The 68,430-nt window shown below is 38.8% G+C and overlaps 10 protein-coding genes and 2 pseudogenes across 12 annotated transcripts in view; 8 read left to right on the top strand and 4 right to left on the bottom strand.

Annotated features, from left to right (window-relative positions):
- LOC141834896 (subtilisin-like protease SBT5.6) overlaps positions 1-2,035 on the top strand; it is a 3,868-nt gene extending 1,833 nt beyond the window's left edge. The window contains exons 6-11 of one of the 2 annotated variants that reach the window (XM_074722286.1): positions 1-311; positions 404-504; positions 584-941; positions 1,002-1,215; positions 1,291-1,796; positions 1,861-1,879. The exon at positions 1-311 is cut by the window's left edge and continues 254 nt beyond it. In XM_074722286.1, coding sequence (XP_074578387.1) covers positions 1-311; positions 404-504; positions 584-941; positions 1,002-1,215; positions 1,291-1,796; positions 1,861-1,872 — 1,502 coding nt within the window. In that variant the 3' untranslated portion in view covers positions 1,873-1,879. Of the gene's footprint in view, positions 312-403; positions 505-583; positions 942-1,001; positions 1,216-1,290 lie in introns of both variants that reach the window. The other variant, XM_074722285.1, reaches the window with a different exon arrangement.
- A 1,129-nt stretch (positions 2,036-3,164) lies between these two features.
- On the top strand, positions 3,165-4,868 carry LOC141834320 (MADS-box transcription factor 32-like). Its single transcript, XM_074721695.1, has 7 exons — positions 3,165-3,370; positions 3,506-3,572; positions 3,658-3,719; positions 3,813-3,954; positions 4,056-4,097; positions 4,608-4,686; positions 4,779-4,868. Exons 1-7 carry the CDS (start codon positions 3,180-3,182, stop codon positions 4,787-4,789), a joined length of 594 nt encoding a protein of 197 aa, XP_074577796.1. The 5' UTR covers positions 3,165-3,179; the 3' UTR covers positions 4,790-4,868.
- A 1,164-nt stretch (positions 4,869-6,032) lies between these two features.
- Positions 6,033-6,694, top strand: LOC141834971 (VQ motif-containing protein 4-like). The gene has a single exon (XM_074722376.1). It carries the CDS (start codon positions 6,117-6,119, stop codon positions 6,627-6,629), a length of 513 nt encoding a protein of 170 aa, XP_074578477.1. The 5' UTR covers positions 6,033-6,116; the 3' UTR covers positions 6,630-6,694.
- A 568-nt stretch (positions 6,695-7,262) lies between these two features.
- Positions 7,263-11,384, top strand: LOC141834820 (serine/threonine-protein kinase 52-like). 2 transcript variants are annotated; one of them, XM_074722193.1, is made up of 4 exons: positions 7,263-7,351; positions 7,523-8,596; positions 9,924-10,379; positions 10,961-11,384. In XM_074722193.1, exons 2-4 carry the CDS (start codon positions 7,646-7,648, stop codon positions 11,234-11,236), a joined length of 1,683 nt encoding a protein of 560 aa, XP_074578294.1. In that variant the 5' UTR covers positions 7,263-7,351; positions 7,523-7,645; the 3' UTR covers positions 11,237-11,384. The 2 variants fall into 2 exon arrangements, with proteins under 2 accessions (XP_074578294.1, XP_074578295.1); XM_074722194.1 differs by lacking the exon at positions 7,263-7,351 and having other exon boundaries at positions 7,441-8,596.
- Positions 11,385-13,365: 1,981 nt separating this feature from the next.
- On the top strand, positions 13,366-14,078 carry LOC141834970 (ethylene-responsive transcription factor TINY-like; annotated as a pseudogene).
- A 6,157-nt stretch (positions 14,079-20,235) lies between these two features.
- On the top strand, positions 20,236-22,581 carry LOC141835339 (carotenoid cleavage dioxygenase 8 homolog B, chloroplastic-like). The gene is made up of 6 exons (XM_074722786.1): positions 20,236-20,529; positions 20,666-21,412; positions 21,496-21,689; positions 21,753-21,942; positions 22,024-22,126; positions 22,243-22,581. Exons 1-6 carry the CDS (start codon positions 20,236-20,238, stop codon positions 22,389-22,391), a joined length of 1,677 nt encoding a protein of 558 aa, XP_074578887.1. The 3' UTR covers positions 22,392-22,581.
- A 1,058-nt stretch (positions 22,582-23,639) lies between these two features.
- LOC141834909 (tryptophan--tRNA ligase, chloroplastic/mitochondrial) lies at positions 23,640-41,170 on the top strand. Its single transcript, XM_074722303.1, has 15 exons — positions 23,640-24,066; positions 24,142-24,273; positions 25,873-25,960; positions 26,847-26,888; positions 27,718-27,807; positions 27,949-28,071; positions 33,555-33,626; positions 33,786-33,898; positions 34,009-34,030; positions 34,137-34,202; positions 34,403-34,459; positions 35,395-35,441; positions 40,407-40,488; positions 40,600-40,689; positions 40,833-41,170. The coding sequence occupies exons 1-15, from the start codon at positions 23,996-23,998 to the stop codon at positions 40,965-40,967; spliced, it is 1,230 nt and encodes a 409-aa protein (XP_074578404.1). The 5' UTR covers positions 23,640-23,995; the 3' UTR covers positions 40,968-41,170.
- Positions 41,171-41,747: 577 nt separating this feature from the next.
- Positions 41,748-48,303, bottom strand: LOC141834661 (lysM domain receptor-like kinase 3). The gene is made up of 11 exons (XM_074721992.1): positions 47,583-48,303; positions 46,700-46,783; positions 46,041-46,325; positions 45,237-45,382; positions 45,071-45,160; positions 44,864-44,969; positions 43,419-43,570; positions 43,243-43,340; positions 43,020-43,167; positions 42,241-42,348; positions 41,748-42,175 (listed from the first exon to the last, which is right to left on the bottom strand). Exons 1-11 carry the CDS (start codon positions 48,175-48,177, stop codon positions 42,011-42,013), a joined length of 1,977 nt encoding a protein of 658 aa, XP_074578093.1. The 5' UTR covers positions 48,178-48,303; the 3' UTR covers positions 41,748-42,010.
- Positions 48,304-49,895: 1,592 nt separating this feature from the next.
- Positions 49,896-51,495, bottom strand: LOC141835404 (uncharacterized; annotated as a pseudogene).
- Positions 51,496-51,581: 86 nt separating this feature from the next.
- LOC141835405 (putative 3-hydroxyisobutyrate dehydrogenase-like 1, mitochondrial) lies at positions 51,582-52,831 on the bottom strand. The gene has a single exon (XM_074722861.1). It carries the CDS (start codon positions 52,814-52,816, stop codon positions 51,731-51,733), a length of 1,086 nt encoding a protein of 361 aa, XP_074578962.1. The 5' UTR covers positions 52,817-52,831; the 3' UTR covers positions 51,582-51,730.
- Positions 52,832-53,174: 343 nt separating this feature from the next.
- Positions 53,175-56,688, bottom strand: LOC141834662 (phosphatidylglycerophosphate phosphatase PTPMT2-like). Its single transcript, XM_074721993.1, has 7 exons — positions 56,560-56,688; positions 56,167-56,487; positions 55,693-55,815; positions 55,290-55,383; positions 54,563-54,645; positions 54,348-54,437; positions 53,175-54,144 (listed from the first exon to the last, which is right to left on the bottom strand). The coding sequence occupies exons 2-7, from the start codon at positions 56,356-56,358 to the stop codon at positions 53,638-53,640; spliced, it is 1,089 nt and encodes a 362-aa protein (XP_074578094.1). The 5' UTR covers positions 56,359-56,487; positions 56,560-56,688; the 3' UTR covers positions 53,175-53,637.
- Positions 56,689-66,814: 10,126 nt separating this feature from the next.
- On the top strand, positions 66,815-68,070 carry LOC141835395 (protein IQ-DOMAIN 9-like). The gene is made up of 5 exons (XM_074722853.1): positions 66,815-66,874; positions 66,957-67,082; positions 67,172-67,399; positions 67,472-67,585; positions 67,681-68,070. The coding sequence occupies exons 1-5, from the start codon at positions 66,815-66,817 to the stop codon at positions 67,849-67,851; spliced, it is 699 nt and encodes a 232-aa protein (XP_074578954.1). The 3' UTR covers positions 67,852-68,070.
- The last annotated feature ends 360 nt before the right edge of the window (positions 68,071-68,430 follow it).

Here is a 68,430-nt window from a genome sequence, read left to right on the forward strand (position 1 = left end):
ACCTGGAGAACACCTGCTTCGACGCTGACATGCTCGCCGCCTTCGACGACGCCGTCGCCGACGGCGTCGACGTGATCAGCGTCTCCATCGGCGCCGTCGGCGCCCCGCCCACCTTCGCCCACGACGGCATCGCCATCGGCGCGCTCCACGCCGCGCGCCGCGGCATCGTGGTATCCTGCAGCGCCGGAAACAGCGGCCCGATGCCGTCCACCGTCACCAACCTCGCGCCTTGGATGATCACCGTCGCCGCCAGCAGCATCGACCGCGCCTTCGATTCGCCGGTGCTCCTCGGCAACGGCGTCTCGATCATGGTAAAAATTTATTTCAACCGAATCAATATATATATTTTATTCTAATAATCAATACAGATTCTAGCAATTCATATCAATTAATTTTGTTGCAGGGCCAAACTGTGACGCCATATGCTTTGAAGTCTTCAGTTTCTTACCCTTTAATCTTCGCCGGCGACGCCGTGGTACAGGGCACTCCGGCAAATGTTTCCGGGTACATTTCTCCACCAAATACCAGAAAACAGAGCTGGTTCGACCGGTGCAAACTGATACATTTCGATTTCATGCTTCAGGCAATGCCTGCCAAATTCTCTGGACGCCAAAAAGGTTAAAGGCAAGATCGTGACGTGCCTGAGGGGGGCAGGTCTCCGGGTGGCCAAAGGACTGGAGGTCAAGAGGGCCGGCGGCGCCGCCATCATACTCGGCAACTCCGTCCCCAACGGCAACGAGATCCCCGTCGACGCCCACGTCCTCGCCGGCACCGCCGTCTCCTCCGACAGCGCAATCGCCCTCCTCAAATACATCAACAGCAGCTCGAACCCGACCGCCAAGATCACCCCGGCTCGGACCGTCTTGCACGTGTCGCCGGCGCCCGTCATCGCCAGCTTCTCCTCCCGCGGCCCCAACCGGATCGCACCCAACCTTCTCAAGGTACATCAATTACCTCATAATTAATCTTCTACGTACTGAATTTAACTTCAGTATTTTTAGCCTGATGTAGCTGCGCCAGGGTTGAACATCCTTGCGGCATGGAGCGGGTCATCTTCTCCGACGAAGCTCGAGGATGATCGTCGGCGCGTCAAGTACAACATCTACTCGGGTACCTCGATGGCATGCCCCCACGTTACCGCCGTCGCCGCCCTACTCAAGTCCGTCCACCCGAAGTGGAGCGAAGCCGCCATCAGATCCGCCATCATGACCACCGGTACGTTAAATCGAGCCTCAAAAATAACGGCGGCATATGCTCAATTCTTATTCATTCGCATTGTGTTCTTCACAGCCACAACCGAGGATAGCCTAGGCAAGCCGTTGACCGACGCATCGGGTCAAGTAGTGGGCCAATTGGTGTACGGGTCGGGGCACATCCGTCCTGAGCACGCGATAGATCCGGGTTTGGTGTACGATGCCTCCTACGAGGATTATCTTCTCTTTGCCTGCGACAATTCCGGGGATCAGCTAGACCCCGCCGTCCGCTGCCCTAGGAACATGCACGATCCCTTCGCCCTCAACTACCCGTCCATCGCCGTCGGGACTCTGTATGCACCTCAGACGATCACGCGAACGGTGACCAACGTCGGCAATGGCTCGGCCGTCTACCACGTTTCGGTCGTGGAGCCAAAAGACGTCACCGTGAAAGTCGTGCCGACAGTGCTGAAGTTCGAGAAGATCGGACAAAAGAAGAGGTTCACCGTTACGCTCTCGGTGAGGGGGCGATTCGATGTCGATTATGAGGAAGGCTCTTATACTTGGTCGGATGGCATCCACGTCGTTAGAAGTCCAATTGTGGTCTCTGTTTAAGCTTCCTTCTCCTTTCTTCCTCTTCACTCTTTCTAATATTTATACATTGTAGCTGAAGAGTTGAAACTGGGAATAAATGGATGGCAGTTCCTCCAGAACAGTTTCCATACTTTCTGAAGGAGAGTAAGTAAGAACTCCTCCGACAACAATAACGTTCGCATGGAGTGAGGCATGTTCGAGCCCGTGGGATTTCTAATGATAATATGAATACTTGCTGGTTAATCGAATGAATTGAATAGCATTTTTTTAATCAATTTTTCTTTCAAACAAAAGGAAAAAGAAGAAAAGAAGAGGAGAAGTGATACGTCGTGTCGTCTGATTGCGAATCTGAAACCAGCGAAGCTTTGGATCTTTCACTTCTCCAATACTTTCTATAAGTGGAAATGGCTCCGAAGCTCCATGATCTCGTTTCCTTGCTTTCGCTTTTGGAAATCCTGCTGCATCGCTTCTTTTATGAACTAGCAAACCCTTTTTTGGGTAGAAAAATAATTAACTCTAGATTAAGATTTTGGATCCAAGATGATCACTAATTAATGCTATGTTAATTAATGATTCTTAAGTTCAAATTAAGCTAAGCTAGCCCACGAGCCGCCACCCCAGCATCCTGAATAGTGAATAGATCTTCCACTAGATCCGCTGGATGTGTCAGATCGGTTGGAGACCAATCAAGATTTATCATTGACTAGCCTTCTAGCTTCATGAATTCAAGCGAATCTTCGTTTAGGTTGAAGATGCCGAAACTTTGTTCATATATAAGCCGTTTGCAAAGTCCTGGCGGAGAGAAAGCTCAGTCAAACTAGCTCAGAGTTAACTAAGATTCCGTAACCGAGAAGCTTCATGCTCGCTCCTCGCTTTACCCTGCAACGGAGTCGAGCAGACTGCGACAACACAATCCAAGCTCGAGCGTGTCGCGCAAACAAACCGTCACCCATCATTTCTCTTGCTTTCTTATTTGCTTGAAGCCTTGAACCTTCTCTCAGGCAATTAATGGCGGTGGGTAATGCCCATAAACCGACGGTTCACTCGGTGTCGCCTCCTTCAACTCCGGACAAAAACCTGTATCACACCATCAAGAGCTCCACCTGCACCTGGTGCTGCTGCCGCTAAGGAACTCTCACATCCGACATCACAACCGCCGTACGCGCCCCAACAAAAGACAAACGAGTTAAATAAAAGCATGGGAATCAAACTCATGAAGCAAAGGCTGCCATGCACGCGCTTGCGCCCATCAGGTTGCGACCTCTCTGTTAATTTAAAGTGAGCAAATGTTGCCAAATCCATGTAAGTTAGTTCGAGTGCCCAGGGCTGCTTGCACTGGAGAGGTGCTTCTTTGTTCGGAGGAAGAACCGGAGGGAGGGATCATATGATCAAATGGGGAGAGGGAGAACGGAGATAAAGAGGATCGAGAACGCCAACCAGAGGCAGTCTACTTTCTATAAAAGAAGGGATGGCCTGTTCAAGAAAGCAAGGGAGCTCTCTGTCCTCTGCGACGCCGACCTCCTCCTCCTCCTCTTTTCCTCTTCCGGCAAGCTCTATCAGTATCACTCGCCCTCTGTTCCCAGGTGACTCAGACTGCATCCGTGTCTCCTTCCATTTCTATCGATGTATCTTCCCCTTATTTAATTCCTAGCTTCGTTCATCTACGAGATGCTATTCCCTTTTTGCTCCAATTTAATACTTGCTAATTCGGTTAAAAGCGCCAAGGAGCTGATAGAAAGGTATGAGTCGGCCACCCAGACAAAGATTTGGAGAGACTATATCGTGGTATTTATTCTGAAAACATTATTCCTCACAATGTTTCAGCTGTGCGAGTTTGATTTATAATAGTTATTTATGTTTCTATGTTTAGGAACGCAATGCGGAGATTGTGAATGTGGAGAAACTGTGTGACGCTTTAGAAAGGCAACTCAGGTTCATGAATTTCTATTCTGTTATAAGAACGCAAAATGTATTCTTTAAGCTTTGAGATGATTAAGATTTAATGATCGCTAACTGTGTATACAGGTTCATGAAGATCGACGAGGGACAAGAGTACTCCCTGCCTGAGTTGAGCAATCTGGAGCACAGCTTGGAGATGGCCATCAGCAAGGTTCGAGTTGAGATGGAGAGGAAAATAGGAGGGCAGATGAACAAGCTGGAAAGCATGGTTATTTTGACTTGTTTCGATCTTTTCGATCCTGTGACCCATCGTTTTTTTTTTTTTTGTCAAGAACCTCTATGTTGATGATGTTTTCACCATTTTTTAAGGTAAGAGATCGGCAACAAGAAAGATACGGACTCTGTGATAAGGTATGCCTCCTCCTCTTAATAAATATAATCAGTTTAGATTTCAAAAAGTTTCAGTGGAGTTGCATTTAATGAATTGATGGTAGAAAAGCTGCCATCCATTTGGTTTTGTCAGAATGGAAACTGGTAAAATTTAGACGACCTTGATGATGAAAGAATGCGAAAGTTGATCCTTTACGCTAAAGCATACTTGTAGGACCTATAGATCTATAGAATCTTGCTGTGTGCTTTCGATTCGAGGATGTTTATGGTTGATTCCTTCAAACACTTGATATTGACATTTAAGTGAAAGGGGCAAGTTAAACTGTCGTATATAGATCATGTACTATCTATCGAGAAGACTTGAAAACTTTTTCTTTCTATATGAATCAATGCTTTGCATGGAAATCACTGCCCAACCTTTTTGTGAGTTGTAAAAAAAAACAAAGGAAAAGGGAACATCTTCACAACAACAACAAAAAAGTTGAAAACTCAAAGAATTAATGCAATGGATGAACTATGATTATCTTGCAGCTTGCAAGTGTGCAGACACTTAAAGGCATAGAAGCAAATAGATATGCCTCATCCACCCCAAGACTGGAACTGAGATTGGGTACAGATCTTCTTCCATTGCTTGAATGAATTCCTTGGAGTAGTTTTTATTACTAGTCACATCCCTTAACAATCTTCCTTTCTCTCATGCAGGTCTAAACTAATCGACGTTTTGGAGGCAACTTGATTTTATTCTGGCTTCCCAGTTTGATGGATTGGAAAACAAAGAGTCAACTGGCCAAACACAATGTTTCAGTATTGTCTGATCTGTGTTCTGTTATTAAAGTCGTGATTTGGGAGAAGTTTGTAATGTATGCTGATGAACATAACCTCTTTCGATCTTGGAGCTCTAGATTATCCTTGCTGATTGTGAACTTTGCATGTCATTGCTTGAATAGTGCTTATAAATTGTGTGATTCTACACTTTCTTTCAACAATGAAGCCAAGCTCGCGTGATGAAGTTCAATTGAGTTGCTGATCTTTTAGTGGAATATTGAACCATCTGATAAATCCATTTGAGTCTGATAATTTCTTTGCTCCTTTATCACTTCATAGTACTTTATTGTTGGGTTTTTAGTTTGCATTGTAATGGTTTAAAACATCAAATGTATTTGTTGTCCCAAGTGCAACTGCAGCCTAATACAAAACACTGCAGCGTTACACTTTAAACTGCAACGGTCAAAATTGAAAAAGGTTGAAATGCTGCAGTATAACGTTGTACCACGCTGTAGCGTTGCACTAAATTTCTGAAGAGGTGCCAAAGCAAACAGTTGTGTCTCTTTGTGAACCAATGTAATTGTTTGATGTTGGAACGTTGAAAAACGTTTGATAAGTTTGAGAACTCTATAAATAAGTGTTCTTGACCAAATTAACTATAACATTCTCAATTCCTATATACAAACAATCAAAGAACTTGCTACTTTGTTGGTTGAAGTCTATTGTATCCTAGAAGAGATTGCCCATATAAATCCGGTCAAGCAAGATAGTGGGGGCATAAACTCTTTAAGGAAAGTGATTACACGCCTTAGACTCAATTCTTGATTGATTACATTCCTTGGTTAAATCCTTTGTTCTTGGAAAAGGTGACAATAGAATGAAATACAATGAGTTTCTTGATCAATAGAATGAAGTCTTCATCGAGAAGAATACTAATAGTAAAATATCGTCATGAGGCTCTTGCACACATTATTCAGTAGAAATGCTGAATAAATTTGTCAACAATGGCTGCAATTTCTTCTTGGCTTCATGGAATTTAAGTCCATTGTGCCAGCAATTTAGTTGCAATCAGTGGAGACACCATCACTTTCTTCAAGAAAACTACAAAAGAGATGCGTCACTCGTACAAACCAACAAAGTAGTTTCTAAACTCTTGTCTTCGAAGTCGCCTCCTCCTTTCCCGCCCTCACCCAACTCCAACTGCATCCTCGTCTCTCTGTTTTTGACTCGAAGTCCTCAGTTGTCTTCTCGCGTAATTTCACAAACAAATCAGCCATGTTTGACGGCAGCCATGGAGTGGCAGCAACCGGAGCAACGCCCGCCGCTGCCGCCACCTCTTCGCCTTTATCTCTCCCTCCCAAACCCAGTCCATGTTCCACCTTCATCCAGGCCGACGCTGCTTCCTTCAAGCAAGTAGTCCAGATGCTCACCGGCTCCACCACCGCGCCGGCTTCGGCCGAGAACCCGGCCATCCGACCCAGGAAGCCGTCTTTCAAGCTCTACGAGCGCCGCGGCGGCCTCAAGAACCTAAAGAACCAAAATTCTCCGTCTGTTTCGTGGAGGAAAACGCCGGAGATCCTCCAGCCGTCGTTGACTCTTAGCCCCGTCACGCCGCTGATCGCCGATCCTTTCGGGCGGTCGCCGCGGCCTGCAGGTGCCGATTCGGCCGCAGGAGCGGCGGTAGCCGAGAAGGGGTTCTCCATGCACCCTTCGCCGACGATGGGGAAGCCGCCACGGCTGCTCCCGCTGTTCCCGGTGACGTCGCCGCCGAGAGTGCCGTCTGCTTAATTTGGCGCATGATACTGCTTCAGTATTGCGACTTCCTTGCATCCATCTCCTCCTCTTCATCTCCTGTTCCGCACAATCAATAATATTAGTAGAATTTTTTACTCAATTGAATTCAAAGAGTTCTTTCTCCGATTTTTTTCTTTCTTTTCTATAAAAAAATAAAATTTGTATAATTAACGCTCCACACGATCAGCCGACCATTTGTGAGAAGTTCTTTCTTCCTTTCTTTCTTTCTTTTCCTTTCTTTCTTTCTGATTAAGTTGAATTTTTGTCTCGTCACTTTATTTAACTCTACACCAAAAATTCATTTGTCAAAATTAAGAGGAGGCTTTACATGGTGGCCATCGGATTAGCCAGATAAAGAGGAACATTTAAAAAGATAAATTAAGGTCAAACTGTTCTAAATTAAGGTTAAAATGTTCTTTTAATATTAAAAAAATGAATTATTTTTTAATTTTTAAACTATATATTTATACTATTAAAACGGACGGTCGTTATCTCATCAGAAAGCATCACGGCACCGTTATGATGCTCCGATCCTCCTCGATTAATAAACTATTAATTTGGAGCACGGTCGACCGGATCCAGAGCGAGGACGAAGCCGTACCGGGCTTCTCTCCTGCCCTGTCCACGAGACAAGCAAGCGAATTGAACCGTCGCCATCGTCCTCTTCTTCTCCCCACGTTCCCAGGGCACGACCACCGGCGGTCGAGGTTTCGCGCGTGGGTACCGATGTGCACTCGGCACTTTGATTCTAACCTTCGCTTTCGTTGCATTTGCTATTTATTCCTTTTTGTGTGGATTAAATTTTTTCCTATGTCGCTCGTTTGCTCGTCCTTCCTGGGATTCTGGAGTTGTTTTGGTTGATAACTGATTGGTCGATTGTGTGATAGGGTTGGCGGTGCAGGCGCTTGGATCCGGGGATGGCGGGATCGATTTGGGGCGACGTCTCAGGAGACTAGAGGGCTTAAAAATCTGATTTTGGCGTCGGATCTGGAGGAATCGCCTCTGGAAGAATGGAGGAGGAGCAGAGTTCTTGGGTGCTGAGGTCGACGTTTGCGCACGTCACGCACAACGCCCGTACGAGATCGGTATCCGAACGGGAACTTCTGGCCGAGTTGTCCAAGGAACCGGATGATGCTCCCTGTGAGCTCCCGTCTAAGAGCTCGGTCGCGCAATTACAGACACAGAACTCCAGAAAGAGCTTGAATTTTCGACGCGGTGACCCATTGGATCGGAAGAAGCCGAGCAACCTCAGTGCCGATAGCTCTGATTTCTCCTTCTATCCTGAAGGAATTCCCGCGTTGATATTAGATGGAATGATATCTGCTGAAATTACTAATTCAAGGTTTCCACTTGACGATTTTAAAGCAGAAGGAAGGAGATCTAAATTAGTTGCTGCTTCTTCTAGTAGGGTGAAGTTAGATGCCAAACAACATTGCCAGCAACATTCAAAACCTAAGGAAAGGTCAATATCGCCTCTTCCCACCACCAATCTTTCTGAGGCCTTTAAGGAAGCTCGTTTGGTCAAGAAGAGGTCTTCAACCCCGCCACCTTCCAAGAAGAAGAATGATAACGCCCGTGGAAACCATGAGATTTTTTGGAGAAAAGCTTTGGAGAAGAGTCATCATAAACATTCATCTTCCTTCAAGGCTCTTGATAAGTCTGGGGCTCGGAAGGAATCTTCATGGCCAGGTTGCTTTGATCATGGAGGAGGGAAGGTTGCTGCCTTGGAGATGACAGAAAAGTGGAATGTTGATCTTTGTGAATTATATTTTGGGCTCAAGTTTGCTTCCGGTGCTCATAGCAGATTGTACCATGGTATCTATAAGGGTCAACCTGTCGCTATTAAGATTATTAGGCAACCTGATGATGACGATAATGGATTGTTGGCTGCTCGACTTGAGAAGCAGTTCACTAGGGAAGTTACAATGTTGTCACATCTCTACCACCGCAATGTGATCAAGGTGCATTCCATGATTCTTAACTATTGCATTTGTCTGTTACATATTTAGTTGTCCATCAAATTAGTTCTGCATCAACCTGGTTATAGTTGCTTATAGCAGTTCATGAGCTTCACAAAACCCTTTAAGCAATTTCAAAATTTGATTTATGCAAGTTGGCTTTTCCCACAATTCTACTAAATTTTCACACTATATATATATATGGAACATCATGTCATTTGAAACAGAGAGTAAAATCATTCACTTTAACAGTTTCATCGTCACTAGTTGTACCTACATGATTTGATCAGATGAACTTCTAATTCTCTAAGCTCTGATTACATGATGACATGCCTACATCTTTTTCTAAAAGAAAAATCAAGTTGGCCAGTTGTCCTTTTTTATATTGCACGTCAAATTTTCTTGTCATTGTTGTTCTTGTTTTCCATCTCGTAGTTATCCTTTGTATCATTTTTTGCTCTATGACACATCAAGAGACCATAGTCATTGGAAATTTACCTTCCTCCAGATGACAACCATTATGTGGCACTTTGCCTAACTATTTTCTGAGTATACTGCCAATTAAATCCAATGCTATATTATGTCATATATCATTTCTGCTAGATGTCTGTTTTACATGTTGCTTGCAGACTCTTTGATTATGTTATCCAGTGTTTGAGTTGAATCAGAATGGGATGATAATTTGATGGAAATAAGCTAATGATAGTTTATGAGAACCATGTCTGCAAGAGGACAATGGGGGATGAAAAACTAGACTACTGTTTATGAAGTGCTAGTAAATATGCTAGGCACACAACTCATTTATGAGAGTCCATCTTGAGATTTCCAAAATCAACATTAACCTTGTGACTAATAAACAAAAAATTAACTGGTCAACATAAAATTTGTTATGGCTTTTCCTATTTTACATGTCATCCAACTATTAACATAAACTAGCACAGTCACACTAGAAAGCAATCGGTTCTATCTAACTGTTTGTTAACACATAAACCCCCCATACTACTTGAAGCAATGAAATTGGGCAAGGCAAAATGTTTTTGAAATCTGAATCTCTGCTTTAATCATACCCTAATGTTATAACCTTCTATATTGTTAGTTTGTGATTGCTACTCTTTAAAAATTCACAAGAGGGAATTTGACTAGATGACAGTCTAATCCGTTGTTAATATTATAAGGCAAAATATTTTTGAAATGTGAATCTGTTCTTCGAGCATATCCTATATTCCTTCTATGTTGTTAGTTAGTTGTTGCTACTATTTAAAGATTCATGAGATGGAATTTAACTAGGCAACACTCTAATATGGTGTTAGTATTTTTCCTTTTCTTGCAGCTCATAGGGGCATGTAAACAACCACAGGCCTTTTGCGTTATCACCGAGTATCTTCCTGGAGGCTCTTTAAGAGCTTTTATGCACAAACTTGAGCACAAATCTCTTGCTTTAGAAAAACTAATTTCAATGGCTTTGGAAATTGCACGAGGAATGGAGTACATCCATTCCCAAGGGGTTATCCACCGTGACTTGAAACCTGAAAACATTATTTTTGATCAAGATTTCTGCATAAAGATTGTTGATTTTGGAATTGCATGTGAGGAAGCATATTGTGATGCATTAACAGAGGATGATGGTACTTATCGTTGGATGGCACCAGAGATGATCAAGCATAAACCATATGGGCGGAAAGTTGATGTATACAGCTTTGGATTGCTCTTATGGGAAATGGCAGCAGGGAAAATTCCATATGAGGAAATGACACCAATCCAAGCAGCTTTTGCAGTGGTTGATAAGGTTTTAATTCTATATCCCCTCTTGGTCCTTTCTTATTAATTATCTTAAATATTTTGTCTTCCATCTAGAGGTGATGTATAATAGGATTTAGTCACCTTATCTAGATAATCATGACAATTTTACAAATTTGTTGAGAAATATTTTAGTACTCTATAGAAAACATATTATGGTGAATATCAAGTGTATAAAAGCAATTGCATTTTGTAATGTTAATATATAGATGCTAAATTAGGTGGATCTCATGAGCATTGTTTACCATACACTCTTGAGTGTTAATTCTAAAAATTAAAGTGTATTTTTACAATAATATAAAAATTATAACTCCAAATAGAAGTTTAATTATAAAATCAACATAGTTATTTAATCAAATAAAGTAAATCATCAATGACTTGTGACCAAAATTTTTTTTCCAAATTACATTACAGTGAACTAGAATTAAAAGAAAGTCTAGACCTTTTTCATTGTTTCATTTACTTGAAAATTTTAAATTATAACAAGGTGCTTTCTACACTGTGGTTATCAGTGGCTTATTGATTTTTCAAAGGCATTTGATGTTCACACTTCTTTTCTTAATTTCGTAGAACTTGCGGCCACCCATTCCTACTGATTGCCCTCGACCTCTGCATGCCCTGATAGAGCAATGTTGGTCAATACTTCCAGAGAAGAGACCTGAATTTTGGCAAATCGTTAAGGTTCTGGAGCAGTTCGAGGCTGCTGTATGTCAAGATGGAACTCTAAATCAGCTTCAGAACTTAAGCTGCCAGGATCATAAAAAACGATTAATCCATTGGATGCAAAAGCTCAAAACTCACTCGCACTCAGATAACTCAAGTGCTTCCATGTCCAAACTTTTGTAACTCATGTTCACGTTTGTGAATTATGGTGTGTATCATAATAGCCTGCTAACAGAGAGGACACCAAGAATGTTCTTAATATTTGTTTATAAATTGAAAATTCTTTGTGTTGAGCTTGCATACATGGTTGTGCATGATGATAAATATATAAAAATGATGATCATGAGATGTATGGTAGTACATACAGCATGATTCTTGCATGTTCATTTCTATTTCTTTCTTCTAATTTGTTGTTGTTTGATGGATGGAAGATTCTGGAATTCCCTTTTACAGTTAGATGAATGAAGTTTCAACAAACTTAAAATGCAGATGACTTAATACATATGCTACAACTTGCCTTCTTGTGCTTGTTTTTAAAGATAATTATGGGTTCTTGTGCTCTGATTTATTTTTAAAGTTATGTTTTGCACAGCTAAAAGTTCTGCAACATTTTCAATAGCATTTTAGCATTCGTATTGTTTAACCACCTCTCACTTTATTGCGCTGCATTGGTTTCTAATCTTACTTAGGGTGAATAAAAATTCGGTTAAATCGGTCGAATCAAAAATTTAAAATTTCAATTTGATTATTTTAAAATTATATTTTTAAAAAAAACAATTAATTCGGTTCGATTTTAAAATTTTTTATTTAATTAAATTGAATTAATTAAAATAAAAAAATAATTTTATCAATTAATTTATATATTTTTAATTATTGATAAATCTTTTATAATATTTAAAATTTTTGATTATTTCAAATAATTTATTGAAAATTAAATTAATTGATATTTTATTGGTTTATTTTTATTTAAAAATTTTATCGATTTGTTAGTTGAAAAAAAATTGATTCGGTTCGACTTTGATTAATTCAGTTCGATTTTAATTGAATACTTACTCTTAATCTTTTATTTTGAGCTGAATAACTTAATGCTAAATTGAACCGAAAAGAACTATCAGAAAATTCTAATCTAATCCAGGACAGAAATCAAATAAAATGTTACAACTCTTGTATGTGTATCTTCTACTTTGTTATTTGTTTTAGCTTGGGCGAATAACAGTCATATTCTAGGTTGAAAACAAATGACAATAACTCATACTGAATTCACCTCAAACTAGAGTTGATCTAACCAAATTTACCACCAGTTTCCATTGCAATCAATTTGTATGCTCCACAAAGGCAAGCTTATTATCTCTGTGTGTGTGCGTCACAACTTTAGTAGATTCTATCTACCTTATACAATCTGTCTGTATGAGAGAGAGATAGACTAGATAACTTTTGTGAACTTGCATTTATCTGAACATTTATAATTTGTCCGTGAGTTGCCCGTAGAAGATCACTATGATTCACTCCTTTTCTCAACACGCACGCTCCATGCACTTACACGCCCAACACCCTTGGTTCCCTCCTGATCGTTTGTCCTTTTCCAGCTTTTAAATCCGGGAGTGAATTAGGTTTATCAGTGCGAGTACTGAGCCAGCTATGAATATTTAATGCATCGAACGAGTACTAAACCCTAAACCATCAGATAGGTACGGGTGTATCTTTAATTGACTACAGAAGCATCAACCTACAGCCGGGATAGATAGTCCTTCTTCCCTGCTTCAATCATCCATCATCATAATAATTAAATCGTCCTTGTAATTTTAGTTTTTTCATTTTTTTATTAAAAAAAATCAGAAATATCACTATTAAATCTTAGTGGTACGTTAAACTGCAGCTTTCTTTGGTTGACTTGTATACTCGACCAAAGATTGATGTTGATTTCTTAAATTATTGGAGATGAAGAGCAGAGGAGTTCATCTCTATGAAAGGTAGTACTTATTTCATCAGCATATGAGTAAATTGAGATTAAAGTTCTACGATGTTGTATCTTTTACTGTAGAAATGTAAAATATTTCATTCATGTGCTCGATGAACATTTAAAGCTCAATTTATCTCGATAAGTTTCATCTGCATAGGTTTCGCTCGTCTCTACGGGCGACTGGGACACTGGGCCCTGCAGCAGCAGCAGCAGAACCACCGCCACCACCTTCTACTAAAGGGCTCTCTCGCCTCCACGCTCTCGTTGCCATCGGTATAGCTCCTACTCGTTCTTGTTCAGCGCTAATAATTTGGCAATTTCGTATCTTTTTGGCTGCTTTTGATCGATCGTGATGGTCATCCACATCAAATGCACCTCCTCCGAGTCCGAGTCCGGCTCCGGCTCCAACTCCACTGCGTCGACGTCGCCCTCCGCCTCCTCTTCCTCGTCTTCCTCCTCCTCGCCGCCGAACAGAGAGTCTTCTAAAGCGACGACGTCGCGGAACCGCCGCGCCGGTGACAGAAACCGGCACGGCCCGGTTTACCGCGGCGTGCGCATGCGGGCGTGGGGGAAGTGGGTGTCGGAGATCCGCGAGCCGCGCAAGAAGTCCCGCATTTGGCTGGGCACCTTCGGCACCGCCGAGATGGCGGCGCGCGCGCACGACGCCGCCGCGCTCGCCGTCAAGGGCCCCGCCGCCGCCGCCGCCCTCCTCAACTTCCCCCACCTCGCCGCCACCCTCCCCCGCCCGGCCTCCCTCTCCCCGCGGGACGTCCGCGAAGCCGCCGCCCGCGCCGCGGCCATGGTGCAACCGCCCGGCGCCGCCTCCACTGCCAGCGACGCGCCGGAGGACGCCGCGGCCGCGGCCTCGCCCACAGACGAGCTGTCAGAGATCGTGGAACTCCCCCACCTCGACGACGACGAGCTCTTCGGCACGGCAGCGACCCAGTTCGTCTTCCACGACTCGGTGGACTCCTGGACTTACCCGCCGCTGTGCCACGCCGCGGCGAAGAGGACCGTGACGGCGACGATTCCCTTGCACTTGAAGCTCTGTTTTGGAGCATCTAGACGCCATACAAAATCCACAAAATATATGTAAAATTAATCTCTCAATAAAGAAGAAACGCCATGGCATTTCTAAGAACTTCAATTTCATTTGAATGTTGGAAGGAACAGGTGCTGGCTGCTCATGTTCATTACCGCCATGCTCATGCTGTCATGCATGAGGCTGGAAAGGAATTTATGAATCTACAAATTTGAACTGTGTGTTTAGCTTCTCCTTCGTTTCTGGCATATAATTGGGAAGGACTTTGTCTGGGTACCATCCAATTTGAATACCTTTAATTAAGAAGTTTGTTGAAATTAGTTGAAGCATCTCTTTAATGTGCAGATCTGTACAACGATGAATACCTTTCAGAATGTTATTGCTGTAGACTTTTAAAAATATGAAAGGAGATTAGAATTTGCATCTTCAGGCTTTGCAATCCCAACTTGTCCTTCATTTTGATGTTACTCTTTCTCTTTGATGTCTTTTCTTAATTATGTCTGTCAGTAGAAGAGAGATCACTGATCTTATCGAAACCTTTTGATGTAGAGTAGCCTTGAAAAATGTCTAAGGAATTTAACTGAGAAAAGGGATATATTTCTCACGTGAGTAGTAAGATCCATAAGAAAATTAATTGTTAAAAGAAAGTAACACTAAAGAGGAGAAAGATCAATTATATTTAAAGTGTCACAAAGGATCAGAGTAAGTGCTCAATTTAAAGTGTGAACTCCAAAATGATTTTGTAAGAAACTAAGAGTTAAAAAGATTGTTGATTTTGTAAAAAAAAAAAAAAGTAAAATCATGAACATTTAGATCTTGTAAGAAAGAAAGTAATAATAGTGTCATACTTTATGAAAAGAACAAAAGTAAATAAAGATGAAAGAATATTGACAAGACAATCTTAGTGCTTTTTTTTTGATAATTAAAAGAAAGTTGATTGTAAAGAAGAAAATACGTTTTCAACAAGCTTATTAATATATAAAAAAAATATTATTGTATAAGAATGAGAACTATAAGATGTATACTTCAAAACACAACAAATTCATGTCATTCTCCCTTCATTTAATAGACGCAACCTGAATGATTGGACATGTCGTGCATGCAACAAAACAATAAGCATGATTTTATATATCACAAAATGCATGTCTTCACCATTTTACTTCCTATTAAATTTAGAGTAACAAAATATATTTTAATAAAAAATGAATTAATAACTTTGGAAGTTCACGTGGAGCTTTAATGGATAATAATGAAAAACCTAATAGTTTTGTGCATCGTGTTCTTGTAATTCGCCAATGGCCGCCTACTTTGCTTGGCCGATTGCAGTAGCTATTTAATTGACAAAAGCTTAATCTAGCTAATTGACCATTGCCTAAATCCAATAATCGATCGAGAAAAAGTGAGCATGCAATTCCATCCTAGACTTTGTATATCTTTTAACAAAATTCATGTGAAATATTTCCAACTTTTTCTGTAAAAATGGAAATTTATGGAAATAGCCATTTATATATATACTATAAGAATCTTCATCCTAACCATGAATACGTAAGACAGCTATTTACTATTAATTTGCTCTAAGGAAAAGTTGTGATGATAATATGTTAATTATTTATTAAGTATTGGTGATTTAAATTTTAATTATAGTGTAAGATATTTTCCTTTAATTGAATAAAAAAATTTAAGATATTATTGTTAAGATGTTGAGGAGTGATCTTTGAACAAATTTTATGAGATGAAATCGATTATTTTTAAAATTAATCAAATCTAAAAAATAATTATCATTGTCTCAATTATTTAAGAGATGATTAAAGCAACGCACCACCTAAAGATAAGCGACCCTACGGCAAGTAGGACTGTGACATGTATATACTCCCAAGCATGAAGCAACATCCCTAATTATTATTTTCATCAAAAAATACACATATTAAAATAATGCATATAAATTTTTTATTTTAAAAATAGTCTTGTCGTAGTGTTATATTAATATCTACGATTACAATTATTAAAATAAATTGCTTCACATAAATTTTTATCGTATTAAAAAAATTACTAATTTGCTTAATATTATTTAAATATTAAAGTCATTTTAATTGTATCAAAATTATATTATTTTAGTAGATATGATTAATTTAAAATAATTATAATAAAATTAATAAATATTATTTTAATAGAATTAGTACTCTGAGCCACATGTACCAAGCTGGAAAGCATTTAAAACGTGCATCAGGTACAGTCGACCAGGTGAGGGCTGTCTCGTTGATGTGTCAGATTCCCAAATCTATTTTAAGATCTTTTTCAATTGAATAAAAAATGAAAGGGCATTAGCACTTTTAAAAACATTTACAAGATTCCATCAGATAATTTATTTTTATAATACTCTTTATTTTAATATATTATATAAATGATCCATTAATCACTTTAATATAATATTGATAAATATCGATAAAAAAAAATAATTTACAAATGCATTAAAAATATAATTCTTTCAATACAGTTAATGAATACTTTTATAAAAATTAAAAAGAAAAAAGAAATTCCCAAAGAACGATCAGATTTTATAAAAAAATCCAAAAATTGATAAATTCCCAACTCCTTTGAATGATCAGATTTTATAAACAAATATAAAAAATGATACATTTCAATCGGCTATGGATAACGGTCATTTAAATAACTTTTCAAAAAATTCCTCTATAAATACTCATCTATTTTTATAAATTATTTCATTCATTCAAATACATTATTCTACATCATAAATCACTCCCAAAATCTCCTCTATTCTCTCATGGTCATCTTAAATTAATTTTTAATTTTTATTTCCATATTCCTTTTTTATCCAAAAGGGATGAAAATAACATAGGATTTTTTAGAAATTTCATGAATTCTCTTCGGCATAAAGTCAAATCCGCCACCCCAGCAATTCTACACGATCGATTCTACGACCATCTATGAGGAGATCAATTGAGAAACTACAATTAGTCACTAGAGAGGAGGATATTGTCTTGACGAAATTTGACCCTTGTGCACTTCAATAAATCTGCTTCGCAATAATCAACTCAAACATATCCCAAGAACAAAACCTGTCGGAAGAACATGCTTCTATCCAAATTTCACAAATTAGATCAAATTATCAATATTTTCAATTTGCTTCTTCTACTATATTATCTCTAACCAACTCAAACATATCCCCCAAAGACAAAACATGTTGAAAGAACATGCTTCTATCCAAATTTCACAAATTATATCAAATTATCAATATTTTCAATTTGCTTCTTCTACTAAATTATCAATAGAGAAAAATTAAATTATGTAACAATAAGTGCATCAACTTTGTGCCGATTTAGTTGAACATATTTTGACACAATATAATAATAATATGTGAATTAATATTTTATATATTTTAAAATATTTAATTTATATGTTATTTTTAATCTTATGTAAGTGTGTTTTTTTTTCTATGGTGTACTCCATTTCAAATTTATAATAAATTTTAGTTTAAATAAACAACACTAGTAAAAGAAGATAATTTTTTTTTAAGTAATAAATATATTTAATAATGATAATAATATGGAATTACAAGTATAAATTTAAAATATATATATTTATTTAATATAAAATAAAAATGAATACTAATGAGTAGAGAACCTACAAATAATGAAGGTTAATGTTAAAATGAATATAAGTGTATTAACGTTTAAATGACTATGAGTATATGTTGATAAAAGAGAGATGTTGATATAATGAGTATGTAGCATTAGATTTTATATTTTATTTTAAGATGTGACATATACGTGAAATCAATATGGATGTCTTAATTATTATAATATAATATTAAATAATATTGATCAAAATGAAATATTTATATATTTTAACTATTATAACATAATATCGTTAATATTAATCAAAGTTAAAGTTTTTATATTATAATCTCGTACCTATTATAACATATTAAAACAAAGTTATTTTAAAAATTAAAAATATATTAAAGGAGGATGGAATGTTATTTTAATAATAAATGAAAAAGTGACCCTCGTTTTTTACAATTCCAATAAAACCAAATTGATTTATAAGATTAATAAAATAAATTATAGAAAACTTCATCACTAACACTCGTTGAATATTTAAAAATACAATATTTTAATATCCATAACCAATGAAAACATTCCCTTTTAAATCCAGATTATATTTCAAAAAATCAATCGAGCCCTTAACTGAAAATTTGTTTTCAATTCATATTTTTTAGAAAATAGAATAGAATTATTAAAAATTTTAAAAATATCTCCATCCCTAATAATTTTAAATAGATTCAAAAATCTATTTATTTCCAACTTTTAAAATCTATTTCCCAATAAAACGTCGTCTAGAATTGAGATTTAGTTGCTAGTTGCTATTGGGCCAATTGAGGCACAGGCCCAATTATTTGACCTGCCACGGTCGTAAATTATTATTATTTTGATTATTTATCATGAAAAATCATATATCATTATTATTGGATAACAATTCGTCAGGAATTAAATAGCTATTTTTGCATATTAATTTTCACAATTTAAGGTTTTTATAACGCCAGCGTGCGTCGATACTTTTTTTCTCCCACAAGAATCTTTGACTTTTCAAAAAATTGCGGATCAGATACGGAGACATTCCCATCTCTAATTCTCTTCCCCACATTTTTTTTAAAAAAATTATCTAATTTATTCTCGAGTTGATCATTCGGTCTCATGAAATTTTTTTTATCGAATTTTATTTTATTGCGATTGAAGTCGATAGTGGGAAGAGAGGTGAGGCAGACAAGGATGGACGTATCCAATTCACCTGGTCGCGACGAGGGGTCAACCAAAACAGACCCACCACCAGGGGGCGGCATTCAGTCGGTGGGGGCTACTCCTCCGCCACCCAGCGAGCGAGCCCTCGCCGGCGAATCCACGTCCAGGTACGCAGCAGCCATGCCGGCGTGCTCCTCTGTGGGGAGCGCCACGGTCGTGTCTGCCACAAACTAATTAATGGGGAGAGAATCATACGCAGACAGTGAAAGGCCCCAGCTGCTGGTGTGAAATCAGAGACGATGCACTGAGGCCGATCGATTAATTACGCGATCGATCGGAATTCGGACATGTAGTGAGAAAGCAGAGCAAGCAGGGCGCGACAGTCAAAGCCAAGTGGCGAGTATGCCGCATGCAGCAGCTGCGCTTTCTTTTTCTTCCTCCAGCGTTGCGCTTAAAAGGGCGGAGGGGCGCAGCGAGAGGAGCCGCCCAAAGTGGGGGAGGAAAATTACACAGAGATTGAAGGTGGCGCCGCCGCAGCAGCAGCAGCGAGAAAGGCTTCTAATTAATTTTCTTCTGCACTAATCATGTTGCTTCCGTCCTCTCTGTAGTGGACCTTCCAAAGTAATTCATTAATTAATTATCATACGCCAATCGATGCCCATAAAAATATTCAAAGTCGATCGCTAGCTGCAATGCTCGTGCATGATGCTGGAGTGCACTGTATACGAACTCTCCATGTCCTGCTCCTGGCAGCATGGTTTTACTTGGCCATTGACAGTCAGTATGCTCCTCCCAGCTATAATTTTCAAAGTCAAAGTGTAGTAAGAGACATAGTTCCAAGGGCCCAAGTGTAGTAAATGAATAGTTCTTTGATATTAGATACGTATGTAACAGTTGTTTGTTATTCACTCTGAAGAAGCTTCTAAGCACAAGTGGAGAGGGGAATCTTTTTGTCCACTGAGGTTGAATCTTTAGATAACGATGGTCATGAACGACTCATGAAAAAGAAAACAAAACGAATAAGAGCCGTTTGTATTATAATAAACATCGGAAGAAAATGATAAGAAACATTTGAAAGATCTTGTCCGTTGAGAAGATAATTAAATGAGTATTCAGATGGCGTAACGATTCACGTGTCGTTTCAAAACAAGAATTGAATTATTCATTATTTATTAATATATAGCTCGAGTTATTTATTTATGATCAGGCTGCTGACCACATTAGTGCAATTATCAAACTAAAAAATTCATTATGTTGGTCAATTTTTTTAATTTCTATTAAACAAAAATAATAATTCTATTTTTTTTCCACTGTGGCGTGCGAGAATTCATCGTTGAAGATTCCCCATTGAGCCCAACACATCTATAAATAGACGATCTGGTTCTCAGTTATCGTCACAAATTAAGCTCCATTGCTTCCCATGGCTTCCGCCTTCTTTGCGTCTCCCAAATCCATCGCTTCTCCATCAAACATGCCAAGATGCGCGTTACTCAAGCCCGCCGGCGAACTCCGCCGGCGAGAATCTGTTAAAGCCGGCGTTGCCACCGAGGTAACTCCGTCCGTCATCGACGATCTGGTCCGGCCGCCGGTCGTCCCCTTTGAATTACCCGTCGTCACCGGACGCGACGCCGGCAAGCTCGCCGCGTGGAGGAGCGTCCGCCAGGAGCGGTGGCAGGGGGAGATGCCCGTCGAGGGAGACATCCCACTATGGCTGGTATGGCAGTACATCTGCTTCGCTGTTAGAAATATTGCGTAAATAAACTATTTTGTGGGATCATCTCCGGCCGCATCATTGAGCGGATGCGAGATTTAATCGAATTTTGCGACGAACATAAAAGTTTGATTTACAGAGTGGCACGTACTTGAGGAACGGCCCTGGCTTGTGGAACATCGACGACTACGACTTCCGCCACCTTTTCGACGGCTACGCCACCCTGGTCCGCGTGCGGTTCGAGCAGGGCCGCGCCGTGGCGGCGCATCGCCAGATCGAGTCAGAGGCGTACAAGGCGGCGAGGAAGAACCGGCGACTCTGCTACCGCGAATTCTCCGAGGTGCCCAAGCCTGCCAGCTTCCTCTCCTACGTCGGGGAGCTGGCCAGCCTCTTGTCCGGCGTGTCGCTCACCGACAACTCCAACACCGGCGTCGTCATGCTCGGCGACGGCCGCGTCGTCTGCCTCACGGAGACCATCAAGGGGTCGATCCAGATCGACCCGGACACGCTGGAGACGCTGGGGCGGTTCGAGTACGAGGACAAGCTCGGCGGCCTCATCCACTCCGCCCACCCCATCGTGACCGAGTCGGAGTTCCTGACGCTGCTTCCGGACCTGATCCGGCCTGGCTACCTGGTGGTGCGGATGGAGGCCGGAAGCAACGAGCGCAAAGTGTTGGGCCGCGTCAACTGCCGCGGCTCCGTGCCGGCGCCCGGGTGGGTCCACTCTTTCGCCGCCACCGACCACTTCGTGGTGGTGCCGGAGATGCCGCTCAGGTACTGCGTCCAGAACCTGCTCCGCGCCGAGCCCACGCCGCTCTACAAGTTCGAGTGGCACCCCAACTCCGGCAGCTACGTCCACATCATGTCCAAAGCCACCGGAAACATCGTAATGACTGCACGATCAGTTCATCTCTCTCAATCTGAACTTTCGAATGAATCGATCGAGTGATCTCCACCGATAATTCTCAGGTGGCAAGCGTGGAGGTCCCTCCGTTCGTGACCTTCCATTTCATCAACGCATACGAGGAGGTCGACTCAGAGGGAAGAATCACCGGAATCATAGCCGATTGCTGCGAGCACTACGCAAACACCGACATCCTCGAGCTGCTTCGCCTGAAAAACTTAAGATCATTTGCCGGCCACGACGTCTTGCCTGATGCAAGGTACTGAGAAAATTCGCTCGACAATTTCCTTGCAATCGTTTAACAAATCAACGATTGGAACAGAGTGGGAAGGTTCAGAATTCCACTAGATGGGAGCCCAAAAGGGGAGCTGGAAGCAGCACTGGACCCGGAGGAGCACGGCAAGGGAATGGACATGTGCAGCATCAACCCGGCCTACCTCGGCAAGAAGTACAGATACGCCTACGCCTGTGGAGCCCGCCGCCCCTGCAACTTCCCCAACACCCTCACCAAGGTCCTCTCCCTGGTCACCACACTGACAGAAAGCATCGATTGATTGTTACATTTCTGATCATGCAAGAATGTCAAATCGCAGATTGACTTGGTGGAGAAGAAGGCGAAGAACTGGCACGAGGAAGGCGCGGTGCCATCGGAGCCGTTCTTCGTGGCTCGTCCAGGCGCCACTGAGGAAGATGATGGTGAGTCCATGAATCATGATCACTACTTCTGACCTTTTTTCCAGTGACGAGACAGAGGAACACGAGGGCAGTTTTCAAACACGTATACATCCTTAATTCCTTATCCCTTCCTGCAGGGGTCGTGATCTCCATCGTGAGTGACAAGAACGGAGAAGGGTACGCTCTGGTGTTGGACGGGAGCAGCTTTGAGGAGCTCGCACGAGCCAAATTCCCCTATGGACTTCCCTACGGCTTGCACGGGTGTTGGATTCCGAACAAGCAGTAGTACGACGACGTGCATGCTTTGTCTGCGGCTTGTCGAGGGAAGACGAAACAAGTGCAAGCTGAGTACTCCGCTGGCTGTGCAGTGTATATATACGATGAAATAAGGGCAGAATAATCTGCCTACTGCAATAAGATTATTATTATTATTATTATTAAGTAAATGGATGGAATATGTATATATATATATATATATAGACGACGACCCAGTTCGATTAATAAAGATGAATAATTCCGTTTCAGTTCGGTGTGTATATATATCTTCAGGTGTTTGCTTTCAGAGTTTCGCAGGATAAAACTAGCCGTGAATTTATTTCTTTTCCCAAAAATTTAGTGAAGATTGTTGTATTAATTGTCACTCACCTTAAATTAAAAATAATAATTTTATAATGAATTACAAATGCTTGTTAGAAAAATAAAGACCACTACAAATTAAAAGTATGTTCTTTTTTTTATTTGTACGGCCGATCTCATTTTTATTCCTAAAAATATCTTTTATCAATATAAATACTTTATTTTTAGTATATTAATCAATATTATATTATAATAATTACAATTTATAATTATAATGGCTGTTATGATTATATATAAAATATTTATTCTAAAAAGTATAATAGTAAATAGTAATGACCTTAATTATATGTAGTAGCTATAATAATTTCAAAATAAAATATTTAAGAACAAAAATAGGGTGAATAATATGTAGTGGCCGTTAATTTCTTTGATATTAAATAAAAAAAATTTCCAATAAAAGGGGTGCATGTTTGCTCAATAAAGATTATAAAAAAATAAATGTTATTTGGATAATTTTAAAATTCCATAAGGTACTTTTTAAAGAAGAAAATTTTTGTGGACAGTGATTTTTTTTAATGAGAAACAAAGGAAAAGTTTTATTTTTTCCTCAAATTTATGTAGTATTTTGAAATCACCCCTATGAGTTTTAAGTTTGTCAATATTTTGTTAAAATTTTAACAAAATGATGCCAATAATTTTCGTTTTTTATGTTTTTCAATATTACCATTATGTCAAATTGTATTGATGATTGTAGAATTTTTGAATTGTGAATGGCATTTTCAAAATTTTAAAGGGTTTAAAATCTAAATTTAGGGGGACATGGCAGGGCATTTAAAATCATGTAAATTTAGGGCATGTTTTATGATAAAATATACAATCTCTTATCCCTATTTCGTTATTTGGCTGCAGCTCTCCGTCTCCTATCTCTTCCTCGGTGCTCCATGCGCTTTCACGCCGCCGACATCGTCGCTGCTTCTTTCCGATCACCTTTCCCTGACCTTCTAAGCGCTCCTCGCTCAACTTCACCGATTCCGGCTCCCTAATACTGGCACTCTCTCCGCCTGCCGCCGTCTCTTTCCCCTCGCACTCCCGCGCCACCTCCAACCCCGAGGAAGGAAGGGGAACGCGACTTCCCTTCCTAGTGCCGCAGGTCTGACCGAGACCTCTTTTCTCTGAGCCGCCGTCTTTGAGCGATTCTCGAGAGCCGCCACCAGCTCCAACAGGAGGACTGGATTCAGCGGCACCACAAAGGAAGGTTACTGCGCCAAACTCCGAGCCGGGTCCAAAGCCCCTCCGGCTGTATACTGGATAAACATGAGTCGTGCTCTTCTCTCTCAATTCCTCAACGTGTCCTTTGCCTCCCCGCGACTATCCTCATCGATTATGTTCGTCTCGCTTCATTTCTGCTTCATTTTTATCCTTTCTCTCTTCTAAAGTTGTTTTCTTGGTGATGAAATCAGCGACCGTGGTCAGTATTTGAGGAGATTAGGCATCCCGTCTCGCGCAGTGGGTGCTGATTTCAGTTGCGACTGCAGTGCTGCCGCTTCTGCTCCTGCTACAGAGGCTCCGGGGCTTTCCCCAAGTCCATCTAAGTAATTGTTCTTTATTGTTTCTTTCTTGTTAGTTCTGGAGGTTCTTATGATGCAGTGTACTAGTGTTGGGTTTGAGTGGCTAAACTTATTTGGGCACACCATTCAGCTCCTAGGATTTAGCATTGCCTTTTGGTTAAGGATTAGTTGAAATAAGTAAATCTGAATTGTTGGTAGTATAGTCGCGTTAATGACTTTGCTATTTAGTTGATGCCCTATTCATGTTCATTAATGTACAAAACTTATATTTCTTTTCTTTCGAACAAGAAGCTCGATTATAGTTCACTCACACTCATTCCAGCTCCATAATTTAGTCTGAGCCTCATTGAAATGCTCAGTTGTCTGCAGATAATGTTGGTCTCTAAGTAGATTGCATTAATTGTTTGATCTACTATGAATTTAATTTGACTGTTGTGATGACATTTGTACAAGTGATTTTACTGGTCGTTCAGTCCCCCTATCAAATTACTGGCCAAGGACAGCATTGCGTAATCAAATCTTCACACTGCCAATGGTTTGGATCCTACCGTGCACAAACCAACCCAGACAGTGCGGCAACCTGGAACTGCATGTCATTGACCTGGGGCAAAGCCTGCTACTGGTCTAGCAGTTTTAACAGCACTAGGTCATGCTCCATGCGATGTCCAAGTGCTGATCATTTCCTTTCTATTTTTCTTGTCTAATGAAAGAGAAAAAGAATATGTTCTGAACTTGGCCTACATCAGTTTGGTATCAAATGTTTTGGTGTATTTAAAATGCTTTAATATTAAGGTTCATCCAGTCACTTGGAATTCATACAAGTTGTGAATCAACATTTTTTTTGTACTACAATTTTACTTCATTGGGGATTTATTGTCAACGCTTATATCTCAATGTGCTATATTGACTAAGGTTCTTCAAAGACCAAGAATCATGCTACATAAACAATCTAAAAAATCTAGTTTATGTTAGATTACTCATTACAGCTGTGTATAAATCTCATTGTGGTATATTGACTAAGGTTCTTCAAAGACCAAGAATTATGCTACATAAACAATAAAACAAATTTAGTTTATGTTAGATTACTCATTACAGCTGTGTGTATGAGCTTGGCTAGTATGTACTATTGCTAAGAAGCTCATGGGCAAGCTGGTTAACAACAATTATTCAAAGAATATTATGAATAATAATTGAGTATTTGTTGATGTGTCTCCTGTAAGCATTGGGTTTGGGAGATTGGTGTTATCTTATAGAAACAGGGATTACTTAAAATTGGTTTACTTGAAGGATACACTAACTTGTCAGACAATATCATCCTACTATCGTATACTCGCAGTCTAATCTGAGCTACTATGTACATCTTATCAAAATCCTTAGAAGCTTGAAATTCAGTCGCAGTTGGCAGTGACACCATTAATAGAAAGGATTGGTAACATTTCATAGTTGATGCCAACACTGTGGATGGACAAATATAAAACCAGGCATTAAATGTCAATGAGAAGCAATAATTTTGCCTTGCCATATCAACTTTTAGTTTTTGGCTGAGTTCTTTTTATGTAACCCATGTGTTTGGATGGTGTACATATAATAAATTAACTTGTTTATGTCTGCTGTAATCCTCAGGAAAAGAGTTGTTTCTGGGGTACAACCCACAGGATCTATACACCTTGGAAACTATCTTGGTGCAATAAAAAATTGGGTTCTACTTCAGGTTATTGCACTTCCTTTAGTAGTGGTATAACTTAAGATTTTTAGATACAAAGTTGAAAGCTATCTTTATAGTTATTTGTCTAATATTGCACTTAAGTATATCCAAAATAATGAATAATGCTTCTAGAGTTTGAACCATTATGGACACATGTTCTTTTGTAGTAATTATTTTGAATTATGTTCAAGATGTAAGTTATTGATTATGAACGACAAGGAATATAGTCCTCTTCTTTCTCTTGACATGAAGTTTCTTAGATTGTATAGTGCAAAGAAAATAACAAAAGGATATTTATTCGACTCAATCATATGGGGCAAATCATAGATGGGTGATTATGAGCCAACAACTTTTTTTTGTAGTTCTGCAACTTAGTTCTCAGCGAGAATTATAATTAAAATGCTTAATTCTCCTGGGTCTGGTTAGCTTTATATCTACCTTATGCACTTGATCATGCTCATATCATATAATTTGAGTTTCGATGGAAGCAAACCATTGAGAATATTTTACTTTGATGGCTAAACCAGCCTTGCATTGACAAGCTATTGGTAGTCTGGTTTGGATCTGATGAACATGTTTAAAATCTGTCTGAACCAGCTGAATGAGCTGGTTCTGCCAAGAAAGCATGAACCAGACAGGACTTCTGTGGTCACCCTACTAGTCTTGTTTTCAAAACATTGTCTACCTAGTGCTAGTGTTTTCTTTTGCAGCTTGCAGATTTGTATTATCAGAAATAATAGTGTGATGTGGGGTGGCATATGTTAGAATGTGCTTGTCTAAATTTTATACTATTTTATCATGGATTTCCTGGAGTTTGGAATCCCTATAAGGATAACAGCATCACTTGTGTAGTTGTGTTTTGGTTTTCCTAATCATTCCATCTCTTTTGCAGGATACTTATGATACATTGTTCTTCATCGTAGACTTGCATGCGGTAAGTTCTCTTGGACCCCAACTTTGCGATTATTGTGAAACATTGGGCTAAACAAGAGAAGAGGACAATTGTCTGTCAATTTAAACGATTAACTAGTTAAACTTAATTTATCACATGAGCACTGAACAGTTCTTAAAGCACAATTATATTGACTCTGCATGAGTATGATAGTTGAATGTGCATGTGATAACCAACCAAGCAAGATAAAAGCAATTTTATGTCAAGCAAGAACAGGCCAGCCATCAATCTTCCTATAATTACTCCGTAAACTCCCTATGTAGGAAATCTTTGATTACACCTTAATCACAACTCTATTTTAGGGTTTTATTGTCTAGCGTAGCCATTGTAATCAGAATTACTATTATTACTCTTATGCATGTCAATCTTAAAGTCCTTGCCTCCTACCCAAGCATGTCATATGCTCATATTGGTTGATGTAGAGAATTGTAAACTAAGCACACGTCAAGTATGAACCTTTTCCCACCAAACAACTAGAACTAGAACAACCAAACATCTCTATTCCTAAGAGAACCTTTTCCCACCAAACAATATAAAAAACAGATAGTAATAAGAGGGTGACAGACAATTTCTGAAACACCACCTCTTCTAAAGTGAAATACTTCCAGTACTTAGAAGATTTTAAGGTTTAAGGCTCTGAGGTCTCTTAGGCTTATATGATATCTCAGTCATGATCTTAATTAGCAGAATTAGCATTTAGAAGTCCAACATGATGTAGAAGTATTCAGCAAAGCTTTCAAGGGTTATTGGTAGATTTTGTATAAATTCAGGAAGCTGTCTATTGAATATCTCTTTTTGTTGACTTTCACAGATCACTCTACCATATGATGCCTCAGAATTGTCTAAAACAACAAGAAGTACAGCAGCATTATATTTGGCTTGTGGTATTGATCCATCCAAGGTATATTTATGCTATATGTTGATTGTATTTATCATCTTTTTTGTTGTCCTCTACAACATATAATTATGCTAGCTACATACGGTTGGTGTCTTTTCGTGGTCATTGTTCTTCAGCATCAGATAGTACTATCTTCATTTTCAGGCTTCTGTATTTGTGCAATCTCATGTTCGTGCTCATGTGGAGTTGATGTGGCTGCTCAGTTCTGTTACACCACTTGGCTGGCTGAATAAGATGATCCAATTTAAAGAAAAATCTCGGAAGGCGGTGCGTTGCTGTTGTATGACAGCTTTATACTTTTCGTTTACTTAGCGATCTAATCAACTTATTTTAATTATCTATTTCTAATAGCAACAAACACTGAATTTTAGCTTCAACGGAATCCCACTTTATTAACCTTTTAATTAATTTATTATGACAAAAATTTCCAATGTCAGTTATCAAGATATCTTGAGTGGATCTTTTGTACTCTGTATACATGAGCATGATAACAAAACATGTAGATTGGTTCTTCATGTGCATGCCTGGAAGATTGAGTGTGCAATATTCAATCAATGGTTTATGTAGCTGTCAAGCCTGATACCTGACAGTCTTGGCACTGAGTATAATTTTTCTTTGGCACTGAGTATAATTACATGTGAATAATTATTTATGATTTTTTGCTTCTTGAAATCTAATTCTTTAACATTAAGATATCTTGCAGCTTAATTGGAAATGAAAGATTTTACACATCTGTGTGATTTCAAAGAAATGTTGTTTTTCCATTGTTGAAATTCAATGGTTTCTGGATCAGTATGGTTAGGAGAAACATGAACATGCATTGACTCTATGGACTTTACTTTAAGAGGCTTATATATGAGTTCGATGAGAAAAGATATTGCCTCATGATGTATTTAGGAATGAGAATTTCACCACTAAAAGCTTCTCTAAACATTGAGAGTGAAGTATAATCCATAATTTCAATCAATAGTTTAGTGATCTAAGTTTAAGTGTTCACTAATCGATATGTCAAGTTATGAGGATGCTACTACCTAAGTCCAATTTAGATTCGATGGATCTGATACAACAACAACAACCACCACCAAGTTTTATCATACTAGGTGGGGTCGACTATATGGATCTTTTTACGCCATTGGACTTTATCCCCTACTATATTATTATTTATATTTAAATAAATTTTATCATATTTTATTGTTGCTAACCAAGTCTTTTTTGTCTTCCTCTTCTTCGTTTGATGTGCACATTTATCATAGTTTTACATCGCCTAACTGGAGCATCTATTGGTCATCTACGTACATGTTCGTACCATCTTAAATGTGTCTCTCTAAGTTTTCTTTCAATAGGTGCAATCTTAACTTTTTCTCTAATATTTTTATTTTTTATTTTGTCCATCTTTGTATGTCCGTACATCCATCTTAACATCCTCATCTCTGTAATTTTCATCTTCTACTCAGATGTCGAGTCATAGCCCAACATTCAGCTTCATATAACATAACATGTCTAACCGTCATTTTATAAAATTTTCCTTTATGTTTTAGAGGCACTTTACGATCACAAAGAACACCTGATGCTCTCGTCCATTTCAACCATTCTGTTTGTATTCTATGTATGACATCTCTTTCAATTTCTCTATCCTTTTGTAAAAATAATTCTAGATACTTAAAACTCTTAATTACAGATAACTCATCATCTCATATCTTAACAATTGTCTATTACGTCTAATATTATTAAATTTAAATTTCATATATTCTTTCTTTATTCTACTAAGTCTAAAACCTTTTACTTCTAACATTTCTGATCAAGACTTGAGTTTAGTATTTACTCCTTCACGTGTCTCATCCACCAAAATAATATCATCTGCAAATAACATGTACTGTGGTACCATATCTTAGATGTGTCCAGTGAGTTCGTCTATGATTAGTATAAAAGGATAGAGATTTAGAGCTAATCCTTGATGCAACCCTATCTTTATGGGGAATACTTCGGTTAATCTACCTAAAGTCTTCACTTTTGTCATTATATTCTCATATATATTCTTAATTAGTTCAATATACGTTATACTAACACTTTTCTTTTCTAAAATTATTCATATAATTTTCCTTAGGATTCTATCATAAATTTTTTCTAAGTTGACGAATACCATATGTAAGTCTTGCTTCTGTTCCCGATACTTTTCAATTAGCTGTCTGAGAAGATGTATATCTTTTATTATCGACCTTCCAGTCATAAATCCAAATTGATTTTCAGTCACCGTGACCCCCTTTCTTAGTCTTTTTTCTATTACTCTTTCTCAAAGTTTCATGATATGACTCATTAGTTTAATACCTTATAGTTTGCACAATTTTGTATATATCCTTTATTCTTATATAAGGGAATTAGAGTACTTACCCTTCATTGCTCGGACATTTTTTAGTTTTTAATACCAGATTGAATAACTTTGTAAGTTATTCAATACCTTATTTCTCTAGACACTTCCATATCTCAATTGGGATATTATCTGGTCCAATTGCTTTTCCGTTTTACATCTCATTTAAAGTTTGTTCTACGAAATTTGAATCCTACGATAAGAATTTAAATTTTTATACTCATTTGACCTATTTAAATTATCTAAGTTAAGTTGGTCACCTAAATCTTTACTAAAAAGTTGATGAAAATATCATTTTCATTGCTCTTTTATTTTTTATCATTTACTAGTACCCTATTGCATTCATCTTTAATATATTTTATTTGAATAAGATCTCTTATTTTCTTCTCTTTCGTTTTGGCTATTCTGTAAATGTCTCTTTCCCCTTCTTTTGTATCCAATTTTTGATATAAATGTTCAAAAGTTTCATTTTTAACTTCATTCACTGCTTTCTTGATCTCTTTCTTGGCTACTGTATATTTTCTTGACTACTATTCAAAAGTTTTCCTCGATGGATCTAATACTAACCTCTATATTATAATCCACCATGGTAATTTCATTGAGCAGTTTTGTGATATGTTCGCTAGTATGTCAGTTTATTTGTGTTGCAATATGCCCCGAGGACAAAGAATATTAGTATCTAAGTCTAATTTAGATTCCATGAATCTGACACTAAGCTCTATGCCAGTGTCAAAAAAAAAACAGAAATATCAGTAACGAGTACTCAGTAGAGGTATATGAGGCTGTGTGTATGTGCATATGTGCATGTCTAAGAATATTCACGTGGAGTAATTACAAGCAGGGATTGAAATTTGAGCCGTATCACACGATACGGGCGAAATTTTTCGTTCTACTGATAGACCGACATTGGCACAGCACCGGCACAGCGGTTTTGGCAGGGAAACGCCTCTGGAGGTGTCGCCTGGCCGCGGCGACGCCTTCGGAGGCATCGTCCGGGCCCGACGATGCCATCGGAGGCGCCGCGCGGGCCCGGCGACGCCTCCGCGCGCAGCCCGCGCGCGATCTGGGGTGACGTCGCGATTTGGTTTTTTGTTTTTTTTAAACTTAGGGTTTAATTGAGGTTTTAATAATCAATTCCTAACTATAGTTGGGGATAATTTAAATAGGCTTTATTAAAATCTATAAAATTATCTTATTATTTTTTAAAAATATTTTATTTTTTATTTTTAAATATTTAGATTAAATTTTTTATTTTAGTTAATATATTTTATATTTTAAAAATATTGAAATTATACCGGCACGGTACTATACGGTACTGAAACTGTATCGTTCCGGTCCGGGACCGAAACCTCGGCACGGCTCGATATTTTAAACCTTGATTACAAGAAAACCTTTGTGGTTCAAAGAGGAAAATCTTTTGAGCATTTTTTCTGTTATAGTTAATTGTTATATGGGTGTATGATATATAGGTCAGTCCAACGTAGTGCTATATATACTGCTATCATAATAGAAATATCAAATCAAGCCAAATTTTTGGATTACAGTTTCTCCTTTTTTAATCCATTCAAGGGAGGCCATGTATAAGGAGGCCATGCTTATACGATAATGCCTTCTCACCTCCTCCCTGCTTTCTTTTCTCTTCCCCAACATTTTCTCTATTTTCTTCACACAACAGCATTTCTCAATCACATCAAGATCAGATTGCTTTATTGTTATTTGATGCTTCAGTTCTCTGACATGTTGTTCTTCTCAACACACCTTTTTAGGGACGAAAGAAGGTGGCAAGATTTCTCACCACTATGTTGATTGTTGTTAGATTACTTATGCATATCTTTCTTGCCTAGACACTCCTCATCAGAGTCTCAGACGGACGAGGTGTTCTCACCAGTGACTTCAGTCTCTTCCCACCGCATCACTTACAACACCAGCCTTGTCTCCCTTGCCATCTCACTTTGGAGTCCTTTGCCATGTGCCGACTAGCCTGATGTGGCATGATTTTCACTGTTGAACACACGGAGAGATTATTATAGAAGATTTGAAGGTTATAAGATGGAAATTATGGTGATCATAAGGAATTGCGACATGCTTAAACCCTTGCTAGGTCCCTTTGATTCTACTCAACATGTCCCTTGCTTTCACTACTCAATCTTGAGATGAAATTTCACCTGAAGGATGACAATTGTCATGTTTATCAATGATTTACTGTTGCCTAGCACCTCCTTCGCTTGTATTGGTTCCTTGGACCTTCATCTCATTTTTGCCTTCACATGTCTGTTTCAATTTGGACCATCATTTTTCATCTTTTTCATTCATATTATGGGCTTGGTGATGGTGTCAGACTTTTAGTCTATTTCATCTGGTATTCTTTTTCATCTCTTACAAGTAATATAAGTAAAAACTTAGTCTCCTCCTTGTGTTTGTCCTCTCAAAATTGGCATGTGAATTCTTCTTTCATTTTTTCCTGTGATACTTTTCTTATTCAGGTTGTTGGTTACAATCATAACGTTAGGTTTGCTGTCATCTCTTTTATAGTATCTTTTTTGCTCAAGTATCAAAATTATATTCAGTCTTCTCTTGGATGTCTTCTCTTCATCTCTTGAATTAATGTCAGACTTTATTTGCTCTCTTTCCAACTATTCATTCCCTGCACAGAAATAGTTCTAGAATCTAATCTCTCTATTCCTTTTCCCCCTGCAACCCTTCACAATTTGCCACTTTATTTTAGCAAACTTAAGGGTACCTGCAGCATCTCCAGACTGAGGGAGATAAGAAAGGAGATAACTGGAGTATTCTTTTAAAGCTTCACTGACTTCAATGTCACACTACCAGAATTTGAGGGAAGCTTTCAACCACTGCACTAGTGTCTTTGTCATCTTCTTCAAACTTCAGAAACAGCCTTATATTCATTTGTGGGACTTTTGTAATTAGCTGAACATTGATTAGTATCTATGCTTTACCTCTGAGGGAGACTGCTAGGCTTAAAAAGTAATATTGGTGTTATCACGTATAGGCTCAGTCCCAACATAGGGTATCATGGGTTGTATAAGAAGATTGCATGGCTCTCTTTTTTATCCCTCCCAACTTCCTTGACGGAATCATATAAGATGGTTGGATGCTTAAATATGCCTGATATCTGAAGGTTTGTAAATCCATATGTGCAAGTGAGTGGGCATATGAATACAAGAAACAGTTGTAGAAAAATATCCCATCCCTTCACTTGATAAGCATGCCAAATCAGATCCTTCTGAAGGAACCTTATCTTATGTGTTATAAAGCAATGTTCCATGTCTGCACTTTTGGTAAACTGATAAATATATGTGCATACTTGCTGCAAACTAAGAAAAGGTTACATTACATGAAGTCTTACTGGAAGCTTTTTTCTTAGGGTGATGAGAATGTAGGAGTTGCACTTTTAACTTATCCGGTTCTGATGGCTTCAGATATTCTGTTGTACCAGGTAAATAATCCTCTTTTTCATATTCAACAGATGTAAATACAATTAAAACATAATTGGAAATAACTCTTCAATTTTAAATCATACTTTAGTTTATCAATTCAAACATTCTTGTCATTCTGACATGAGATAGACTTGATACTCATTGTCATGTACATGCAGACTGATTTGGTACCTGTTGGTGAGGATCAGAAACAACATTTGGAACTTACTCGTGAATTAGCTGAAAGAGTAAATTATTTGTATGGAGGAAGGAAATGGAAGAAATTGGGAGGGTATTAAGATTTAATCATACAGTACTTATTACAAAGCCCAAGAGAAACTCTAGAACAAATGTTTCAATATTTATTTTATCAGTATTCTCTAATGGTCCACCTGTTTGCAGGAGAGGTGGTATGTTATTCAAGGTCTGTCTCGTTCCAATTGAAATTGATTTAACTACATCAAGCTTTTGACTATATCATTTTTGTTGTTCACAATATTGATATTCCGGCATCGTTTTCCTCTTCTTAGGTTCCTGAAGCCTTTATTCCACCAACAGGGGCTCGGGTGATGTCACTCACAGATGGTCTTTCAAAGGTAGGCAATAGATTACTTTCTTATGAAGAGAATATTTTCTAATATATTTACCCAATAATTATAAATTAAGAAATGACCATTAATAGATCAACAGTGATATTTATGAATTCCTGATTGCTTCATAATAATATCTATTTGACTCTTTGGCTCAATGTAGTGTGATTTGAACCAACTAACAATTCTTTGTTTGTGATGAGTAGATGTCAAAATCTTCACCTTCTGATCAGTCTCGCATCAATCTTCTTGACACAAAAGATGTAAGAAGCTATGATTTCTCCTTTAGTCTGTTTTATTTCTCTTTTACCGAAAATTAAATAAAGATTACTTCATTGTGAATAAAGAGTTTCATGTAGTAAAACAATATTACTTCATTGTGAATAAAGAGTTCCATGTAGTAAAATTCAGATGTAGAACATTGAACAAAAGATACATACTAGGGTTCCCATGATCAACTTAGGTCAATTCATTTTCTTTGTTTCATTAGAGCTGTTGTGCCGTGATAGTTCTGCTTGATATATATATATATATATATATATATATAGCTTATATCCATTCTTTATTATTTGACTTTTACAATGTTGGGATGTCTGGAATAAAGCCGACATCCTTGTCTTTATGCCACATGCGAATTGCCATTAAGACATCTCAATCCTTTTCTCATGGACAAAAAGTTATTCAATGAACTAGTTACCTTTTGACTGATTTTACAAGATTGTTTGGATCCTGATGTATGTTTATTGGTTCTATTTGAATTTTTCTGGGAAGTGTGTAGTCCGTTAAAAAATCATATCCTTCAGCAGCAGCCTTGCGCTAATATTATATGTATTTCTTATCTGTAAAATTTTCATAGGAATGAGCTTGGAAGAACTTGGTCTGTTAAAACAAACATATCCTTCAGCAGTTGCCTTACACTGTAATATTAGATGTATTTCTTATCTATACAATTTTCTTATGATGAGCTTCAAGGAACTTGTAAATGCAGCATTGGGTTATATCATAAAATTTATATATGTTTGTGAAATTTGGACTTGATCTTTGACATGGGCTATTTACTTTCTTGAAGTTGATCATTCATCACAGCAAAATAGGCTGAATGTAGAATGTGTAATGGAGGAGCAAAGATTCTTGAAACCAAAGCCATGGCTATAACATTTTCCTTTGTAATCTAAACCACACTCGTTGATGTTTTTAGGTGATTGCTAACAAGATCAAACGCTGCAAAACCGACTCATTCACGGGGTTTGTATAATAGGCCATTCACAGTTATATTTTATTTTACTTTTCTATCTTTTACTGTTGGGTTAGTTGAAGTTAGTTTTTCAGTGTTCTATGGTTATTCGAGTGCCAAAGCTGTTGATATTTTCTATTCTCCTGATTTATTTATTATTATTATTTTTGAATATGAATATGCCAATCCTGTTTTTTTGGTTACATAGTGGTTTTAGAAGGTCAGTAGGGACATTTCATTTATGTGACACATAATTGATTCAAAGATTGAGTGCCTTCTTTGTTTGCTTGATGTCCATTTCAATGTTGGTACTTACAGTGAGCCCCTAACCATTGACCTAATTTGTCGGTATCATTGTTATTTTCCTGTGGTTGCATTTTCCCTATTTCCAAGATACACTAGGGAATTGTTCAGTTCCATTGTTTTTGGTTGCATACTTGAGGGTCAGGTGGAAAGTCCTTGTGAAATATTATACAGATATTGTTTATACTTTGTAGAAGGGGAGTCTTGGCGTAACGATAAAGTTACTACCATGTAGACCTGCCCACGGGCCGGGTCCAGCCCGGACCCGGCCCGGACCCGGACCGGGTCAAACCCGGACCCGGCCCGTTGACCCGGTTAGCCGGGCCGAACCGTAACCGGCCCGGCAGGCTGCCGGGCCGGTTAAGGTTCAAGGCCCCTTGAACGGCGGCAGTTCAGCCGGTTAACCGCCGGTTCAAGCGTTTTAATTTTTTTTTTTTTTTTTTTTTATGGTAACCGGCGGTTAGCCGTTGGAGGCTTTTTAGTTTTTTTTTTTTTGATTTTTTTTTTTCAACGGATGAGATCATTTGACCGTTTTTTGATCAATGGCTAGGATTTAGTGTCCGTTATGATCCAAATTCTATAAATAGGGAGCTCATTTCATCATTTTTCACACACTTCTCTACTCTCTAACTCTCATTCTCAATTTCGTAAGTTCGCGTTCATTCGTTTCCGAGCTCCGACTCCGTCTTTCGCCTACAATGGAAGGAGGCCGTGGTGGAAGTTCTCGATCTCGGAGGGGAAAAGAAATAGCGCACGAGGATCCCAACATCCAATCCACCGACGATGAGATCGAGGCCGCCCAACACCTTCCAACGCCCGAAACACAAGGAAGTACTGATGCAATTACTTCTAAGGTTCGGGAAAATCCTCCTCTTAAATCTACTATTTTTACAAAACATTTTGAAAAAGTCACTCTTCCGTCGGGAGAAATGCGTGCAAAATGCAAGCATTGTAATGCTTCCTACAAATTCCAAGCCGGCGGCGGCTATGGGTCGTTAAAACGACATGTAGAAACGAAGCACCCGACAGAATATGGACTTGATTTAAATCAAACACAATTATCTAGATTTTCTACCGGTAGTAGTACTGATTCTGGTTTATTTTTATATTCTGATAATAAATTAAGAGAATCATTAGCTAAATTTGTTTCTGTAGAACATTTATCTTTTAGTTTTGGATCTAAATGTACTTTTGAAGATTTTTGTAAAGAATCCCTTAATCCTAGTGCTAAACGTGTTCCTAGGACTACTCTTACCCGTACAATTAAAAAATTAGTAAAACAAGGAAAAAAGAATTTAATTGATGAATTTAGTAAATTAAATAATAAAGTTTCTTTATGTGCCGATATTTGGAGCGATCATTGGCAAACTCATTCCTATATGGGTGTGACTTGCCATTGGATTGATAGCTCTTGGATCCTCCAAAAACGGTTAATAGCTTATAGAGTTTTTGATGAATCACATTCTGCTCATAATATTGCACAGTTATTATGTTTAATTTTAGAAGAATATGGATTAACTCAAAAAATATTTTCAATATCATTAGATAATGCTAGTTCTAATACCGCTTCTATAGACGAATTAAAATTTATTTGTCAACCTGTTATTGGTGGTTTATTTTTTCATATTCGTTGTGTTTGCCATGTTTTAAATTTATGTGTTCAAGATGGATTAAGGCTTTTAGAAAATTATATTAAACCAATTAGAATAGCAATTTCTTATTTATGGTCTCATCCATCTATGATGAAACAATGGGGTAGATTTTGTAGAGCTAATGGAATGAGACCTAAAAAATTTCCACGTGATGTACCAACACGTTGGAATTCTACATATCAATTATTACAAGATTCATTTCAATATAAAGATTTATTATGTTTATTTTTTGCAGAAAATAGTAATACTAATATATATTTATTTTCACAACAATGGAATATTTGTAGTAGTATTTGTGAAATTTTAAAAGTTTTTAATGATGCAACCGAACAACTTTCCGGTGTTTATTATCCTACTGCTCATTTAATTTTAGTGAATTTTTGTAGTATAGTATTAATTTTAAATGAACATATTAATAATGAAGCTTTAACTTCTTGTATAGTAGCTATGAAAACAAAATGGGAAAAATATTTTTATTTAATTCCTGAACTTTATTTAGTTGCATTTGCTTTAGATCCTAGATTTAAATTAGAAGTTTTACAAGAAATGCTTACTTTATATTATGACGCTTTAATTCCTGTTAAAGATTCTTCTTCTCCTAATCCTGCTAATATTATATATATTATTAGAAATTATTTATCTGATATTTATAATCAATATTATGTTAAATATGGAACACAAACTAATATTTCTGAAACACAACAACAAACTACTAATGTTAATTTAAAACTTTCAAAAGCACAATTTTTATTAAAAGAACGGACGAAACGTCCACGAGGATCCTCAAGTTCCACACAGGAACTTGAGAATTATTTTACCACTTCTTTTGATTTTAATGAAGCAGACAGCGAAGATTTCGATATTTTGAAGTGGTGGTCACAGAAGGCTTCAAGTTTTCCCGTTCTCTCGGTAATTGCCAAAGAAATTTTAGCATGTCCAGTGTCAACTGTTGCTGTGGAGCAGACATTCAGTGCCGGCGGCAACATATTAGATGAACGGCGATCAACAATGTCTCCCGACTCATTGGAAGCCCAAGCACTACTCGACGATTGGACCAGAGCCGAGAAGAGAATCCAAGGAATGCAACTTTCAGAAGACGAAGCCGAAGAATTTGATACGGAAGGAACGAATACGACGGGAGGAACGGGAGGAAATGGAAGTGAGTGAATGAGTGATGTAAAAGGGTAAAAATGTAAAAGAACTACGTGGGCTTTGATTCCCCTATACCCTAAGGGGATACGTAGGCAACTTAATAAGTGCAAACCCTTTTTTCAATAAATTTTAAGTTTTAAATTTCATAAATTTTAAATTTTAATTTTTTTAATATAATAATCTCGAACCGTCACGAACCGTGGCGAACCGTGAACCGAACCGTGAACCGGCGGTTCCGAACCGTGAACCGTAACCGTCTTGGGCGGTTAAGGTTAAGGGTCGACCTCCCACGAACCGTCGAACCGGCGGTTCCGAACCGTCGAACCGGCGGTTCCGAACCGTCGAACCGGCGGTTCCGAACCGTCGAACCGGCGGTTCCGAACCGTCGAACCGGCGGTTCCGAACCGTGGTCGGGTCTACTACCATGTGACTTTGTGATTATGGGTTCGAGTCGCCCAAACAACCTTTTACAATGCAGGGTAAGATTGCATGCAATAGACCCAATGTGGTCCGACTCTTTATCGGGATCCCACATTGGCGGAAACTTCATGCAACGAGCTGTCCTTTTATTGTTTATTTTTTGTACAGTATTTGACATCCTCTTCCTTGCTCAGCTTAGGTTATTCATTCAACCATTTATGGATTTTTCCACCTTTAAGTTATGTACAAGGACAGCTTATAGAATTATACACTGACCAAAACTTGTCCAGCTATAGAATTATACAGACAGATCTATGCATATCCTCATTTACTGGGGCTAACCTAATTTTTCAAAAAAGATGATATTTGATGTTTTTTTGGTAGTTCCCCACATTTGTATCAACCTTTGGCTCTTTGCTACATTATGCTTTTTCTATAACTACCCCAAGTTTTTTAGTTATGTGAGTTTAGATGCCCTTCTAGTTGTAATGACTGTTCTTCATGCCTATTTAGTTCGGATTTAATTGCTGCATATTTACATGAGCTTAATTTGTTCTGTATTTAGAAACCTAAATATATAGTTTGCTTTCTCTAGAGATGAAATGTAATATTCCTATAGTTGATAAGTTTATTGCTTATGTTCATATAATACATAAGTTTAGTCAACCAAATTATATGGCGCATAGGAACTCCATTCATGATTTAGTGTTGCCAAGTTTGTAACATATAGTCAACAGTTCAGAGAACAATGTTCTTTGACATTGGTAGGTTTGCTCTTTGTAGGAAACTTTTGGATGCATATGAGTGATCCCTTTCCATGTTCTGCACTGCATTTTTATTTTCATCCCACAGTTTCTCTAGGCTTGGATCCTTAGAATGGGTCTAACGCATGTGGTGTCTAAATGCTGGTTGTCTGTCAATTCTATTAGTAAATTTCTGATATTTCAGGTTGATGTTTAGTTTTGCCTCTAGATATAGGTTTGGATTACTTGAATTGATAACTTGACCAGAGGTAAGAGGAATGATAAGGAAAAAAACAGGCACATGAAAAATATGTCCGGTTTTATACCCTTCTCTCTTCCTTTCCCTCCTACATTTCCACCCATCTAAACCAAGGAGTTATATGTCAGAAAAATAGTTAAAATTTTACTAGATTCTGTTTGAGTGCTTGTAGCAGCATGCCTACAACAAAATGCATGCCATTTTTCTTCAATTCCTCTTTAGAGAAGGAAAACACACTTTTTTTTTTTAGGTTCTAAAGTGTGTTGTGTTCTTTCCCTACCCTCCAGTCATCCAATTTATAACAAGTTTGCTACATGGTCAGTACGGTTAAACACATCGATTGTAACTAACGAAATTCTTACTTTCTGCTCAAGTATTTTCAAAGTGATGATTTATGAACTCTGTCAATGTTCCATGTCAAATTCGTGTGTCATTAACAATTTGCAGGATGGAGTTTGACAATCCTGAAAGACCTGAATGCAATAATCTTTTATCTATCTATCAGCTTGCAACTGCGAAGACCAAAGAGGTAGTTCTCTCTCTCTCTCTCTCTCTGATGGACAAGCCCCTGTCCCTAAACAATTTTCTGAGAGGTCTGTGTACAAACCCCTTGCCACTGTTTTATCACTATCTATATCAGGAAGTCGAAAGTGAATGTCAAAATATGAACTGGGGAACATTTAAGGCAATCCTCACAGATGCTGTGGTGGATCATCTGCATCCAATTCAGGTTAAGATGAATATTATTACCTGTTTCTTTCCAGCCCTGTTCTAACCAACTTGTTTGAGTAGAAGCCTTCTAAATATAAGATACAATGCTGTCATTTATAAGGTTAATAATTATTTGATCTTTTTGTTTTTTGGTTCTCTCAGGTACGGTATTCAGAGATTACTACTGATCCAACATATTTGGATCAAATTTTGTCAGAGGGTGCTAAAAAAGCCGCTGACATAGCAAACATCACTCTCAACAATGTCTACCAGGCCATGGGGTTCTTGAAGAGATAGCTCATGGTCTTTGCTTCTGCGATGCCATTCTTTATTATTATTCCTTCGTAAGAGTCAGGATGAGGGAGTTTTGAATAAGTTAATTTATTTTCATGATTTATAGCGATTCTTTTCTCAAGACGTCTTTCACATTTGTATTCTGATATTAAAATATACTTCATGCTTATTTGGTTGGCTCATGAAAATTTTTCTAACTTATTGTATTCCGATTTCTTGTGTAAAAAAGAATTTTATTTTCTTTTTGAAAAAACAAAAAATATTTGTCGTAATTATTATGCAGGCAATAAAAGAAATTGAAGATAAAAACAGGAAAATCTGTGCCAAAAAAAAGATGAGAGATTATCAAGAATAGTCAAATTAGATAAATGAATTGATCTTAGACGGTTCAAAAATTTTATGATTATGTATGAAAAAATAAATTAAAAAATTATAATTAATCATGATGAAAGAGATATTTTTATTTCAATTTTTTGTTGAGATTTGAATTCTTAACAACTTTTTTTTTTATATATTATTTTATCATAATTAATTCAATTATGTTGCAACAACTATATCTCGAGGATACTTTTGACCTCCGTAACAACTTTCTAAGTTGTTAACAATTGAGTATATATCTAGGCAAGATCAATCATAAGAATATTTTTATTAATTTTGTTCGGAGTATTTACGCCTTGAATAATACGTCACGCATGCCAGAGAAAGCTAAATAGTTCATTTAAGCACTCAATGATATAATATGAGTTCATATGGTATTCAAAAAGAGAAGAGAAGCAAGCCACATCTAATTTAGGAACAATTTAACAAATTATTAATGCATTCATCTGAAACAAAATTCACATCTAGTCATATTCATCCCAAATCAATACATGTTCATAGAACATAGCTAAATATTTAATCAACAACCCACAACACACAAAGGGTGACCATATACACAACTCAGGTCAACACTTGGGAACACAATTTTTTATAAAAAAAACCCAAAGCATTGAGCTAGAAAAGGATTTTTTTTTTCTCTTTTTCTTTTATTCAAAGGGTTCGACTAATTACCTTCCTTGGACAAGGCCACTAAAGATTTGGCTGTTCCCGGCCAACGTAGCCTCCCACTCGATGGAGGATAACAAAATTTGGGAGAGAGTGATCACCACTTGCTTCATATCTGGCCGTAAGATAGGATCTTCATCCACGCATTGCTTTGCCAACATTGCCATCTGAGTTTCGGAGAAATGAGCTATTTTGAAACTTGAGAATGAATAGGTGGCTTGTCTGAACTTACCTTGTAGACACAATCATGGGGATACAGATCCATCAAAGCGGGATCAATATAACCTTTCAGGCTCTCCATGCTCATTGAATTTGGAGAGTTTCTCAGTGCATTTAACATCTGGAATATTTCAGTGGACTAGAGGTAAGAAAATGCTTAAAAGTAATTAACTGCTAGCAGAATCAATAGTGTAAAAATCTCTAATACACGTGTTTAAGTTCAAAAGAAGGTTCGAGTCCAACTTAAAATACAAAGGCGAGGTTGCCCTGAAAACGAGAGTATATCGAGAGTATATCCTAAGCATAGTCACCTAATCCATATGTCATATCAATGGTAGAGGAGCCCCTAATGGATTAGAGTGAGACGGCAAAAAGGACGAGTTAAGTATAAAAAAGTTAATACGATGCTAATGAATTTAATACAAAGGAGTGCTACTTGTTGTCCTCTTTTATTTTATTAGTATTTCTTGAATTGGGACTGACAAGCATACATAAAAAATTTAGCTTGCAATTAATTTATTTGAATGAAAATGAGATAGATTGAATTCATTTACCCTGACAGGTACTCTTTCATTTTAGTAGATCAAGTGGAATATCTAGTAAGAAATGCCTGCAGCATCTGTATGGGCTGAAAGAACTAGCATTCTAACAGCATATTCAGCAAAACCATTGATATTTAAAGGTTGAATTATCATTTGGAAGCAACTGATACGAGTCCAGTAATTCAGCTAAATGGTAATTAACAATTAAAGGTTTTAGCTTCAAAAGATGAATAAGAAAATGAATGCTTACCACAGATGCTAATGAACGTCTTTCAGGGTTTGCCCGAAGTATTCCTTCTGTCCTTGTTATTGCCTCCTTGCCAGATATTAACTCAAAAATGACAACCCCAAATGCATAAACATCACTTTTTGTGGTGGCAAGACCATCATGCAAGTATCTGAGACAGATCATAAAATTAGTACTTGTTAACTAATCTTATAAGAACTGCTAAAATGTTCCTTCATCTACTTACTCTGGAGCTAGATAACCAAAAGTCCCAACAACCTTAGTAGTAGAAGCTTCACCATCAATTGTTGATGCAACAAGTTTTGTGAGCCCGAAGTCTGAGATCTATATGGAGGAAGAGTGCACCATGTTAATGTCCAAAGAACAAAAATATAATTGGCAATGCTACGAGTTAGGATGAACCTTAGCTCTGTAAGAACCATCAAGTAGAATATTGCTTGTCTTGATGTCTCGATGAACATAATGGTTCTTGGTATGCTCGTGAATATATTCCAGTCCTCTGGCAGCATCAAGTGCAATTTGAACCCTAGATATCCAAGATAGTGATGTATTCCCTAAAAATCAAATCAGAAGTAAAATTTGTCATGAAAAATATACACGAAATCATAGGCAGGTTAGCCAGACAGACTTTAACATGTTTATCAGAAAAGTTTTTTTCATTGTTGTGCAACAATTACGTTAAGAACCTAACAAGAAAATAAGACATATTTCCATGACTCATTAAATGTAAGTAGCATCAAATTAAAATTGATAAGAATAAACATTGCGGATGATTATTTAGCTTATCCACATTCTTTGATAAAAAATTAAGCAGAATATCCAAAAATAGAATTGCTTACAATCTGGAATTGATAAGGTCTGGCCTGCTATATGTATTATAGCTTTCATACTAGGGCACTACTACTGTAACTGAAAACACGGCATCGTTAATTATTTTGTATCAAGGCTTTAAAATTTGCAAGAATTTCAGCCATATGGATACTTTCCTAGTTCCAACCGAATATGCAACCAGCAATCCAATGTCCAACCTAAGTAATCTTCAAAGAAAAGTTGCCAATGAAGATGCCTCAGCAATAGAGAGTGTCTGGGCACATCACTATCTTTTAGAAGTTAAAAAGTTAAAACAGTCAGCATGTTAGACCATTTATTTATGTTGAACTTCAGCTACTATCATACTTGTCCAAGTTTTCATTTTCAAGAGCACAGCCATTTACAAAATTTTGGTCAGGACATCCACACTGGGGCAAGGTCCAGCTTCCGTGCATCATGTTTTGGCTTACTATTTTCCACTTCTAACCTTTCCCCTTCCCTCTTTTTCAGTTTCCTAACCACAAAATTTGTGGTATCTTTTTCCGACAACTCTTCAATAATTATGTTTTTCAATTATTGCAACATGACCACACAAATTATCCTATAAAGTATCACTGGACCTCTTAAGCAGAGGTTTATCTTAAAAGATTATAATGAATGGTCAAGGAGCAATAATTAACTAGGGAGGCATATCTACCTTTTGTATGATAAAAGGACTGAATTAGAGCAAGGGAGAACCACCTCTAAATTGTAGAATTGCTCCATTATTTATTTTCTATCCATAATCCCTTTCAGCACCACAATGAAATATTTTCTCAGAAACAAACTCCATGTTTACAACCAATAATACCTAAAAAATTCTCATTTCCATGTTCACGATGTTATGTGAAAGAAGAAATGGGATCTGCTAGATACAATTGAACTAGACAAAAGAAACAAGTTTTTCACATTTAAGAAGTACCATCAGGAATTCTATTACTCAAATTAAGTCATTTTATCTTATCTGTATTAAGGAGTGCGTGATGTTGAGATCATACCCTTGGTTTGTGGATCATGAAGATGACTCTTGAGCGAACCCTTCTCAGCATACTCATATATCAGGAACAGCTCCTCATCACTTGCAGCATAACCAATCAATTCTACCTTGACAAAAGTGAATTAAAATGGAAAAAAAACATTAAAGAAATAGAATCCACTTAATGCGGACTAAAGAAGTATTGTTCTTGTGTTTTAAAGAGTTTTACCAGACTAGCATGATGGACCTTGCAGAGTACTTTCACCTCAGCCATAAATTCCTTTGTTTTCAAAGCTGCCATTCGTTTTATTGCAACCTCCTAAACGTCATAATAACCAATTAAAATATAGCCATGCTAGAAGTTCAAATTTTTCTTGGAAGCTAGCCCTACTAACCTGGTCCCGAAGGACCCCATAATAGACAGAACCATATTGACCATGACCCAGTAGATTTGAATCAGAAAAGTTATCCGTAGAAGAAAATATTTCTTCGTGCTTGAAAACAATTGGTTTCTCTATGTCAAGTGCATCACCCGCCATGCCTGAAGGACAAAAAGTCATACTTATTATTCTACACAAATAATGGGGGAAAAATAGAAGAGAGCACAAGAAAGTGCAAGGTTAAACGTCAGTGGGTTAGAGTCAAATTACAAACAGAAAAATGTACTTTGGATTATTCCTGAGGCAGAACCTCCAACAGACAGCTTATGATCTATTATCCAAATATTACAGCAATAAGCATGTGAATCACATATATAAACCAAGGTATTATCTCTAGTATCTGTATCAGCAGTTACAAAGAAAAAGTTTAACTACAAACATCTTTTTTGCTGATTTAAAGATTCTGAGTATTCGTCAAAGGACATATTGATGTGGAGATAATTGCAATCCAACCGGCTCTTCAAATCTTTATTTAATTTTCACTCTTGGTGGAAACTACACTAGCAAAGTAAATATGACCTCAACATCCACCACCATTAACAGAAAGCTAGGTATCAAGTTTCTTGTGTTTCAGTTGATATTGAGCAAAGTCATTTGAAAGTTTTTTCCAGAAACAAATTAGTTTTCCACATCTTTGTAGAATCACCAGTACATATAAATCTAATTAGTTCTTTAGAACACCCATAAATAATGGTAGGGGAAAAGCTTAAACCATTATGTTCGGATCTCAAGTAGAATGAAAATGGATGGCAAGCAAACCTTTGGGAATATTAGCATGGTGACTTCCTGCATCCCCTGTCGATGCCTTTGTATTTCCAGAATTGCAACAGAGGAACCTTCCTGAAGAATAACAGAAACTAGTGTTCCGGAGGATGTGGAACTTATGAGATACTGATCTTTCAGGATCTTTTGTTTGACTCCTTGAATGGAAGGACTTGAAAGAAAGAAATGAAAATAAAACCAAAATTACAAGAAGTAGAGAAGCACCCATACTCCCGAAAACCCACCCATAAGGGAATCCAGCAGAATTATGCATAGAATTGCCTGCAGGAACATAATATTTAATTCAGGAACAGTTTCACAATTGGGACATTCCAAGTGAACGAATGAGTTTTTTTTCTTCTTTTCTTAGGGAAGGAAGGATTAAAAAAAGACTAGTAGTGATAAGAAATTTCTGGTGAAGTTCATTTTGGTTATAAAAATACACAAGAAAAACAAGGAATCATCAATTATATTCATTTAAACAATGAAAGAGAACAAGTTTCAGAATCAATGGAAGGAAACTAATAGCATGGTGTATCTAATATATCTTCATCCAAACAACTACTAAATTACCAAGGATAAACTTGAAAGGAATATGCATTTTGCGCTGAATTGACCAGAAAAACACATACAAAAGATAAACAATTAGATCATACCTGAGAATGTAACAGATGTTTCTGATGAAGTGGGTACAGGAGAAGGAGAGGGTTCATTATCTACAGAATAAGGCAAGCCAGGAACTACAAAAAGGCAAAAAGCATGAAGCCTGAAGTATCAGCTAACTAAAACAAAATGTGGCAAATGTAAGTAGAGAAACATTATAAATGGCGAAAAAAAAGCACAATGGAAATAGATCAATAAGGCCTTGTTTCCTTGCAAAGATGGTAAATTGGAATTATTTATATATAAAAAAGCACCAAGCCTTTTGAGTTGCCTTCTTGAACGAATGTAAATGAGGAAGTTTAATCATTTTTTTCTTCTAAACTGGTTTTCTGTCTGGTCTTGAGCAGATGAGTTCTGAGGCGGACCAATATTTATGTAACAAATTAAAGAAAATCTGCAATAACGTGTTATGTAAACTAAACAAGACATAGACGGTACCATACCTCAACTTATTTGGGAAAAAAAAATAGACAGGTATAGTTTTTTAAAGAAAGTGAAATAAATCTAAACATTTCTTTATAAGGTAGGTCAAAGTATCAGAAATATTTTTGTAATATAACCTATATAGAAGTTTTCGTCCCTCAAAACTTATGCTCATCTTCCCAGTTTCCCTGCAAGTATTTAATCCACCAAATCTCTCTCTCCTCTCACTCTCTCTCTCTCTCTTCTTTAAGTTGACTTTATGGTCTTCATCCTCCACAGTCCCCGGAGTTCATCCAGGCTATAGTTTAACTGGTTATGACTGACAACACATTTCCATTATATAATTAAGTGATTCATGAACTGATTCAATAAGGAATTTATCTATTTGATAGAAAAATGATGATCGTGTAGTACAATAATACAAAAAAAAAAAGGAAGGAAAACGGTGCTTACTAGAGTTCAGTGGGATGTAATAGACGTCTCCAACGACAACACCATTCGGACCGGACATGCCATTCACAGTCTCAATACTGTCCATGCTAACCCCAAACTTACTCGACAGTAACGCGATCGAGTCTCCCTTTTCCATCACGTAGCTCATCAGATAATTCCACAGCCCGCTGGAGCACCCGCAGAGTAAGTGGAGGGAGATGACAGCTCTGGAGCGTGCGAACCGCTGGGTCACGTTGGGCAGGAAGGCGAGCCCCCCATAGGTCTGGTCGACCACCAGGTACACCGAGCTCGTCTCCTCCCGCACGGTGAAAGTGGTGTTAGTGAGATACTTCTTGTCCGCGAGGCAGGAGCAGTTCTTGCGCACGAAGACGTACCCGGGACTGCTGCCCTCGTCGACGGTGACGTCCTCGGGGAAGACGTCGAACATGCTCTGGATTTGGGCGAGGTCGGGACGTCGACCCGCCTTGAAGGCGAGGAAGGAGGTGCAAACGCGGGCCACGTCAGAGCAATTAAGCGGCCCCGTCGAGGACGCCGAGGGAACAGCATCGACCAACAACAGAATCGAAACGGCGAGCGAGATCGAGATCAACGCCATTGCAGCACGGGAAGGGAACCAATTTTGGAACCAAGAATTCAAAGAAAATGGAGAAAATCAACGATCTTCGATCAGAAGTGGCGGATCGAATTCAAGAGCAGAAGAGTAGGGGAAAGGAAAGATCGGAGGAGGGAGAGACGGAGAGAGAGAGAGGAAGGGGAAAACGGAATCCCAAGCCCCAAGCTCGCTCTCTTTCTCACTGCAACAAGTGTGTGCTGTCAGTGTATAGCAAATGGAGAAAACAGTAGGGAGTTGCTATGCCTATTCTACCCTGGATTCTTCATCAATATTACGAAGTTACCCCCTGCCACATTCAATATGTTACCTTGCATATCGCATAGAGGGCAGAACGGTCAATCTGCACTAGAAGCCGCGAAAAAAAAAACCCAGCAATTGAATATAACGCTGACCTCGGATGCGGTGGCCTGCAGCTGGCAGATGGCATCTGAGCCGTCGAATCGAAACCTTTGAAGTTTTTTTAACCGTTAAAAGCCGAGATTTCTCGATGAACATTAACCGTCCATTCTGCAGAGATCGTCACGAGGTGGCCGTCGGATGCCACGGCCCGCACTGTCAAATCGAGAACTAGATGGGAGACGTCGTCGCACGTGGGAAGGCATGTGTCTCCCGTCGGCCGAGAACCCCACACGTGTAGGAAGATTAATAATAAACGCTAAATTGAAAGAAAAAGAAGAAGAAAAAAACCCACCGTCTCCGGTTGCCGGTTAATCGCCGGTCGAAAGCCGGTGGTGGCCTTGTTTAAGAAGATGGAGAAAGAAGATGATAAAGACATAAAGGCAGAGGAGAAAGGGACCCTGAACATGTGGCTTCCGGCTGGAAAATGGCCTCTCTGTCTCCTGCAAATAGCAATCATATCGATTTGTGCAGTGCATCGCGATAATTATCAAAATGATGGGCATGAAATTATTTATTCTGCTTTGGAGTGCACACTAACAAGTAAACAAGGGCATGTGAGCAGATGGGTGGAGGGTAGGTGCGATGGGTCCCGTAGGTATTCATGGAGGCTCGTTGGGACACTGTTGTATCCATTTGACTGGCTCTTTGAAAGCCAGCTAAAGTCTGCAAGATGGATAGTGGATTTGGTCCTTTTGATGATCAATGGAACAAACAGATCCGGTGCGGCGATTAGGTGGATCAATGCCGAGTGAAGAGACATAAAGGACAACGGTAGTTAGGTCCGGGAGCAGAGATGGTGAACTGAGACACATTTCTGAACAGTGAGACATTTCTTTAGAGATACAAATACGACCGAACAGAAAGAAAGCCCTTCACTAAGTAAATTATTACACAAGAATTTGTGAATCTGAAAATCATGAACTCGCTCAAGATCATTATTGGCATGCTTTACAGTTTACACCTCGCAAGAGCATGGTAGGCCAAAGGGATTCCTCGATCTTAGCAGAATCCAAACGTACCAAAATTTTCTTTGCAGGATCATTATGTGACATTAGTGTAGAACCCACATGGTAGACAATATCCGCAACATTAAGAACATTAGCTTAATGGTACATGATATAAGACTAGGTCGCCATCTGCTGCCATACGTAAAAGCAATCAATCATACTAGAAAACATGATCAATGAACAGAAGATTCAAACAAGTAATCATGAACAAACTGATTATGCAATCAGAAGGAAAACATGATAGATCAAATAACTAATTGGAAAACTAATATTTAATCAACAATTTTTTAGGCCTCGTGATTGATATGTTCATGTACCTGTACGATAAATGAACAGTTTTCCAAAGATCAAACTAACTGGCAGAACTTCATATCAATCCATTATTTAACTCTTTAGGCACATCATGCATATTCTTTTCAATCAATTGGTATAGAAGCACCTGATCCTTTTCGTCGACATCTACTTCAGGTGTTCCATCATATGCTGCCTTCACTACCCAAGACAAGAATTGTAGGCACCCCAATTTCATCAGGGTACAGCTTTAGAAGAGACTGATCCACCAAGAACACGACAACCATTCTCAGCTGATGATGACAAGAACTGCGTCATGTTCTTGCAAGACAAAAGTTCAATCAGTTCAAGGGCAAAAGTTCAATCAGTTCAAGGGAACCAGCGCTGGTTTTGCTTACTACACCACTTAAAGGAGCTGAATTCTTTGCACATGGAACACCCCTTCTGCTCCAAAGAAATAAACTGACCTGATGATGGCCCCCTAAGTTCTGTGGGTCTGTCACCTCATCTAGAGCAAGCCAAAGAAGAGATTTTCTGACTTCCGGCATCACAGAATCCAGTTCCCTTATGTTCACCATTTCCTATGGAGAAGCATCAAGAATCAATCCTGGATGAGGTCTGTTATCAACAACCATATTGAGGTCATGCTTGGAGGCTTCTACAAATTTCAAGCCTACCTTCTCGACTGCTTTCTTGTCCTTTTTCTTGTTGTTTCCACTCCAGTCCAATCTTTCCTGAACATGAAGAGCATAAAACTCCCTTCTTTCTGCCATCTATGCAGCAAGGACTGGACCAACACCATAAACACTCTGGCCTACCATTTTGGGCACGGAAGATTCAGTCGCCTCTTTCCATGTCTTCCTACACCAATTGTCCTGCTTATTCCACCGACGAACCTTCATATTTTCAAACTGAGGTTCCTCAGCACCTTTAACTGGCTTTCTTTCCCAACTCACATCCTTTACTTCAGTATAGGTTCTTCTGTTTCTCAAACTGAGACCCTTGTCTAATGACACCTGGGTACCTGTTCTTAATCTTCTCCTACCTTGGGCCTTCAACAGGTTCGACCTCTAAATCTTCCTCCTCTGCAATGATGGTGTCTTTCTTAGCAATGCCTTACTCATCTCTAGCAAGAAATCTCTCCGCAGCCTCTGCCCAAGAAGAGCACTTTGCTCTAGCCGGTGCCCTTTCTTGTACCCGCTTCCGTCCCTATTTCCATAAGACGCCACTATCCAAGGCAGTGGCTCGCTTCCTTGTGACCCAAAGTGGCGCAAAAAACTTCTGACATCAAGAATGCTTCTGCTTCCTGGTATTCTGCAATGAAACTCTCAAATTGATACCATTTGGCGGTGGTTTCTTAGTTTTGATATCTTGGAGATGAAAGGCATCGCCGAGGCATTGGCAAGGTTGCACTGGTACATGGTTGAAGGGATCGAGATGAGCGAGAGGTCTTAGAACCTACCTGAGATAGTAGCGGAAGGTGGACAATTCGAGCTAGGCGATGCCACATAAGTGTAACAATGACAGACCATCCAATAAGATAGTTGAGGAAATGTGATAGACAGAAATATATCCTAACAAAGAATTGAGTAAAAATGGAACGAAAACTGGAACAATAGTCTTCATTTCAAAGACAGTGTAATTACATAACATTATTACCAAGTAAATTGCACCCAAACCAGCAGATAATATTGAGAGAAACAGGAAGATGGTTTGAAACTATTAAACAGGAATCACATAAGCATTCAAACAAACACATACTGATGAACTAGAGAATAAATATCAAGGAATAAGATTAGGCTAAAAGCAAGGAAATGATTTAACTCCAGTACCAGAGTTCATGCCGAGTGTGTGTTTGGCTCTCCTGCCAAACGGGTATTGTTGAGTCGTTCAATGGCCAAAATTAGTGCTTGAGTCCCTAGTTCTCCCTCTCCGTGAGCCATGAGTGAGACATATAGCTGATGCGCCAACGCCAAACCTGGCAATGCTAGTCCCATGCTCTGACATTCCTTCAAGCAAATGCCAAGATCCTTCACAAAGTGGTGTACGTAGAACCCAGCCTCCATGTCCCTCTTCAAGATCCTCTTTCCGTATAGTTCGAGCGACTTTGACCCAGCTGCGCCCGTAGATATTGCGTCCATCCACCTCTCGACGTCGAGCCCAGCCTTGTGGGCATACACCATCCCTTCCACCAGCCCCACCATTGTTGATGCAATTGCGATCTGATTCCCAAGCTTTGTTCTCTGGCCTTGCCCTGGTTGTCCCATGTAGGTTACCGTGCCCATACAACCGAACAGCGGCTCAAGCTTCTGGACGACGGACTTGTCGCCTCCGGCGAATATGGAGAGAGTTCCGGTGCGGGCCCCACGGTCGCCACCCGATACTGGAGCATCCACAGCCGCACAAGACACCGCTAGAGCAGCATCGGCGATCTCGGCGGCTAGGGCAGGGTCACTTGTGGTCATGTCAACGAGGACCGAGCCAGGAGCCAAGCCAGAAAGCACTCCTTCAGATGGATCGAGGGCGACACGGCGGACGTCGGAGGGATAGCCGACGATGAGAAAGACGACATCACTGGCGCGTGCAACGTCGCCTGGGGAGCCAGCTAGCTTAGCGCCTCGGTCCAGCAAGGGCTGGGCCTTAGAGGGGGTCCGGTTGAAAACGGTCAGCGAGTAGCCGGCAGAGAGGAGATGACCAGCCATAGACCGGCCCATGACGCCTGTCCCGATCCAACCGATCCGCGTAGTACTCGGTGTCACGACTTTTTCCGAAGATAGAAGTCCGGCCATGGTGAAAATATGGCAGCGTAGACCTGCAGGCGGGCGGCGCAGACGGCGGAGGAGCACCGGGAGGAGAAAGGGCATCGGCCAGGCAGGAACCCTAGTAGGAGCGGAGCTACAGAGACCCAACTTGACTCCATCCATGGGAAGTACATCATGATCGGACGGCTGAGAAATCCCAACACGTCGAACTCGATCTGTGGTAAGTTGCGGGCCAAATCAGCTTGTAGCTTTCTTTTTTAAAGAGAATATAAAATCGTTTTATTTAATTTAAAATTATGAAAATATGAAAATATTTTGTGATGTCGTTTTTGCCCTCTGATTTTGTTCCTTTCGCTTCTGAGCTGCAGGTGCAATCTTATTTTATTGCATTGAAACATTTTTAGGACTAACATTGAAAGGGTAAAGAAACTATTAACCTCAGTTGTTCAGCCAAGAACAAAGAGAGATGATCTTGTCGAACATAGAATTTGATCCTTGTCGATACATGTTGATCCTTTCTCTTGATTCTTTGTCCTTCAACTATGATAACTTTATTCTTAAAATTTAACATGACTACTGAGCCTTTGGAGTCCGGGACCTTATCACATGTTCTCGGTGAGTTTCTCAGATCATCGAATCTCCAGAGCTGCACCTTGTAATAGACTCTCAGCAAAATATTTATTGGAGGTCAGGACCACTGTCGACCATCCTTGGATATGACTTCTCACAATTTATACTGTATTTTCTACAAACTTGTATGAGATTTCTAACTGAAATACAAAGCAAACCCTCATCAAACAAATATAAAAATTTAGACTACAAAAATTGAATGTAGTGAAAACACCTAGGCAACCAAAAATTTCAATCAGAGTGGCCGACAATCTCTCTACTATCTTCTGAGACCTTTTTACTGATTCCATTATCGCAGACCATGCTTTTCTTTTGATTTATCACATACATGAAAATCAAATCGGATTGTTGTATCACGAACTAACTATATGGATGTGAGGATGTCGCCTAGAAACTGGTAGGTCAGACAACTTAATGGAAGCAAAGAAGCATGAAAGCTTCCTCATCACTGGCAAGGGTTGGTTAATCTGATCTGATGAGATGCTGTTTTTGTTGCAAGCATCCACAGAGGTTTCATACCCTTCCAGGTCTGCCTCAGTTATCAAAATTTCATCATCAGGAAAACATGAAGTATTGCTCTCATCCAAAGCATCCACAAAGGTCTCACACCCTTCTAAATCTGTGTCAGTTATCAAAATTCCATCTTCTTCAAAAGGGCATGAGGTGGTGTCCTCGTCATATACATCCAGAAAACTTTCATATCCCTCTAGATCTTCCTCAGTTATCAAACAATCTTCTTTGAGTGGACTAGGTGAGTCCATCGGACTGATAGTTCCAACATCTCCAGTTTGTAAATGCTTAGGCTTTGGGCTTTGGATCGCAGGAAACTCCAGCTTGTTCTTGTTATAAGCTTCAACAGCCTGGTAAATTGTTATGAACAACACAAGCGGACAAGAAATCAATTAAATTGATACATTGCACATCAAGTTATGGAGCGTGAACTCTCCAAAAACATGTTGTAAAGTAGAAAACATGCACTGATTGTATACCATTTTGATCTTTAATGCATCTTTAAAAAAAAACAATAAATTTAGTTACGTGAAAATTGAAACTAATTTCATACCTGCCACTGAGAAGGAGCCAACAAGACTCGAGGCCTTCTAGAGCGCACATATTCAAGAGCAGCCATAGGTGTCATGTTCTTATATTCAATCTGCAAAGTTACAGTAAAGAATGTATCACACTCACATATTATAACAAGTAAACTAGTTATGTTGATTCACAAGCCAGACACTTGATATGTATAAAAGATAGGCCATATGCCTTAAATTTAATTACCAGATAGCAGAGAACAATGGTGGCACTACGCCCCCTTCCTGCCTTGCAGTGAACATATGTGGTTCTCCCGTGAGATGCATTCCCTGAAAATAGAAGTCACTTATATGATTTTTCAATGGAGAGAAGAATTGGAACCATGATAGCAAGCAGTGATCAATGTTTCCAAAACCAGACTTGATAGGCTGATAGGGATTAGTTTAATTGTTGATTTTGGATTGTTCAAGTTAGTTGGTACAGCAAGACCTAGGAACTGAGAAACAAAAACCAGTTCTAAAAACAATATGACCTAGCTTTATAACAGAGCATGTTATAAAGCAATCCACCCTTGCTTAATACCAGTATGTTAGCCTTATCATTCCAACTCAAACCTTAACCATATTAAGGAAGTGATTGCTTTTCTCAATAGGAGATATTAGCGTACTAGAAAATAACTAAATTGTTGAAACTTGAAATTCAACGTTCTCCAATGAAGAAATTATAAATAAACCACAAAACACAAAACAGATCTTCCACGACTAAAAAAACATTGAGCATGGATGTGCCAAATATGCTCTAGGAAGTTTTTTTATTTCGCACGATGTTTGGACAAGCAAGAAAACCTCTTCTTTGACATAAGCAACCAATCCTCGTAAACAAGAGACCATTACAATAGTTAGATATATTTTGCATTAAAACATTTATGTTGTTGCTGCTATAGAAATAGGTATTAATAAAAGAAAAAACTTACTATGGATGAAATCAACAGCTCGGCATATATCAACGGGTGAAGGAGCAAAAAGGTAGTCTCTTGTAGGAATCGCCAGGTGATCGATTCCATGAACCTGGATGGAAGGGACAAAGTCAATTTCAAAGAAATGAAGAGGAAAAATAATGCTCTATTAGAAACAAGGCCTAAATAACTAATTCTTAAATTCTGCTGCAACATACAAGACAGTAAGTTTTATTTAATTATACAATAACATCGTCAGTTCAGTTGTGTCTGAATGATTTGGATGATAAAATCGTAAGTACACCAGGAAAAAAAGATGTAGGGGAAACAGAAATTGTTTATATGAGAGTAAACTCGAAAAGTATCAAATATTAAACAAAAGTTGTAATTACACGAAGGAAAGTGCATATCCAAACAGTACCTTATATATGTTTGATGGAACCAAAGTTTCATATGGTTCGTTTAGGGTAATGACTCCTCGAACTCCAAGCTGCTTCAGCCGAGGAATATCGTTTGGAAAAGGTACAGCACCCAGAAATAGAAGCTGTCACCACAAAGAGCAAATTCACCGAATTTTTAAGAAGTTGAACGTGTTAAAATCTCTAAATATAACAAAAGCAACATCAAAATCCCAGAAAACAAAGAAAGATCGAGTAGTTTATATTTTTACACCCATGATTTTGTATCGTTCCAAAGATAACATTTCTCTAACACTAATCCTGACTGAAGATTTAGTTTTCTTTCGTTTCCTGTCACTTGAATCATTAAATGAACCCTTGGGATTTTTATCCCGATTTCTCAAAGGGAAAAGAAAAAGAAAAAGAAAAAGAACGTACCTGAAACACAATTGCTTTAAAAAAATGGAAAGTTGAGATAATAAATGGAAAGAACGTACCTGATCGATTTCATCCCACCATCGAAATTCAGCCTGTATCTTGTTTCTAAGGACATTGTAGACAAGTGTAGGATAAAAAAGAATCCGTGCTCCCGCTCCCACAAGCGCTTTCTTGGCCCTAATACTCACGATCTCGCGGCGGCCACATTCGTCCGTTCTGCCCTCACCAAACTCCGCAATTCCCATAATCATAATCCCTTGTAACAAATCACTAATCCTAGTCGATTCCGCTTTGCAGCCGCTTAATCACAACACTAATCCTCCTCAAAACACTGGACAAGCTCTAATCATTAGAGTCGAACGCCGATCGAACGAAGGCCTCTTTTCGGACGCCAAGGAGGAAAGAGAAGAGCATTAGAGGCAGCCAAATCAACCGATTCAGACGAAAGGTACCTCGATCGGGAGCTGCGAGGATGGCGAAATCGATTTCGGGGGGCCGGAATCCAGCAACTCGCCAGGGAAACTTCCACACGGCGTCCAATCTGTTGCTCCACGCGGTGAGACAGGAATCCGACGAGAAAGCAGGAGGCGTGGGCAGAGTTGCCAATGGGAGAGACGCGCATATAAACCCCGTGATCCCGATGGCGGAACACGTCAGCTTTTCCAGAGACCGTCCGTAAGACCGAGACCGACTTCGGACCGTCGAGTGAATCGACGGTCAGGATGATAAAGATTTCGATAACGTACGAGATTCCTCAAAGACACGAGAACTGGAGTTCGTCCGGATCGCATCGAGCCGTCGCTCTTTCATCCTGCGGTTGATGCGGTGACAACGCGACGAGGCTTCGAGATCATCGAGTGGGGCCCCACACGTGGACAAATGTGACAGCGGTGGAATTCCCACGTCGTCGATCCTGCTGGAAGTGGGCCCTGCATGAGTTTTTCCTGGGCCCTCACTTCCACGTCTTCTCCGACGTCAGCATTTTTTCCTCCGCCGTACCCCTTTAATAGTATTTTTGTTTATGATCATTAATTTAAACTTAATTAAATGATTTTAGCCATTCAGAGCGTGTAGATCACGGGCAAAAATCCTTTTTAGGCAAAATAATAATAATTATTATTAATTTGCATTAGGTTTAAACACGCTATCAACCCGGCGGCGTTAAAGATTTAAAGTCGGATAGCGATGGCAATAAATGGCAAAAAAGAAGCAATTAAATATGGCATAATGGTCATTAGGACACCTTAAATCGCGTTGTTTAACCAAAAAAGTACGTTATCTTGAACATGTGCTTTGCATTAATGGATTGGATTAGAAAACGTTCGCATGCGGCCGACGAACCGGACAAAGGCCGAGTCGGTCTTAATTGTTTATCTTTCTAATTTATTATTTAGACCATCGGGCTCATTTTTTACTAAGCTCAATCCTCAATTCGCGATGAGTTTATCTTTACAGTTTAGCTAAATTATTAATAATCCAACAGATAATACTTTTCTACGTCTGGTTCGATAAAAACAAACTGTCATTAAATCATCTTCCTAATGGTCCATGTTATGCGTCAGTACGATCGGGTCAAGCTACAGGTCAAGATTTGACTTAATTTGAAAACACGTCCGACTAGGACGACACTCTCAAAGCTGATTGAACGGGTCATACATCTTAGTTCGATAACTTTGACTCGGTACTCTATTAAGTCGGGTAGATGACGGTTCAAATTTGCATTAGCTCAGGCTCCCACACCCAACTCGACATTAGACCTAATGGCCCTAGCTCGGTATTTTGCTTAACTTGAGCATCCGAGTTCAACTCGGAAGGCAGTGCAAGTCGACTCAACAAGTCGACTCGAAATTTGGCAATTGACTTCTCTGTCAACTAGTCTCCCTTTCCCCACTGCCCTGCTTAACACTCAACCGACTCTCCAATTGTTTATGTCACTGCCAGACGAATATAGGTGATCACATAAGGGGATGGTTAACCTACCCCTTTTATACGATTTGATTATACAGTATGATGATAAATGACATAATTTTTCACTACTACGATAGTGAAATAACATTTTTCTTACTTAGATGAGACATCTCTTCTGAAGAGATTTTCTTTGAGAGATATTCTCCTTAATCAAGATGTGACATATTTCATATAAATCTATATAACATGGTCATCATGCACTCTCAATTAATCTCCACTCTTACTCCTTTCATCTCTTGGTAAAAAATATCGGTTGAATTAAGTTACTCTTGACCTCCCTCTCTTATTGTTATTGTTCTTGTAGCCTTTTTGAGTTCGCATGGATTGTGTCTTTTTGAGTTCGCATGGATTGTGTGTTGAGATCGTATTGTCTTAGGACATCTCTCAAATCTAACATTGTGCGGGTCCGTCGTCTTCCTCTCTCCTTCCTGCCCAATCAACTTATTTACTGCAGTGGTTGGTGACAGGGGCGGAGCTACTAGTTGGCCAAACTAGGCCATGGCCCAGTCTTTGTAAAATACAGGAAAAAAAATAGGATTAATGGAATTCGGGTTTAAAACCCGTTAACCCGTTAGGAATTCCTCTCCCGAACCACGATTTCCCCTGCAGCGCGATTCCTCTTCCCCTTCGCAGCATTTCCTTTTCTTCTTCCGCCCGAAATTGCAATCGGCGTGACTGCGTGAGGTCTCTGAAAAGCCCTTAACTAGGTGTCACGATAGGGCTTCAAATTGAAATTTGTAGATTTTATCGAAAACCCATGATGAATTCAAATAAATGAAGTATAGGGGCCTCGAGTCGTATTTTTCCAAGGACTAGCAGAAAATTGCTTAAGTTGAGCTTATTGTGTCGTGTTTTTGGGTTTTCACATATGAAATGGGGGTTTTGAGGTTTTTAAGTGAAATGTAAACGAAAATGAGCAAATGAATCAAAAATGCAAGTCTAGTCTAAAAATGGAGCCTAAAGCAAACTAACTCTAGCGCAAACTAAGTGAACTCAACAATTTGATAACAAGAGTGAATAATCGAATTTTTGGATAATGCAAAACAATGCAACAAAACAATTCCAAGTTATTGAAACCAACCATCTAAATCCTAGAATGCAATGGAACTATTTAAACTAACCTATCCTAACTTATGACACACAACCAATGTCCAAGATGCTAGAACAAGAACAAAGGTTGGCACAGCTAGGAATTTGGCACGGAGAGGTTTTTCAGTGGCACGGAACAGTAGCAAGCAACTCGGAATTACAGTAATGGGTTAAAACCAAGCTACCGAAGCATCTAAAACTAGGCAAAACCAAACAACAGCTAACCATGAACCACATAATCAAATTGACAAGGTTGCTAAGAAATGGAATTAACCGAAACATTGCAGAATTTGAAAGTTCAGAAATCAGAAATGAAGAAAAATGAAATCAGAAATGAAAAAAACAGTAAAATTAAGCATCCAATCCTTCTCTTCTCGTTCGATTTTCCTCAGCTGGTCGTCAATCAGCCGCCGGATAACCAATGCTGGCTCCGATAATCCCTTGGAGGCTTGAATCTGGTTTCTGAGGTGTTTTGTTCGCGTGCTCGAACCCGGAAAAACCGAAGAAACCCTCTCCTGGCGATAACAGAGCTCGGCACAGCGGCATTGAAGCTGCAAAAACTGGATTCCGTGCTTCAACTTGCTCCGATCGATCTGATCACTATTTAGGAAAGCTCCACGCTCCTAGGAGAACCCCTCGGAGGATTGCGGAACCGGATTATGCTGAGGTTGGCCGGAACACGCCGAAACAGGGTCGCTGCCCGCCGGAGAAACCCTCTCCTTTGCGCCTCGTCCAGCTGCTGGGATTCACCCAATCAACCGGCTAAAGACTCCTCTAGGATCAAGGAACACCGTGGAAAAGATTTGGGTGGACGGGACTGCGCCGTTTGGTACGTCGCGGGGCAGGGTCTTCTCGCGGGGACGAAGATGAACAGTGGTGGCGCAGCCGCCGGATAACCAATCTTGGTTCCAAAAATCCTTTAAAAAGCTAGTCTGCGATGGTTGAATTCCTTGCTCACGTCCACAGTTCTAAAGATCGAAGAAACCCTCCTCAATCGGCAGAAACCTGTGTTCGAGTCACATTTGCGTTGCAAGCTGGAATGTTGCTCGTGTCCTCGCGCTGATGAAGTTACTGATCCCTCGAGCTCACTCTAAAGCCTTCAGAGAACCCCTCTTCCGACTTCGGCCGCTGAGGAGACCGTAACTCACCGAGATTTGCAGGGAACAGAGGATTCCTAGCGGCGGAGAAACCCTCGCCGTCGCTAGCTTCCAGCCACCGATTTCCGGCCAACTCAGCGGTGCTAGCTTCCTCAAGGATCCAGTAGCAAGAAGGAATCGGATTGGGTGGATGGGAGCTCGTGTACACGTACGTCGCCGAGCAGAGTTTCTGTTATATTTATTAGAATAAATCTCATAGAATAGGTCAATAAACTCCTATATAAATAGGGGTCTGTATCTCTTAATGGGAGAACAATTTCTTTCAGATTATTATATGATAACAAAAACATTAGTAAATGTAATAAAAAATCTAAGGCATTCAGAATATCCGAGATAGAAAACTCTGTAGAGACTCCCATGATCAGAAAACCCATAGGGCACTGATTGCGACTGCAAGTTTTATAAGGCAACGACAAAGCTTCCTCGACCTATCTAAGATTATAATGAAGCTTCGATGACTTGTTCGAGATGATGACGAGCTTCAATGATCTGTTCGAGATGACAATGGAACTTCTACAATTTTCGAGATAATTATGAAGCTTTCACAAGATGTCCGACATGACCATGAAACTTCCCTGATGTTTCTGAGTTCCAGGCTTCTACTTGCTGCTGAGATGTTGCTACAAGTTTCCTCAAGGCGACTGTGTGATGAAGTTATGCCATTAGAGTTTTCTGTGTTTCCATTCTTCTGATCTTCTTTTTCTTTCTGCTCTCCAATTTCTTCTGTGCATTTTGGTATTTTCGGCATCAAAACATCTTGTTTTGGCCAGATGTAAAATCCCAACTTGAAACGAGATTGCAAACCTTGATTTGCATAGAGTTCAATGAAGAGATAAAATTTATGTGCCAATCTCAGATCTCAAATAGTTGTGACAAACATGACTTTATCATGATCATGATGAAGAACGAACATAATGCATCATTATTACGGTTTTGTAGATCTTATGTTGGCTGATACATCAAACACACTTTATTTCTCTCCTTTTTTTAAAAGTTCTTTGCTGATTATATTCAGATCCAATTATCCTACCAATATGACAAATACGACTAGGCTTTTTGACTATTCTATCGGTACTATTTTTTCACAACCTAGTTTAAGATCTATTGCTTTTTTTGCTTGAGGTATGGAGTTTAAAGAAGAATAATATTTCAAGTGTTATTATTAGATTAACTGACATTTCTTTTGATATTAGTATTTGAAGGAACAACGACTCCCTCCCCAAACATTCATCCCTTTGCAGTCAATTCGTGTGAAGCCAATAACTGAGAAATTGCGTAATCTAGGCGGAACTGCACAGTTGGTCTTTGATGTGATACAATATCCTATTTGTTGAAAAACTTTAAATTGAATTTATCTTTTCCAATTCAATAGCAAAAATGTATAGTTGTACTTATGTGATGATAGATCAATATCTTTTCTTTACCTGGGACATTTTATTGTCGTTGATTTATTCCCTCATGATGAAACAATCTATTTACATACGGTCAGAGCAACAATAAAATTGATATTTTTGGTGAATCCCCACCTGTTGTTTTTTTTTCTCAACTGTTATGTAGTTTTGCACATCCTTTTAACAGAATTCATACTGCATATGCGGTCTTATTTAGTTTTGTCAAGGATGTGCATTAGGCTGGTGTTGTCTTCCTCCCTTTTCTTTCTTTCTTTTTTTTTTATTGCATGTTAAGAAATTAGCACATGTCATCATTCAATTGTTTCTGAATTTTCTTTCTCCTCTTTTTGATTGGGTAAGCCTTTTTTTTTAAAATTAGTAGTAAGCTAATACATATTTTTTTCTTGATACTAGGGTTTCCATTACTGTTTCTGTAATCTTCATCTTGGCCAGGGGCGGAGCCAGAATTTTTGCCGAGGGGGGGGGGTCATTTTTTAACATCGCATTGTCACACTAATAAAATAAATTTTGAATTAACTAAGAAATAAGTTACATTCAACGCAATCTAAGTTGCACTCTTCACTTTTTCATAGACTCAAATTCATCTATGACAGAATTGATATCAAAACTGCGAGCAATATCCTTTTCAATATACATTATCAAAGAACTTGATAAGAAATCATCTTCCATTTTGTTCCGCAACCTATTCTTCACAATTTTCATTGCAGAAAATGCACGCTCTGATGTTGCAGTAGAAATTGGTAGAGTCAAAATAAGTCGAATCAATTTGTCAAGAAGAGAATAACTTTCTGATTTTTCTGTCTTCGATAAGACCTGATACAAAATTATGTACATATTAGTTAGCAATGACTAACCTTCAATAAAAAAATATTATTTTTATATAAAAAAACATACCTGACATAATTCAGAAATAATTGAGATATCCTTAAAGTTCACATTTTTCTGAATTTCTATTTTAAAAAGCTCCAATTGATATCTCAAACTCGTTCTTTCTTGATTTATAAAATCTTCTGGATAAAACTTTTCAACTAATCGGCAAATTTCATGAATATCGAATGATTCATAGCCATTTTTCGGATGAAGTGCTGAACTGAGCTTGAGTAATTCGATCATTTCTTCATTGAATCAGATCTTCATCTCTTGTAATATACTGTTTATTGTGCCAATAAAAATTTTAACCCGATAATAATGCTCTGATGTAACTGAATCAGCCGTTTTGGAGGGGATTTTTGTCATACCAAAATTGGAATGGGTGATGGGTCTAAATCCCCATGATGGCATACCAAAATTGGACTAGGACCTGTTCTGGAGGGGATTTTTGTCATTGCCCACCAAACCATGAGTTTCGCTGGTTCGACATGTCTACGAGCGACGAGCGTAGTGGCGTTAGAAGGTAATATTCTTCAAGTTGGTGCACTATTTTAAGGCATCAACTAGACGTCACATCACACGCTGTTCTGATGATGATGCTTCCAGCTTGTCATACCTCGCAACGCGAGAAGATGGTCTATATCAATGCACTCGTCATACGGCGTTTCGTCTCGAACTCGACAGACAAACTAAACAGCGAGAAAGAATTTGAAATAGAGAAGAATCAAAAGATCGGCGATTACCTCGTCCAGGCAGCGGTGCGATACGATATCGGCACCTGGACAGGGGGGCGACCACCCCCAGGCGCCCCCCTGTGGCTCCGCCCCTGATCTTGGCCTTCATGTTACTTAGTTATCTCGGCCCCCCTGCTGCTCGGCCATCCCGACACTCAGTTGTTTTAGCCTCACGAAGAGAAGCCTTGCTTTTCCTTGTACTAACTCATCTTGTCCGACCTTGCCTCGACAGATCCGAGCTCTCTACGCCACTCCACAATTGCCCTCATCCTTTCCCTACCTAAAGGCAGCTTCACGACGCTAAGCGACAAGACGCTCACACATACGAGCCACACTATAAAAGGGGGACGACTCTTAGGTTGCCAGGTTTCTACCTGCTCGAGTTTCTGTTCTCAGCTAAAGGACAAGAATGGGTCGCACGCTCAAGTCACCAGGCGGTTGCTAGGCCCACAGGCTTTGTCTCCTAGATGTTAGCATGTCTGCACACTTGTCAGAAATGTATAGAATTTATCTCCTCCGATGCCCCACTTTAGTACTGCCATCTATTTCAGTGAGTATAAAAGCATCTAGACAGGTATGAGAAAGCTCTCTGGAATCTTCGGCATTTCAAGCTTTACTGCTTCTTCTTCCTCTTGATCCTGGTACTGACTTGAAAATCGGAGTGGCCCCGTCGGGAATCCTCGGCGGCCAACTAATCCTTTGGTTTAGTGTCTCTCTTTTCCAGGTCTCTTCGATTGGCTGGGTTCGTCGCGGTCTAAGTGGCATAACCTTTGACTGATGACTTGATTGTCTTCGGTATCTAGCCGGAACATGACTTGAGCGTCGGAGTGGCCCCGCCGGGAATCCTTGGCGGCCAACTAATCCTTTGGTTTAGTGTCTCTCTTCTCCAGGTCTTTTCGATCGGCTGGGTTCGTCGCGGTCTGAGTGACATAACCTTTGACTGGTGGCTTGACTGTCTTCGGTATTGAATCGGAACAACACTAAATATTATTTGTGTCATAAATCTTTGTTAATTAAAATGAATTGTAATTGGTATCATGTGTTGTTATTTTTGTTGTTATGGTCGATGTTGGTAGTAGTACAATCTGAGCACGGATAGAATGACGATATATCACTGTCTAGGCGAAATTGAGGTTAATATCTATCTTTTTAAGATAAATTTGCGCTTCACATAGTGCTCATGAAATCCGACAATCGTCTTTCAAGATACAATGACTATATCTTCCAATAGCAGCACTGAGAATCACAAGACTTTTGAATCGAAGAAGCTTCTTAAACTCTCCAAATTAAATCATGTCATATATCAAGTGATGAATTTCTTATTCACATCCTTATAGGTTGAAAACCAATTTTCCAACCGTTTTTACCTCCTTGCAAATTCAACAGGAGCTATTGAACATTGAATTTGGTTCTCAACGTCTTAAAAATATTGTTAACTCGCCACAAGTTTTTCAATAATATGAAAATTAATTTTCACAATTATCGAATTAAAGCCAAATGATTACATATGTAGTAGTGCTTGAACCAAATATTATGTGATTTTTAGAATGCCATAAAATTAGATTCTATATGAGAAATATTACATATCTATTAATAGATCATTTGTGTGAGAAATGACATTTTCGCTATATATGAGAAGACATGTCAAATATTACTTTTCAGGTATGAAAGAACTCTCTTAATATATTCTTAATATTATTTAATGGATATATTTTTGACTGCTCAGATCTTGAATGGAAAATTCTTGATTTACAAGATAGAGTAGAATAATAATATCCTCTTGATTATTATCATGTATTATAATTTCATCGACTTAAATAAGGAAAAAATATTAAAGGACCAATATTACATTTGTAAATATAGAGTAGTAAATTTATTGAGTTAACATAGATGCATTAGAATCCAAAGGATGAACAACCCCAAATGATTACTCCATAATAAATGATTTCCTCAAGATAATTGTGAAAATGATATTAAAAACATAAAATTATCGCACAAATCAGTTAGAGCTATCTATAGATGTTTTTGAGAGTTATAAATTTAATGACTATCTTGAAGGTATTATTGAAGTCTATTAATTATTGATTAAATCCTTTGACCTTAAGCTTCGTGGTTTTGAAGGAAATTATCAACCTGATACTTGAGGTGGGAAGCCCATTTGAAGCTCTTAATATTTATAAAGGATGTAGGAGAACTAAAGTTCATATTCCATTGCAAAAAGAAATACCAAACTTTGCGTTTGCGGTCATTGTTATATTTCAATTTATATCCTTAACTAGTTGTGTAAAATAAATAGATTCAATAGCTATTGAAGAGGCCACCTGAGTTAATGGAGACAATAGATTCTTGGCGAAATCGAAGCAATGCTCTTCCTCGTAGTGGATAATCATGCAACTTCTCAATTTATTTCTTTATAGATGATTGTGTAACTGACTGTGTAAGACTGCTGGGATAGATTCCACCTTTTATTGAAAAAAATAGATATTATATGACCTTAGAGTTTGATGTGGCGGTAAAAGACAGGATGCATTATCAGACAATTATGGTTCAATTAAATCTATCACCCGACTACAACTTGACTATGATTATCATCAAATCAATTCATTAACTAGTTGAGATCATATCATCCCTCTATCAAACTCTTTCAGGATAATATGGATCATTACTTAAAACAAACAAACAAAAAGGATAACAACATTTGCAAAATTTCAAATTCAATCTCAAAAATTGGACCTGCATCAGCAGCTTGACATTCATTGTGGAATCGTGTAAACTACAATCATGCGATCACCCGACAGCTGACACCTCGCGTTTGTTCTCCACTCCCTGTGAGTTTGGTCAGGTGCGAGTTGATTGTCGGCGGCTGACCTTTTTGACAAAATCTTTCCACCCATCTTGGATTTCCCCTCCCACCAGCTGGGAGATGGGCAAGCGGCGCCGTCAAAGGAGCGAGTAAAAAATTTGGAAGCCAACCGATGGAAGCGAGTGAAGATCCATTGTCATTGCGTCTCCTTGTCCTCTGGCCCACGCCCTCTCCTTGCCTATCGCTTCCAATATCATCCATATCTGCGTTAGTTGCTTCCACTTGAGGACTCCCAGCTGCTGCTGCTTTACGGATTCCCTCACCTTCTACTGAAACCTCCTCCTCATCTTCGACCACTGCGTCGTCTTCAGACTTCAGGTACTGTTAACCGTTCGCCTTTAATTTTATGGAAGTTGGTTGGAGGTGTTCTTATTTCACAAAGATCAATTTTCCCTGCCCTATTTTTCTGTTTATGTTCTTTGATTCTCTGCGTCTGCTGCCCTGAATCGGGCTCGATCTCCCTTCTTTTAACTTTACAGTTTACAGTTCTGTTATCGATCAGTTTATCGTTTATATGTGATTTCATTTCTGATCTTGTTCCAAATTTTCATACGTAGAAACATTTTCTCCAAATTTGTTTTCTATTTTTTGAGGATTGGCTACAGTTACAGTAGATGGGTTCTGGAGATTGGTTTAAGGCGATAATTCATAGGAAGAAAGCAAAGAAAGCTCGGGTAAGTAAACAATGATGCATTTCGATAGATTATATCTGTAAATGAAGGTTATTATGATCGATGCATATGATGATGTTAATAGGATTCATCAAAGCCACAGCCAAATGGCTTTAAGTTGAAGAATCAAGCTAGTGATCGTCCAAATAAGCTAGTGACTGCCGAGGATGTAGCTGCTATTCGAATTCAAACTTCCTTTCGAAGATTTAGAGTACGATGCATATATATCCGATTACATCTTCAGTTAGGAGTTTTAGGACTTGGTTAGATTAGTGATATGTCATCTTGTTTATTTCATAGGCGAGGAGAGACCTTCGGAATCTAAAAAGAATGCAGAGGTTGCAGGTCTTCACGCATCGTAAATCTGTTCAAAAGCAAGCACCAAACACTCTGCGACATGTTCAATTGTGGAGCAAAATGCAAATGCAAATTAGAGCTCGACGAGGAAGGATGGTTGTTGAAGGCCGCATCAGGCAGAAGAAACATGAGAACCAGTTGAAGCGCGAGGCGAAGCTTCAGGATTTGGAGGTACCCCAGATTAAGAAGAACAGAATGTTACACTAACCGAATATCGAAAAGCTGATCTTAAGTTCTGAACAGGTAGAATGGAATGGAAGCACTGAGACGAAGGATGAAATAATTGCAAGGATACAACAAAGGGAAGAAGCTGCAGTGAAGCGCGAGCGAGCCATGGCTTATGCATTCTCCCATCAGGTTTGCTGTCGAACGACTTGCTAAGGCTTGATGCAAACTTACCATTAACTTGACTACTAGGAATTGTCTTGTCTTCCACCTGCTGTTGTATGCAGTGGAGAGCAAGCTCAGGGATGAACCAAGGGCCATTTGTGTATGAGCTAGCAAAAGGCAATTGGGAATGGAGTTGGGTAGACAAATGGATTGCAGCTCAGCCATGGGAGAGTAGGCCTTCCGCTCGGTCGTCAAAGCTTGCAGGCACTAATGCAAAGGTTTCGCGATCATAAACCCTACTCGCCCGAGAAGCAAGAGTGTAAGATCAAAGCAAGAAGAGCAACATTCTCATGGAGGGGAAATTGTCACATAGACTTCATTTGTTGCAAGACCACAGCTGTATAAATGATTGTTCGGATTGAAATTTGTTTGAGATCGAGTGCATTATTCTATGAACATTGTAATTAAATCTTTACAGAATCTGTGTAATATGCATTTGAATTGATGTTCTATAAAGGGATGGTTTAGATGATTGAGACAGGTCTTCCCAATTGGTTGGCCTCGGAAACAATGAGATGTCTGTGTTCATATGCAAACATGGATGGCAGATCAGGTCTCTTTCAGACACATTGAATTCCAATCAATGGAGAAGCTACCCAGATACTGAAGTTGTTACTTATTTACCTTGCAAGTAATTTTCTCCAGCAAAAGTTTTAATGCACAGAGCAGATAAAATCACAGTGGCATTGTAATTTGTTAGAAGAAAAAGATGAGCAGTAAATGCTTGAAAAAGTAAAAGCTGATGCTGATTAAAGGAGGAGACCTTTTGTGCAATCATGGAAGCTACAATAAAAATCTAACTCCTTGATACT

This window comes from Curcuma longa, chromosome 9 (assembly GCF_044706935.1).
Source record: "Curcuma longa cultivar G26 ecotype Majalengka, Jawa Barat chromosome 9, ITB_CL_G26_1.1, whole genome shotgun sequence".
NCBI classification, from domain to species: domain Eukaryota; kingdom Viridiplantae; phylum Streptophyta; class Magnoliopsida; order Zingiberales; family Zingiberaceae; genus Curcuma; species Curcuma longa.

Coding starts and splice junctions, on each gene's coding strand:
- LOC141834320 (XM_074721695.1), top strand. CDS start 3,180: ATGGGGAGAGGGAGAACGGAGATAAAGAGGATCGAGAACGCCAACCAG. Junction 3,371..3,505: donor CACTCGCCCTCTGTTCCCAG/GTGACTCAGACT, acceptor TTCGGTTAAAAG/CGCCAAGGAGCTGATAGAAA. Junction 3,955..4,055: donor TGAACAAGCTGGAAAGCATG/GTTATTTTGACT, acceptor CCATTTTTTAAG/GTAAGAGATCGGCAACAAGA.
- LOC141834971 (XM_074722376.1), top strand. CDS start 6,117: ATGTTTGACGGCAGCCATGGAGTGGCAGCAACCGGAGCAACGCCCGCC.
- LOC141834820 (XM_074722193.1), top strand. CDS start 7,646: ATGGAGGAGGAGCAGAGTTCTTGGGTGCTGAGGTCGACGTTTGCGCAC. Junction 8,597..9,923: donor ACCACCGCAATGTGATCAAG/GTGCATTCCATG, acceptor CTTTTCTTGCAG/CTCATAGGGGCATGTAAACA. Junction 10,380..10,960: donor CTTTTGCAGTGGTTGATAAG/GTTTTAATTCTA, acceptor TTAATTTCGTAG/AACTTGCGGCCACCCATTCC.
- LOC141835339 (XM_074722786.1), top strand. CDS start 20,236: ATGGCTTCCGCCTTCTTTGCGTCTCCCAAATCCATCGCTTCTCCATCA. Junction 20,530..20,665: donor GAGACATCCCACTATGGCTG/GTATGGCAGTAC, acceptor TTTGATTTACAG/AGTGGCACGTACTTGAGGAA. Junction 22,127..22,242: donor CGCCACTGAGGAAGATGATG/GTGAGTCCATGA, acceptor CCCTTCCTGCAG/GGGTCGTGATCTCCATCGTG.
- LOC141834909 (XM_074722303.1), top strand. CDS start 23,996: ATGAGTCGTGCTCTTCTCTCTCAATTCCTCAACGTGTCCTTTGCCTCC. Junction 24,274..25,872: donor CTTTCCCCAAGTCCATCTAA/GTAATTGTTCTT, acceptor TGTAATCCTCAG/GAAAAGAGTTGTTTCTGGGG. Junction 40,489..40,599: donor CAACTGCGAAGACCAAAGAG/GTAGTTCTCTCT, acceptor TATCTATATCAG/GAAGTCGAAAGTGAATGTCA.
- LOC141834661 (XM_074721992.1), bottom strand. CDS start 48,177: ATGGCGTTGATCTCGATCTCGCTCGCCGTTTCGATTCTGTTGTTGGTC. Junction 46,326..46,699: donor AACATCTGTTACATTCTCAG/GTATGATCTAAT, acceptor ATGTTCCTGCAG/GCAATTCTATGCATAATTCT. Junction 43,571..44,863: donor TCATGATCCACAAACCAAGG/GTATGATCTCAA, acceptor TTTGATTTTTAG/GGAATACATCACTATCTTGG.
- LOC141835405 (XM_074722861.1), bottom strand. CDS start 52,816: ATGGATGGAGTCAAGTTGGGTCTCTGTAGCTCCGCTCCTACTAGGGTT.
- LOC141834662 (XM_074721993.1), bottom strand. CDS start 56,358: ATGATTATGGGAATTGCGGAGTTTGGTGAGGGCAGAACGGACGAATGT. Junction 55,816..56,166: donor GGTGGGATGAAATCGATCAG/GTACGTTCTTTC, acceptor TTGTGGTGACAG/CTTCTATTTCTGGGTGCTGT. Junction 54,438..54,562: donor CCATTGTTCTCTGCTATCTG/GTAATTAAATTT, acceptor GTAACTTTGCAG/ATTGAATATAAGAACATGAC.
- LOC141835395 (XM_074722853.1), top strand. CDS start 66,815: ATGGGTTCTGGAGATTGGTTTAAGGCGATAATTCATAGGAAGAAAGCA. Junction 67,083..67,171: donor CTTCCTTTCGAAGATTTAGA/GTACGATGCATA, acceptor TTTATTTCATAG/GCGAGGAGAGACCTTCGGAA. Junction 67,400..67,471: donor CGAAGCTTCAGGATTTGGAG/GTACCCCAGATT, acceptor AGTTCTGAACAG/GTAGAATGGAATGGAAGCAC.